This window comes from Podarcis raffonei, chromosome 3 (genome assembly GCF_027172205.1).
Source record: "Podarcis raffonei isolate rPodRaf1 chromosome 3, rPodRaf1.pri, whole genome shotgun sequence".
NCBI classification, from domain to species: Eukaryota; Metazoa; Chordata; class Lepidosauria; order Squamata; family Lacertidae; genus Podarcis; species Podarcis raffonei.
The window spans coordinates 43,710,350-43,782,438 of record NC_070604.1 but is presented as its reverse complement, the minus strand read 5'-3'; the positions used below and the strand labels follow the sequence as shown (position 1 = coordinate 43,782,438).

The following is a 72,089-nucleotide window of genomic DNA, read 5'->3' as shown; positions in this document are numbered from 1 at the left end:
GACTTCCCATCAGCATCTGATCAGTGTGAGAATAGGATGGGTCTTTGGTCTGATCCAGCAGGGGAAAGGTCTCAGCACTGTGGCAGAGCACCATTTTTGCATGGAGGAAGACTCTCAGTTCCAATCTCTGGCATCTGCAGATAAGAAAGGGAATGTTCCTTGACTGAAATCCTAGAAAGCTGCTGGTCATCAGTGTAGACGATACTGAGTTTGGTGGACTCAGCATAAGGGCAGCTTCCTGTGTTATTTTGTTCTACTTGACTAGGTGTTTCCTGAGAGACCCAGTAAAAACAGTGACTTGAAAAGGATTGTTTCTGTATCAAAGTAGATACTTGTCTGCTCCATAACTGCATGGATGAGATACAAAACGCCACCCTCCATGCCATTTTTTGGGAAGCCTTACATGCACACACAAGCTGAAAGCGTGCCTGTTTGTTTTCAGCCCTTTAAAGTGGGTTTCTCTAACTTTTGTATTTTTCACTTTATGCATGTTTGTGTGTAGAGATGGGCTGATCTGTTAATTTTGGTTTCTCTGTTTGTTGTATGAGTCTTTGTACAGTTTTTATTGAAATGTGTTGTTGTTTTTCTTGTTTCGTGCCGTAGGTTTTTTGTTTTGGGGTGGGGGTTTTTCCCTTCTTTGCTTTTACGTAATGCTTTTTATGTTTTAAAGCTTCCTCAGTTGCTTAGAATCTGTTTATGAAATAATAATATATATATAATGGATCATGACCTGTCCTGACCTGTAATGAAATAGGAGCTGCTCCCCACCATATTCCAGTTGTCTTGCTGCACGCATACTTTTAAATTACAGGTTGTACAAACATTTAATTTAAAAAAGAAAGGCAGGAAAATACCCAACCATTAATTCATCAGATGAGTAAGCATGAAAGAACCAGCAACAGTCAGCATCTGTGGAGGCCAAAGTCCCCAAAAGAAGACAACAAAAACTACCACAGGACATTTGTCACCAGGAAAGGGTTGCTGTAGACTCAGAAAACAGTCCTTCGTCACTGGTCAAAAGGAGCAAAAGGCAAACAGGTTCTGGTTTATATGCAGCCGTCCTTTGTTTGTTTTCATTAAACACCCTTACTGATCTTAACCATCTGTATTTGTTAAACTTGTTTCGTTCCTCCGTACTTTGGAGTACAAACAATACCATATGTGTGCTCCTTCACTGCTGGCATTTTGGCTCATCACACTGACATGTGTCTGAAAGGCTACGTTTGCAGTTGTTGTCCCAGAAGTGGATGTGATCCACTGTGAAATTTGAAATATTCAAGGTATCTCTTTATTTACTTTTTTGCATGAGAAAACATAAAAGGTGCCTAAATGGGTAATATTAATCTCTACTAAAACTTGAGTAGTGACACGCATTTAAATATCCCGCAACTGGAGATCTTCAGGAAGAATATGTATTTGTGTGGCTCACCAATGGGATAAATGGATTCTGTTTTTTGTCCATTTTAGAAATACTGTCCTTTTTAGAAATACTGTGCAGAGACAATGTGGTGAACACTGAGGAGAGAACATGTATGTGCACCGAAATATGTACATGCAAAATATGAAAAGGGACATTCAATGTTATTTTAATACTGAGTTATTGCCAGACATCAACACACGTTTTTTTCTCAGCGTAGGCTAGGTGGGAGCTCATAAGGGGTCTCTGGTCAATCAGAAACTCACAGCTAAAAACTTTATATGAAACTCACAGCCAAGAAGCTGAGATGTCCCTTGTATGGAAGAAGGGTGTGTTTGCATTAAAAATGGCTAAGGTTCTGGGGACTCAATCCATGCACAGATGCTACTGCACAAAAATGTCTTGCTTTCTCTATGCTTTTGCCAAAAGCCAAACCAAACCCATATTCAAAGACATGTGCAGAGTTCCACCTGAACGAAATTTCTCAGTAACAGAGGGACTGGCCAATACGCCCAGTGGTCCACTAAAAGTTCCTCACCGTGGAAAGGGTGAACTGACCCCAGCAGTGCCACCTACAATGATGATGTACTACTGCCATTTTCTTCTGCTGTGGTCACTGTTCTTGTGTGGCATGACCAAGGACGGCTGTATGCAATTTGGCTTCTTTGCATACAATTCAATAGGGTTGGATTGTGGCCTTAAACAGATTTTAATCTGATTTAATTGACATTCCTCCTTTCACTCAGGAAAATGTAGTTTGGGAGAGAGCTAACACTATGCCTAGTGATCCCTTTCACAGGAATACAGGAAATTGTGCCAGTTAAACTGTTTTACAGTCAAAGAATGAAAAGTATTTGAGAGTCTATTGGAATTCTAAACTCAGTATTATAATGGACAACCCTTTCCCCTTTTGTTATGTTTTCCCCCATTTTCTTTTTATTCCCCAGCTAACTTTGTAGGGCATAGTAGAATATTATACCTTTGTTAACTATTGACTGTTCAGATGTTTGTGTGCTTTATTTTTTGACTTGTACATTTAAGATTTAAAAAACTGTTTTATATTTATACTGCAAGCATGCCCTAAATGTACCAAAAGAAAAATACCTGGTTCTAAGCTAGAGTAGCAGACTAGGTCTGGGTCACTTCCTTTTAGCCTAACCTACAGGGTTGTTCTGAGGATAAATATGAGGAAGAACACGCACGCCATCTTGATTTCCTTGGCGGGGAAGGGACATATAAAAGTAATTTTAAAAAATAAAATGAATGAATGTCGCTAACCCTCACATCTGAGGGCCTTTCTTAGCAGCGCAAAGAAAACTTTGTGTAAATAAGAATCAGGCCTGTAAGTGTTTTAAAACCACATCACACGTTGGGGGCAGAAGCAGCGTTGGCTTTTCATTGTAAATTATGCCTGCTATTGTAATCTATCTATCTGGATCAAACATTCTTTGGCATTGCTTTCCAAAGATCCGGTTGCAGCGACTTTGTCGGCATTAAGTGAAATCAAACATGGCTTGTGAACAGAGGTTTAGTGATGAATAAATCATCCCAGAGAGCTGGAGAGAGAAACAAATCCTCAAACATGCCAGTGTTACGGTCCTTGCCTTTATTTCTCCTGCAGCTTTCCCCGTTAAATTTCATTTGCAGCGTTGGGGTGACATGTGTTTTGCCTTATTCAGCCATTTGGAATACAGGTGTACTGCTGTGTTTTTTGATGGAGTGTTGCTATTCTGGAGAGCTCTGTCCAAAACACAATCCCACACATGCAATCCAAACCACCAAGGATGAGTCAGACATCATGTCATTGCCACGATAATTATTGTACACGTTTTCATGCAAAGCTGCAGAGGATTTTTCATTAGTCAACAGTCTCAGCGCCAAAAGCTACACCCCTAAAGCTTCGAGGCTATGTTTTCCTTAAGCTTGAGGAATTTGCAATTTACAAAGGCATATATTGTGCAACCTATACCTCAGCCAAATCAAATAGCAAAGTGCAGAAAAACCCCTCCAAACCATTTTTTTAAAAAAAAAACCATCCTGAATTATAATGCATGTTTTTTTTAAAAAAAGTACAAAAATGTGTATGTTTTTGTATATATCTCAAGGAAATGCATTTGCTCAACAAGTTTTAGAAGCCTGATCAATTGATCATTTGTTCCAGGAGGGGAATTAGGGATTTATTCGCTGTGTTTACAATAACAATTTTTCATTTTAATTGTTTGTTTGGACTTGCTCCTAAAAATTAGGACTTGCTCCTTGTAAAAATGCAAAACAAGCACCCCTGCCCCTGTTTAAGAGGCAAAATGGATACTGAGCATAATAGTTCGAGAGAGAATTCTGGTTTTAAAAAAAAAATTTGGATAAAAAAGAGAATTGGAATGAACTCTGTGTTTAGCATATTTCCATAACATTTGCTGTGTTGTGACTGTTTTGTTTAAAAAATTTTTTTTGAAATGCCAGGGAACTAGAAAAACCATTTGGTATCATTTACAACAGACATGAAATCAGGAAAACTAGAATCCCAACAACGTACTTTCCTGGGAAATAAATGACTGTGTGCTTTCCATTATCTGGAGGGACAGAGAGTGTTGGTGAGAATCAAGCATAGGAGTGAGGCAGATCTTGGCCTACCTATCAGTCAGCTGACATTACTCAACAGTGTCACCTAAGTGGCCTACATGGTTGCAAAACATCTTCTACCAGCTTTGACTGGTTGCTCAGCTGCAACCCAAGGGATAGGGTGGCTTTGGTTGTCTATTTTCTGGTTAGACTACTGCAATGTGCTGTGCATGTGGCTACCTTTCAGGGGCGCTGACTTGCCCCCCCCCATTAAGGGGGTGCAACCATGTGATGCATCACGTGTCACGTGACAGCCGCCCAGTGTGTACTGGGAAGAGGCAGAACGCACGGAAGGGCAATCCTCGCGCTTGCTCATTGCAGCCCCTGCCTGGCTCCAAGGCTCCCGGGCTGCCACGCGGAGGTTGGGATGAGTGAAGGCGAAGATTGCCCTCACTTTTTGCAGCTCCTGCTAAGCTCCTGGGCTCCCAGGTGTAGGCTGTGGCTGCGGTGTGTGAAAGGTGCCTGGCTTCAGTGGGAGGTGGCAGCCTCCTCAATATGGGGTTGGCGCAGCCCCTTGTGCCCCATCAGGGCCGTCTTTACCCTGGGGAGCAAGGGGTGCAGGGCACCTGGGCGCTGAATTCTGGGGGGCGCCAGGCGCCTGCTGCTGAAGCCACCTAAGCATATTGGGTTGAGCTGCTATGCGGCAGCGGGTCAGCGACACCTTTGACATAACTGATCTTGCATCACCTGCCTGCTAATGCTGCTGCAGGGAGAGCTCTCTGGAAAGTATCGCTCACCAAAGCCGGGAGGAGGGGGAGTAACAGGAAAGAGGGAGAGACAGACAGAAAGAGAATGCTCCTATCTAGCGACAGGAGTGTGCACAGGCTCTGGAAGAAGAACTCGTATATGCGCACTCACAAGGGCCTTCCCAGCTCCTCTAGAAATGAGGTTGCTCCCACAATGAAAGGTTGCCTGAGATGGCTCTCCCACGCATGCGCACAATGCCCGCCAGTCTCATCTTTCAGACACCTCTCTACGACTGTAAGCGCATGCATGGAGTCTTTACACTGACTCCCAATGTGTTCTTTGTCTTCTTTAGAAAAGCTGGTTTAAAACAAAACACACACAAAAACTCCTTTTAGAGCCGCGCAGGCATAAGCGCTATTTATCAAATGATAAAAGTGGCATAAGGCATAATAAAAGTTAATTTGGGGGCTAAACTAAATTTGGGGGTGCTGGGCGGATCTTTGCACCCCGGCACCGCATATACTAAAGACGGCCCTGTGCACCATATACCAGGCATGCCTGCTACCTTTGAAGACAGTTCAGAAACTATGGCTAGTGAACACCATAGCAGCTAGACTTGGACAAGAAAGTGTTGTCCTGGCTGTCAGTTTGTTATAGAACCCGATTCAAAGTGCCATTTTTAACCTTTAAAACCTTCTATGGCTGAGGACCTGTACACTATAAGAGACTGCCTTTTGCCATATGAATCTGTCCAGACCCTAAGATCATCATCTGAGGCTCTTCTCTGTGTGCCACCTCCAAACAGTGGCGTAGCGTGGGTTGTCAGCACCCGGCAAGTAATTTGCGCCCCCTAACCCGTGGATTTGCGCCCCCTAACCCTAACCCCCAGATGTTGCGCCCGGTGCGGCCGCCCCCCCCTGCACCCTCCACGCTACGCCACTGCCTCCAAAGAAGGTCTCAAATGCGATGATGAGAGAACAAGCCTTTTCTGTAGCATCTCCCTTCTATGGTATTCTATCCCCTGGGATGCCCACCTGGTGCCAACTTTGTCAGGCAAAGATATTTTTGTTTCCCCAGGGGATTTGGGCAGAATGTTTGCATTGTGACTATGTATTTAACATGCTTATTTATTTTTAATTGTTTTGTCTACAATGACCAGCAGAAGTTTCCAGGAGTTCTCTCCCAGTTTCACACACGATTCTCTCCCAGCCCTCTCTGGAAATGCCAGGGGTTCAACCTGTGACTTTCTGCATTCAGATCAAATGTTCTGCCACTGAGCAACAACCCTATGGATATTCTGAGGTAAGAAATATCCAATATGTTCTATATAGAACAATGATATTCTTTAGTAATGAAAATTTTCTTAAACTAAAGGTTAACTCTCAAACATGAGAAGGCAATAATACTGATCCAGCATAGATTTAATCTAAAATGAATAAACTTACAGTTTGCAATCTGAGGTGATTTACACATAATCTTGATTCTTAAGTTCTGATCCCAAAACATATGCAATTGCTATGGGATTCTTTTGTTTTGAAGATTTCTTGCTGAAGCACTCTTTTGGGGGGGGGGGAGACTGATGAAGATCCCCTCCCTAGGATTCTCAGAAGAAACACCCATTCATGTACTGTTTATTATACTTTAAAAGTTTTTTAAAAAGTGAATGTGAAGAATTCTTTTTTTTTATTCAGGCTGAAGAGTGACCTCAAGATGTGGGAAAGTTGTCTATTGCTTATGTTATTTTTACACCCACTTTTGAGTGCTTTGAGGCTACATTTCCCCTGAGTTATGACAGATATTGCCACCCACCTCAGTTCTTCCTGCCTCTGCCCTAACAGAACCTCTTTGTTGTTTTATCTAATCAAATTCAGAGCTTCTACTATAGTTGGCTCTCTAGGCTGTTCAAAGTGGTTATATTTCTGATTTCCCAGGCTTCAGAAGGACTAAAAATAACCAAAGAAGAATCCGAAATGGAAGGCTGAAATCTCTGCCAGCATTTTGAAGCGACCTACTTAGAATTCAGAAACAATTGCCTACAACAGACAAGGCCCAAAGCTTAGTTTCTGTATTGACATATTGGATAAGATCATGGTAGGGAGTTGCACTGGACCATAGGAAATGATCTTGTACTGAATCAGATCATTGGCTAACAGGATACACTTCCAGCCTTACCTGGAGACAGGGAGAGGAGGGAATCAACTCACTTTGCATTTAAAGGCAAAACTAGTTAATTCACAGTTTCTGAAACAATATGAGAACCGAAACAAACTTCTCTGAATTTTGTATACAGTTCTTCAACCAGCCAATTTTTACCAAAATATATATATTAGGGAGGGATGTGCATAAAATTAATATATTAGTGAAAATAACATTTAAGAAATGCATTATATTAGGGATGATGGTTGGAAAAATATGTACTTGTCACAGCTGCATACAATTCACAAATTGCTGCAGAACTATGGAGAACTCAAGATTATAAAAATTAGAAACTGAGATCAGAAATTGACATATCTGTCTGTGCCTACTTGGAGATGTAAAAAACAAAACAAAAACCCAAGCCTTTGATGTTCTGCAGTGTGTGTGTGTGTGTGTGTGTGTGTGTGAGAGAGAGAGAGAGAGAGAGAGAGAGAGAGAGAGAGAGAGAGAATGAAGCTATACCATGCTTCTGTAGAGCAGTGCAATCAGCTGGAAACTGTCCTGAAGCAGATGGATTGGGTTTTACGGACTGGGATCTGAAGTGTTCTGCACATGCCATAGGGCTTCAGCTCCCTTTGCATTCCTTAAGTTTCACAAGGTAGGGGTGCCCCATGAGGTATGGGGCAGCTACTGTCAAAAGGAAATCTCACCAGTTACATTCTTTGGGCTTTAACATTTCAGTGGCACCCCCTTGCCTTCTGCTGTTTGTCATTGTTGTGGCGGCCCCTGCAATGCCCTCTCAGCTTGGTGCCCAGGGAAGGCGAACTGGTCATGCTCCCCTAACTCCACCTCTGATCTCACCCGTCCTATCACATGCCTATGGAAGCATTTTCCACTTGCACATGAGGGTGTCTGGATTCCAACACAAGAGACTATTGTATGATTTACTGCGCGTAGACTGAAACCCTTTTTGAAGCATATTTGGAAGCAATCATTAATAATAATAATAAATATTGTTTAGCAGCTACAACTAAGCTTTGCTCAAAAATAAATATAAACAGGTGGTCTTGCTCATAGCCTTACAATCTGAATATCAGATTGATTTATTTTTTGTCCCGTATTTTTTTTTAATGCAGTCACAGTTTTCCAGAAATCATAAATGGTCAAACCACACATCATTTGTAATTTTGGAATGATGAGCAAATGATGTTGAAATCTTTTTTCCGAACTCAAGAACCTCACTCCACTCCAGACATTTCATGGCTATTCTCTGGCTGCTTTCCTTATAGTTTCAAAACACAAGCTTGGAAATATAACCAGAAGCAGCCATTACACCAGGCAGACACTGGCCCTGATAGGACTTATTCTGGGTGAAGCAGTCTACTACTTTTATTGCTTGCTTCATATATTGAGGAGGGGAGAATCAATTCACACAAACATGTCCCGGGGAGTGCCATGAGAGCCAGTGTTATGATGTGCGAATAACATCTATTGAATTTACAGGTTATTTTTCATTTTTCTAAAAATGAACGCCTCCCAGGAAGCTAATGGTAATTCTGAGTGCTATGTGGCTTGTACGTGTGCGGTAAGCCCTTTTGTTATTTTTGGTTGCAGATGCTGTGTGTTATTTTTATTGCATAGTCATGTAAGGAAGTAGCAGCAGTGGCCACAAACAGAGAGCACAGTTTAAGGAAAATTCTCCATTCACTGCTGTTTGTTTGCTTTTCATCTCGTATGAAACTTCTAACCTTTTATTTTTTTAAAAAAAACAACACATGGCTTTGAAAATGGCCTAAGATTTATTATCATAATATCTGATTTCACATATTTTCAAGTTCAGTCCTGAAATACTATCTAATCAGATGCCTCAGGCAAGATCAGCAGCTTCCCCCAATTTCTCTTTTTTAAAGCTTCATCACCACTTGAGCATATTTCTGTTTTGGAAATAAAACATACAATGTGCGTGTTTACACACACAAGGACACACACTACATTACTGCTGCAGTGTTCTATCATAAAACATATTGTTTAACAAATTCTGAAGAAAATACCCAAGAGTGATCTCACTTTGGGGTACTTTCCCCCTTTTTTTCTTAAAAAAAAAACTTTATTATTATGATGGTCCTTTCTCATACAGAATGGTCGTTAATTGACATAAGCACATAGAAAATGCAGTAAGAATAATGAATGCAAAAAGTAGAAAAATAAAATTAGAATACAGAGGAGAGGTGGAAACCGGGAGACAACTGAGACTTCAATGCTGCATGCAATTATCACATATAAGAAGAAAAGGGTGAGTCAAATTAGTTCTCAATAAAGCCTCTCCACATATTTATCTGGTTTTTTTGCAACATTAGCTACAGATACCTGAATCTATGGCATGTATAGCAAGGTTTGGAATAATTCTTTATTGGGATGAGCAAATAGACCTCTGTTTTCTATACTTGGAAGTGCAGCCTGCTGTGAACTGAACAACAAAGCCCAAGTCTTGAATTTTCACTCCTGCTGCCTTAGGCAATTGTAGCCTTAGACTTCAAGTAACCTAGCCACAAATTTGTCAGAGGACCACCAGCCCAGTGTCTACTGAACAAAGCAGAGACAGATGGGGCCATGTTGAGCCGTGACACTGAAAATCCATTCCAAAACAACACATTGTTTTACAGTTCTGAAATGTTGCCAACTCTACTTTTTTCATGATGTTGCCAATTGTAACACACTTATTTAAGATTACTTCAGTTTTGGTAAACCACTCTAGCATCTTGGCTTCACCATAGAGTGTCTTAGATTGTAAAGCAGAGAAGAGGGAACGTATGGAGTTGTGGACTCCAACTCCCATCAGCTCCGGTCAGTGCAGCCATTGATTAGGGAGGATGGGAGATGGAGTTCAATAATATCTGGAGGGCCACAGGTTCCCCACTTGTTGTAAAGTGTGTGCAGCTGTACACAAGAGGCCTGGGCTGTGATCCTGAACACTACTGGCAAACAAGTCCTATTGAACATAAGAGGACTTACTTCCCTGTATGAGTACATAGGGTAGTGTGGTTTCTGGCTATCCCCACTTGCTGCTTGAGGAAAACATCTCTGTATCTTCCTCTGACTTTTACTTTCTTTCCATTAACAGTTTGCCTCCAGTTTCAGAGTGTGATTGCTAGAAAGCAAATCTATCTTCATGCAGAGCAGTGTAGAGGTGAGTGAACATGCAAACAGGGGGCAGCATCATGATGACAGGCCCGCCTCTAATCTACACACATTCAGTTTGTTATCTATTGATGTACACACAACCTCTCTCATGGACTTCAACACTGAAATGCTGTACACATACACCATCTCACACTGAAATGCTCCACACAGAAACTTTCCATGCACACACCTCACACTGAAGACCCCCCCGTATCTTCCCCCCACCCCCGTATCTTCCCCCCACTGAACACCCCACACCCTGCCCCACATGGAAATCTACTGAAAAGTGTGGGTGCATGAATAGCAAGTTATAAGCAAGCAGTTTGAGAGTTGCACAACATGCATGTTGATTACAAGACAGATTTGTTATGCCATTGTCCTTAGTTTCCCAGCTTTGTGAAGATTGAGCCAACACTAGATAGCATTAACTCTGTACTCTGATGTTAAACTGGAAGGTCTTTTTAATCATAAGATTTTATCATAAGATTTACACCAAAGCCTATGCACACTTCCTTAAAAGGAAGCCCCACTTAGTTCAAAGGAAAATTGCTCCCAAATTTAATCCTGGATCTGGCATTTCAGAAACAGGCTGCCACCATATTGTCTGTTACAATCACCACAACTATTTTTATTTAGCCTTCCATTACTTCCTTTGCAGCGGTGTGATTTTCACTAAACCCCCTCTGGAAGCCTGAGGGGGATGCATTCCTGGTATGTGTCGTGGTGGGAGCCTTTCGCCCTCCAGATGTTGCTGAGCTGCATCTCCCAACATCCTTGGCCACTGGCTATGTTTGCTAGGCACGATCATCTTCAATGCTAAACGCTTCTATGATAGCAAAAGCAAAAACAGAATTCTCAAGAAAATGTGACACAAGGAGAGTCAATGATGCCTGCAGAATGCTTTTACGGTGCTGATGTTATCGAGACGGCCAGTAGCAAGCTGTCTTAAGAAGCTGAAAGCGAACCAAACTCTCAAAGTTTCCTTTTGTTCACCTACGTCCATCTCCAGCCGCCGCCCCACACCCAGTTCTCCCCGTGCATTTTTCTCCTTCCCTCCGTTAGGCGGCTCCTGGCTTCCCTAAGCGCTGCATTGGCGATGCTTCCATTCAGCCCCCAGCCCCCGTCCCTCCGAAGCGCTGTGTTCTTGCTCGATTTAAGACACAGGGCCGGTTCCTGGCTTCAGGCGACGACTTCCTTTTCCCCTCTCCCCAGAGCAGAAGAGCTACCCATAGAAATCAATGCAGAAATTCCGATTTGTTACCATGATGGCTGCGTCTGAGCACCAGCGCGCCCTGCCTCGAGCAGAAGGCGGCAGCAGAAATCAAGCCTTACTACATGGGTGTGCAAAACGGTATTTATTTATTTAGGTTTTAAACATTTAAAATGCAGCGCTTTGCTCTGCCCTCCTTTATCCTCTCCAGCAAGTGGGATCACGCGCTGAGATAAAACGGGTTCGGAGTTGTTGTTTTTAATTCGCGCGCGGGCTGCGAGAGGCGAGGAACCGTTTGTACCACGTGACGGCGAGAGGCCGGTCTCTTTCCCTTCCCCCCCTTGTAGATTTCCCTCCCCAATCGGCGCTGCCTCACGTGATCATCACGTAGCCCGTAGCCCTACGGTGGCCCGGCGAGTTCCGCTCGTTTCCTAGGAAACGGCGGCTGACGCCTGGCGCGGATGGGGCCGAGTCGCTCCGCGGACCCTCGTCGTCCCATGAAGAGTTCCGCCTCGGCAGGTGAAGTCCCGCGAGGGGATATAGAAGCGAGCCGTCGCCTTCTCGGGGTGGTGGGGGGGTGAGAAAGAAACGGGCCACCTATGACGAGGCCTCTCAGCCCTGCCGGAGCGGGGGGGGGGGCTGGTCCCTGGGAACTTGAAGAGGGAATAAGCAGGTGCAAAAAGGCTAGAGCTGTCAACAGGTGTGGCAGATGCGAGGAGCCTTTGTCTCCCTGTGAATCAGGTGTAAAGCCCCCCCTCCCCCCGCCGCATTTCCTACTTCTAAGCGCCCTCCCTCGCTTGCCAGCGTTGGAAACAGAATGCTGGGCACTTAAAATTGCCCTCTTCCTCATCAAGCAACGCAAATCCATATGGCTCATACCTGAAGCTGCTCATATCCACCTGTATCTATATGCAAGTCTGCATATACAGACTTGGGCCACGCAGTTGAAACTGATCTCTCTGATTTTCAGTACGGCTAATTACGTTTAGTAGGACAGGTGGGCTCAGGCTGGCAGCTCAGGAAATCCATAAGGTGGCAGTCCTATGCATGCTTTCCTGGGAGTAGGCACCATTGCACTCAAAGGGCTGAGTTAAAACAGGTATAAGATTATAATGTAAGCTTTCCTTAGACACTTTGTTAAATTTCTTTGATGATAAATGCAGATAAATTGAGGCACTACAGATGAAGGAATAGGATTTTTAGTTTTTACAAAAGGCCGAAATATTTTCTTTCTTTCTTCTTTCTGTACTTAGTTGTAAAGCAATACAATATTATTTCTTGTGCCTTTTTTATTTAAAAAAAGCAGATTAGATTATGTGTCATGAGAGGTGGCATTTGTAATCTTCTTACCGTGTTTTCTGAGACTTTTTCCATGTGCTTACATAACAATACCTTATTTAATTGAATTCTCTGCAGTCATCCCTGATGTTTTATATTGTAGTGCCATGTAGGTTTCAGAAGAACAACGAGCAAGATGTGGAAAATATGCTTTGTGATAAACTTCCCAAATTGGGATTTGTTTTTGATATTTTGTGTCGGCACTTGACACATCTAGAGAGCTTTAAAATGTCCTATTAGAGACCAATCAAGACACTTCTCATTTACTTTTTATATATATAGTATATATTCCTGGATCATGAATTACTTGAAGAAGGTTTAAAGGCCTGTTGTTCACCCATATTGACTCAGGAAGGGATTTTCTTTGAGAGGTGAGTTTGCTTGTATTCATAGTGACAATTGCTTTATTTACATTTTGGGAAGTGTTTCTATTATTTAGTTATCTGAACAAAAATATTTGAGATCTTTGACTAGAACATAGCTAAGGAGATATCCAAGTTGCACAACATAGCAAAACATGGTACATCTAACTATTTCAATCTCAGGATCATTTCTCTTGTGTTAGTTGAATGGAGTGGGTGGCTTATAGGAAATAATTGTTTTGTTTGCTTGTTGTTTATTTATATGGAGCCATCAGCATTCAATGTGTTTTATAGAGTAATGTAACAAAAGACGGGTTTTGACTTTCAAGATAAGAATTCATTTTAATAGAATTACATACCCTCCAACATTTCTCCTATGAAAATAGGGACGTCCCATTCCATAATGATAATTTTACTAGATAGATTATTTATTACGGTTGGAGACCAGCTTATAAAACACACTTGGGGGTACAATCGCAGAAGGAAAACAAACATTTAAAACAATGTACAACAATAAATTTAAAATTTATAAATGCAATAAGTGTATAGTATAGACACTTAAAAATTTAAGATAAGCTACCGCAGAGAGATAACAATAATTTTACTATTCATACCACACACATCTTACTGGGTTGCCCCAGCCACTCTGGGCAGCTTCCAACATATATAAAAACGTAATAAAACATTAAGCATTTTTTAAAAAAACTTCCCTATACAGGATTACCTTCTGATGGCTCAGGGAGGGGGGGGTGTCAGATAATTCCATACCCTCCACCATTTCTCCAGTGAAAATAGAGACATCCTAAGAAAAAGCGGGACATTCCAGGATCAAATCAAAAACTGGGACGGCTTCTCTAAGTCAGGGATGTCCCTGGAAAATAGGGACACTTGGAGGATCTGGAATTAACTCATGGAAGACATGGCTTTCAGTCTCTCTTGTGAGAAATGACAAAATTCCAGCAAGCTTACTATCTTCCACGGATAGAACCTTATGTAAGAAGAGCTTTCATTTTAAGACTCTGGTATTTACATAAGAGTGCAGAAGTATGTGACTTTCGGAGCATGACTTTAAAGAGCATTAGAGTTCTGTTGGGTCAGACCAAGGGCCTGTCTACTCCAGCATGAATGGTTTGTTAAAGGTTGTCAAACAAGTATGCTAAGAGCAGATTGGAAGGTTGTACATTAAAAATTCAAATACTTGGCGGCAATAATTTAATTTGTGCTTTATTCTGTTTTTGTTGTTCATGCCGTTTCTTTTATTATCTACTTGGTAATTTCAGGGATTTGCGAGTTTAAACGCAGTTGCTGATTATGGCTCACCGGTTTTCAAAAGAAGACCTGGATGAACAGTTTGAACAGTTTTTGAAAGAGGTATTGTTATACTTTTTTTTCTTTACTGTATTCTTTCAGAGACATACCTGCAGTTTGGCTAAACTTACTAACATCTATGATTGGCTTACAAGAGATGAATTCCGATTTATGGAATTAACTTTTGGAAGACAGAGCTTTCATTTTCTTTTGTGAGAAATGGCAAAATATACATCTCTCTTTAGCTTGTTCCTAATTTTTACAGAGCTTGGTGTAAACAAACAGATCATGTTCTTTATTAGTGCGTTTGACTGTTAAGTATTTCCTGTAAATGAAAGGTTCTGTAGCTAGTCACTGTTAGATCTGTGACAGTGGGTGATCCATCAGTGAGACTCTTGGTTATCATTCTTTATTGGATACCATAGCAGGGATCCTGTTGCTTCCTTTCTAATGAGAGGAGAAGCAACTACAGTGTGCACATCATAACCATTGCCATATATATGTTAGGGTGATGTAAGTTCAGCAGTTAATGCACATAGCAGCCAGCCATTCTGCACATTCACCAGGCCTCATTGAGAATGTGCACATAATCTGTCCAGTGTTTTGCACTCTGGATTCAACAATGGAATTGATTCAACTAACTGGTCCTGCTAGTGAAAGCCTTATAAAGGACTTCCACTAGTGTAATGGAACTTCCCCCCACCCTTCCCTGCCCAGCACCCAGATCAGCTCTACAGAGAACTCCAGAACAGTGCACAGCAGGAGGAGAGGAGAGTTTGTTTCATCAGACAAGCAGAAATGCTTCCACAGTTGGAATGTTTGTAACAGCATGATGTTGAACTCCTCCTCCTATACGTAGGGCAGTAGTCAATGCTAGTCCTACTCAGAGTAGACCTATTGAAGTTAATGGACACGACTGACTTAAGTTCATTAATTTTTAGTGGGTCTGCTCTAAGTAGGACTTGGTTGACTACAACAGGCCTTGGACACTGTGCATATCTCAGCTGCATTTTGTGCATTCTCTGGAATCTTGAGGAATGTGTTTATCTGTATTTTAGTACTGCCCCCCATGCTGCTATTAAGCATAGTCCTATATAGCATGTCTACAAGCACATTGTGTGTGTGTGTAAATGTAACTACACACTTGTAACCCACACATTGTGTGGACACTCAGAGTTGTATCCAACTCACGATAGACCCACTGAAATAAACAAAATTAAGTTAGTCATGTCCATTAATTTCAGTGTGTCTACCCTATTACTTAGTTGGATGCAACTCTCATCTTTTGTAAAATGCTTCATGGTGCGTGCCATTAATGAGGCAACCTGATTTAATTACACTGTATGCTACTTTTTCAATGCTACTATCATGCTACATTTGGCTTTCCAATAAGAACCATTGTTATTTAGATCCAAATCTCACCGCTAACTCTATCTAACTGCTTTGTATAGTCCATGATTTTGCACGGACATACAGAGGTGTGTTTTTGTTTTGTTTTTTGTCTGTCAAACCGGGGCTTGGACGGTGCAGCTAAAAAGGCCTGGATAATTCCTTTCTTTTTTCAGTCTTTCTCATTATGGTCATGTTCATGCAATTTAAATATCAGGGACCTGTAATGCCATTTTTTTCTGTAAGTGTTTTCTTTCCCAGCTGTTACTCTACTGTTTTTGAAGTTGACAAGATGGCTAGACATAGAAGGTTTCCAGATCTCTGTTGAAACATCTGGGGACATTTCAGTTTCTTCAGTTACAATGCTCTGAGGAGTGTCGGCATCATCCTAGTTCCACTTGCTGAGCAGAGGATGCAGTTAGTCACAAAAGAAATAGCAAGTGATAACAGAACTTGCATCAAGCACCTGTCAGTAGCTCCCAGTGCAGTTGTTTTGTGGCTTCAGTGTTGCATTTGAACTTGTGCTCTGTCTTAAAAACAGAACTTAACTTTGACTTTGTTATTTATATGCTATGCATTAAAATTATATTAAAAACATAAATCTGTTTTCTCTGGATAGTTCAATAGCTTGGAAAAGTAGAAATAAATGCTGTTATTTTGTCTTTACCACTTACTTAAGGGATGCTTCGTATGCTATATTTCAATACTTGAAATGTCTAGAAAAAGTCTATACTATGTACATTACTGTGGGTTGATTCAGATGTAAGACCAAACAATGGCTTATATTTAGACTTTTTTAAAAAAAACCTTTAAAATCTATTTAATTAAAATCATTTCTAAACTTCTTGATACTTAAAAAATATTCTAAGCATCTCACAAGCAGTACAGATCAACATAAAAGCAGTGAAATAATCTCATAATAAATAAAAGATAAAACGGAAGTCCTGTAGTTCAGTGTTCAATCTTATGGATCAGGAAAAGCCTGCACAAACAGATACATCTTTACAAGACTTCTGAAGCAAATAATTAATGTTGTGTCATATACAGCAGAAGAAAAGACATTCCAAAGTGTAGGGAAAACCTTGGAAAATGACGATTTTTTGGTCACAACCCTATGATATTCTGTAGTGTGCAGTGCTAAGTGATCTTAGAAGTCTGCAAGCAATCCTTTGGGTAATTGTTGTGTTCTGCACATGGTTGTACAGAAAGTCCTTGGCATATGTCTGCAGGTTCTGCTACAAGTACATAAGCGTCTTTCTTTCCCTTCCCAGAATGACAGTGATGAGAAATACCGTACAAATATCACACTATAATAATAATAATAATAATAATAATAATAATAATAATAATAATTAATAATTAATATCTTTATTGTCATAGAATATCAGTACTCTGGTCCTCCGGTAAATTACCATGGAATTGATCATCAATATTAGTTAAGACCCATTGAATTGCTGCCATATGCTCAACTCTCTTTGAGATCAGTGGGTCTTAAAAAAGCTTAACTTTGAACCGGTCTCATGTCCTATTTTATGGAGACCCAAGAAAATAAACCGTAACAGCACAAGTAATTCTTGCTTCTGATTCAGTCCCTTTCAGATGATTCACTTGGAAATGAGCCAAAGAAAAAACCCAGCATCCATGACTCTGTTGGGCAGGCCACAAATAAAGAACCGAAGAAGAATCCTGTGCCGTGGTGGATATCCGAGGATGATTCCGATAATGGTAGTGAATTCTATTTGGATTCTGTGTAATGTTTTTACTACTTGTGACCACAAGATGGCAATCAAGGCCTTTTGTGTTCATAGTTTTTATGATTTTTTTTTACAAATAGAATTATTGAGGTTCCTGTGTTAGATAAAGTAATTTTCAGTTTTAAAGATGCTGTTCTTAAAATACAGACTACTCAAGCAAGCCATTGTGGAACCTGTGTGTCAAAGTAGGTGAGCGATGCAGCCTCTGCAGGCAAAAACATTTTCTCCGAATACTGTTTGATTTTACTTATGCAAAGTTCTTGTACAAACATCTTGTTTTAAGAAAATGACTGTTCTGCATATTGAGCGCTTCTTTCCAGGTCACATACTGGTTCCGGAAGCACAAATTAGGTAGGCTCTTATTTAGTTGTGAATGAGTTTCTCTCTTATCCCTAGTCAAGTGCAGTAGTGCCTAAGGAGTGAATTCACATTCTTTTGGGCCTCATATTTGGTGAAGGATTTGCAAGGTTACCTGAGGACAAAAGTGTTGCATGGAGAGTGCAGTCAGGAATGTATGGCAGCTGATTGAGATAGTGTACTTTGATTCCTTTGGTCTTCAGCCAAGGTTGCATTGGCCAGCGGTCGCTGTTTCCAGTCATGGACTTCTATACTTGGCATGCTAAGACACTGATACTGTCTCAAAGGTGCTTGCCCCTGCCATTTATTAAATCCTTTTTTGGACTTAACTTGCTTGTTTGCTTTTTGGTAACCTCCCCCCTCAAAAAAAAAGAAAATTGACATGATGTCTTCCTTGGCTTTCTACATATGTTGTTTTTCTCTCATTTCCCAAGTTGCTAAGACAAACAGATTTATCAAACAAGAAAATGAGAAGAAACTCATTGGGGCAAAAGATGAAATGATTGAAGATAGTGAAAACAAATCACCACTTTCAAATAACCAGTCTGGTACTAGATTTATTTACCCCTTTTTAGAGATCAGCTTTGCAATAGTTGTGCTATATTGCAAGTCAAAATCAATTATTTCTGAGAAATAATGGTTTTCCTTTGTTTGATACCAGTTCTGATCAAACAAATATTGGCTTTAATTATGTGTGCTGTCGCCAACAGTATTTGGTGAACGCAACTTTGACTTGGGTAAAAAACCTCGTGCTTATTTAGGCAACATACAAAAGTATGTAAATATGGTATGAATTAATTGTGTAATCGTGAGCTATGTGTAGAGATGGTGCATGGTGCAGTGCTCAGCCAGGAATTAGGATTGGACAAATTCAATCTGAATATTAGACCAGTTATTATAATCACACCCTTTATTCATTTTTACTGTTAAGTTTCATTGCAAACAGTGCTTGAGCAAACCAGTTTTGTTTTGTTTTTTACACTGAGCATTCTGACTCCATGAACATGTGCAATATTTCTTGTAAAGCATTAAATAAATAGTTTGGTGTATACTTCAAGGAAGTGTAATTTAGCCAAAGAACTGTGTTGTGTTGTTTTAGAGGAGTTGTCTAATCGTGGTGCACTTCTAGCTGCAGTGTGAAAATAGCTAGATATTGAGTCATTTTTTTCAGCTTGGTAACAAAATTTACCCTTCTTTTTTTTTGGTCCCTAACCAATTACCTGTACACTTGTGACTGTTTGTGTGTAGTTAAAGTAGTTGCTCCTAAACCCTTTTCAAGTGCATCCCACAGCAAGGCACTGGCTAAGTACAAAACACTGGAAAAATCCCTTAAGGCAAAGAAAAGTGTGTGTTCTAACAAAGAAGAAATCTCTGCTAACAACAACCATGACCATACTAAGGGTAACAAGCCTAAACTGGTTTTTCAGTATGATTTTTAAAATTATTATTTAAAAGAACTATTCACACATATAGCCTTTTCGTTAAAAAGTGCCACTGAATGTGGTCTGTTCTTTTTTACAGCTTTAATTTGTTGTCTGTTTTTAACTTTTTTATATGGCTTTTATTGCATGTTTTATATATTACTGATGTAAACTGCTTTGATGTTTTTCTTTTTATAGTACAGCAGAATATAAATATTTTTTATTAATCAATATACCACTGAATGGGCTTAATTAAGTAAGCAGGGCTCTGTTTCCTGGCCTATGTTTGAATCTATTCATTTTGCAATTTATGAAATATCCTAGGGTTTTTTTATAAAAAATCTTTCAATGATTTATTAATAGAACTTCCAACCTAGTTATCAGCTATAATGTAGGAGCCAGTGGTGCAGGAGTTAACGTGAGTGAATGTCTATTATTTTTAGAAATAATCTAGAAAATGAAGTTGCCAGGATATCGCGCTTTGTGAAATAGAGTTGTGAAAGCAAAGATCCATACTTGGAATCGAGAGAGCCCTGTGCACTGGCTTCCATGTGGGCCTTGGGGATGTACTGATTATCTCTTCCAGTTGCAGCCCTCAAGAAGCTTTTAGACAGTCCGTAAACTATACGGACCAATGAAGGGATTTTTGACACCTTAGTAGTGCAGTGCACTTTTATTTCTCCTCCAAAATAAAGATTGCTTTCTCCCACATGCACCTCCCCAAATCTTGAGATCCTCTTCAGAGACACTGCTTACTAGGGAGGGGACTTTTCAGTAGCTGAGCTGCAGCTATGTGACCACCTCCCTGGTGAGACTCGCCTGGCACTTGGTTTTTTATTATTTTGGTGCCTGATAACACCTTTTTGATTTTTTTTCAGGCCTGAAAAAATGTGAGATTTTTCACAATTGTAAACCATTGTTTACATGTTGTGCATTGTTTGGCCTTACAGTGAAACCGGTTTTCTCTCTATCCCTGCTGACGTGTTGTTTTTAAAGCTATGATTTGTTTTTTATGGTATCTATTTTATGTTTGCAAGGCATCCAAAGATCAGTCTTGTGGGGCAACCTATATAAATTCCAAAAATAAAACTGTGTTCCAGCATGGATTTTTATGTCAGACTTTTCTTCCCCCTCCTCCTTTTGTTTTAAGGAATACGCAGCACAAGTAGTAGTTTTCTGAAGTCGCGAAGGCTTTCTCATGCGATCATGGAAGTAGACGAAGATCATGCGGGAAGCATTCAGCTCCAGCAACCTAGTGGGGTTTCGGTTTCTTTAAGCAAAGATAGCCTGGAAACGAACGGTAAAATTGCTTCAGACCTCAAACTTCCCTCTCCCCCAGCCCTACTCAGCTTTATTTGGCAGATTAAATAACTGTTAAATTATATGTTGAATATGAACTGACCCCCTTAAAATAATATGATACTTATTTTTACACTGGCACTAAAACTTGGGAGATGCTGCAAGCAAGTGATGTTGTATAGTGCTGTTCAGGCCTTTAGTGTTCTCTGAATTGTTCTCATTACAAATTACTTCAGTCCCTCAGTCTGTTCCAGCCATAGGAGCTGCACACATGCAGCTCTCCTACTCAGAACATCTTCTCTACTGGTTTCCATGAGGCTATACACAACTATACCAGAGTTTTGTGAGCACTCAGTGCCAGTTTCATAAACACTCAATAAATGTATAATGCTCATGAAACTCTGGTATTTTTAGAATACGCTTGTTTAAGATCAAGTCATACATTTTTGGGCATTATCTCTGCATTTTCTTGATTTCTCACTTAAGGCAGTGCCTGGACACTAGACAATTTCCCCCTGCAATTACCTTCTTACGAAAATTGATATTAATTTACTGTACTTATTTATATTCTGGTGCTTTTAAATTTAGATTCTGTTGTGGCTTCAGGGCCTCATGAGATCTTTTTGGGAGCCGGATTGGATACTTTAGAAGAACAAGAGGAAAAGGAGAAGTTCTTTGCTGATCTTGAGAAAGGAGCATCATCTACGATAGACTATTCTAGATTGAATAAGGAGCTGGATTCCAATGATTCTGAAGGATTAAGAGCATTTCTACGGTAAAGTTAAAATAAAAATCAATAGTTCTAGTAATATTCAGAACTCTAAACATTCCTGTGATATTTTCAGTAATAATTTCTTAAGCAGGGCATAATAATATCCAGTTTTTCTAATGATGAAACCTCAGTTCTCTGCTTTGAACTGTGCAAATTAAATCTTCATCTTATGGCTCACTGTATTCAGGATTCTGATTGAATTTGTGGCTAACCTGTAGGCCTCCATCTGTTGCTGGACTCCAACTCCCATCTGCCCCAGTCAATGTGGCCAGTAGTTGGGGTTGATGGGAGTTGTAGTACAACAAACATCTGAAGGACCACAGGTTCCTCATCCCTGTTTTAAAAAGTGACTTAACTGTGAGTGTGCTCCTTGCCCTCTCTTATGACTTCCCCCCTGCAGATTGTGCACACAGCAGATTAGCCACAGTGTGGCTTGTCATGTCACGTGGACCCAGATAATGGGTTTTTTGTTTCAAACAAGCAGTAAGTCAATAATAAGACTAATAATTATACTATAGCATGTTTGTGCTGCACATGGAAGTAGGAGGGCTGGGAAGCACATTTGCTATTAAGCCAATGTTTAACACAGACCATGGCTTAGTGTCGAGAGTTCTGTACTACTTGCAAAGTTCTCTATTTTGCATAGTTTAGATTTTTTTTAATTTTTAGAACGATATGCTGTTAACTACCAGAACAGCAGAGCAGTCTGAACTATGAGCATGAAAACAAATTTGTTCTGTCTAATACTGCTGAGTGAGAAACGTTTTTCTAGAAGTAATACTGTCATATTTTGCAGAAATCACTCTGAAGCCAAACAGGTAGAAGAAGGCAATGAAGATGAACCAAGGAACCATGAAAAATCTGGTAACTGTACTTCTGTGTTTTATTATCATTTGCTTTAAAGACAGCATTTTATGGATAATAATTTGACTTATGAAGTGGCCTAGGGGATAAATTCCAAGGTCTAGCCAGAAGGACCTGGAAAGTCTCCCTCAGGCTTGATGTCTTCCAACCCAAGATAAAAGTTTTAGTCTGATCAAAGAAGGTTCTTCTTATGATCTAGCAGTACATGTGGGAAATATTACAGAACTGGTGGATGCTGAAGAACATTTTTCAATGCTTATTGCAGAATATCAGTTTTTTTGCAGAGAACAGTGTGCATTTTGGAAGGGACTCCATTCCAAATGAGCAAGGGTTTAATTATTGGGTTTTTTTATGCCATCTAGGTTCTTTCTGCTAGAAGGAGGGTTGAGAGATTATCCCTACCCTCAGAACATTTGTCTAATATTTGAATTTGTGCAGTTCACAGTCTGCTGAAGGAGGGGGCTGAGCTGTTTACTCATGAATAAATCTGCTAATAAAAGGGTTCCAGTCTGTTTCTTGTATCCATCTCTTCCTGGCCATTTGATCTGATCTGAGGAAGAGCTATATAGAGATGTAGGGAGATGGCTGGTCCTCTTTTCTTACAAAGAATTAACCGTATGCCTTGTGTCACACACGTTCCAGGTGATTATAGTGAAGATTTTGAAGAAGGTTCAGAATCTAATGAAGAGAATAAAGCTGAGCAGGTTCTTGTGACAGAAGCTAAAGTAAGCATTTTGGAAAAGCAGAACCATTTCATGTTTTCAACATTACTTGTAAGTCAGCCCTGTGATTTTAGTGTCGCTTATACCCAACGAAGAACTTACCAGACATCTACAGTGCAATCCTATTCAGACACACTAAAGGCCCATTAGGTTCTTTGGTAGTAGGGTAGCAGATGATGATGACGATGATGATGATGCATCCAGTCCAGACGTAATGGATGCTATTTAGTTGATAGGCTTGCTATTTAGGGTAGGGGTGGACTCTGTAATATTTAATATCTGGCCATTCAATCCCATTTGTAACTCTCAGGGTGGCTTTACAATCCAGAAATAAAACAAAGGACAATAATAAATGTGACAAAGATCAATGTAATCTGAAAACTGCAGCAGACTTGCGGGCGGGGGGGGGGTGGCTGGATCAGTAGCAGTACCGATGCAGAAAAAGATTAGGAGATAAAAGGCATGTTACCAAAAAGACATTAACAGTGCCCAGGCATCACTCTCAGTCACAAAATAGAATAGAAAAAGGTTTGTGAATTGCAGGATATGGATGTGATAGGAAGAGAGATGGAAATCCATTTGTACATATGTGCCTTATTATTTTGATAAAGGCAGGATGGATGTCCCTGCACTGTAGTTGTATAGCAGTGATATGCTCACCATCTAAAGCATTCAAGATTATCAAAATATGTATATTTCACATCATGCATATTCATATGTATTCTCTTAACTTTTTAGGAAGAAAAGACTGGCATGCTGGCTGAAGGTACAAAAATTTACAAGATGTGGAAACGTGTTAAAAATACGGCACAGGGCTTGAATGTTTGATTGGCTTTGCTGTACCCAATTTTGGGTGAAAAGAGTCAGAAATTATCCATAATTTTTAAATGGACCTCAGTGCTAGCTCCAATTGTGCTGGCGACATTTGCTTTAGAGATGCTTTGCAGATATCTGAAGAAGTAAATGGTATTCCTTTTATTCCAAATTGATGCCTACTATTGGCTTCCTTTTGGAATCAGAGGATTAGCTCTAGAACTGAATATCTCCTTCCATTTGTAAAAGGGACTGAGATCCAGTAGGAGGAGGGAGAAGTCAAATGTTCACCAGTCTCCCTCTCCCATTATTCTAGAGGCTCTTCCAAATCTCTGGAGGACCTTTTAAGGGAGTATAGGGTTCTACCACTTAGAGTTTTTATTACAGTCATTTATTGTTAGATAAAATAAACACATGGGCAAGGAGGAATAAACAAAAATCATCTCCTCCCTTAATGTAGTAACAGTGGAGTCATCAGTATTTATCGCTATTAATCCCCATTTTTATCTGGGAGGACTTGAGCAAGGTCTGGAATCAAATTATTAGTAACTGAAACCAGCACAGAGCGTTGTTCCTGAGTTTTGAGAATCATTTTGAGAAGTAGTTCAGATGTGTAAATTATGTTTATGCTGGATAATCTAAACCAGCCTTCTGCAACGTGATGCCTCCTGTACTATTTATTGGACATTAGCTCCTGTCAGCTCCAGCTAGCATGGTCAATGGTGATCCAGAATAACAGGAGGGTACCAAGTTGGCTTTAACAATAATTTTATAAGCCAAACAATCCCAGTAAAATAATTAATATGTATTGGTATTGAGTTCAATATATTTAGATTTTATTGCAGTTCATGGTCAGGTAAACTTCCATGCAGTGCTATCTTTCTGACCTGTCTTACTATGAGAAATGTGGCACCCAACTGCATACCTTTTTACACAGAAGCAATTCCCACTGAGTTCATTGTGACTTTCTTCCCAAAAAGGGTGCCTAATTGCACCTTTAGCTATGAAATTTATACCATGCTTTGGGGAAAACAAGCTAAATCTGGGCAGGGCTTGAAGCAATTGAAGAGCCATAGTTGGAGTTTGTACTTCAAAAATCCTTTATAGTGAATTGTTTACTGTAAAAAATTGTGTTATCCATTTCCCCCTTCCACCTGTTTATCATGAATGCCTTCTCCACTTTTGAAACATCTTCTGGCCTGGGGCCCTAGCCTCACTTATTAATCAAGCAAAGCGATCCAAGCCCCCTGTGCACCATGTGGGAGGGGACGGAGGTCTCCTTCCACCTAGCCTGGCTGCCAAGCCTCCACTGGCAGGGGAGCCCCACCAGCACCCCAATGCACCCACCCAAATAGCAGGTGGGCAGAAGCTACCATTGGTAGCAGCCCTCCGAAATCCACCAAAATGAGGTGTTTCAGGGATAAGGAAAGGATGGAGGAGATATGCTGGGTCTTGAGCCAGCCCTGCTGCCACCACAGGATAGCAACAGGCCTAGTCTTGGGGGTGGCACAACAAAGAGGCTCCCCCACTCATCTTTTGCCTGGGCTAGCACAAGGGACAGAGCTGTGGATGCGGCCAAGCCACTCTGGCAAGCCCTGTTGCTCCCAGCCAGAAGTTTGGGTTGCCGCCTTATATATCTTATCCATGTGCTTTTTAGAAGCTGCTAGGGACATCTGAGATTGCTGGGGTGGCTACTTTAAAAAGTTGTACTGAAATGGCAGAAGAGCAAAGGTTAGAGTCTGTAACCCTCATATTGTCTGGTATGGGAGATACAATTGTGTTGCACGTCAGTGTTCTCTAACTTATCTGTTTTCTCTTTAGTTGTCCTTCTCGATTCCCAAGACTCGACCCTGGAGATGCAAAAGACTGGTGAGCAGCAGGATGCAGCTGTGACAGAACACCCTCTACCTCAAGAAACCGCTGCCGATGAAATGAATGGAACAGGTAAACCCTCTTTATTATTGACTACTTCTTTCCACATCTGTTTGCCATGCTGAAAACAGAAGTAAGGCAAGAGCAGTCTGTCTTGGTCAGTTCTAGCTCTCTCTGCTTCACAATTACCCTTTGATCATGTAAACATTTAGAGCCTTATTCAGCCAAAGCTAAGCTCTTTGAAGTCATATTGATTTCAACAGGAAAGAATCAAGCATTTCAAATTGAAGAGACTTAGAAGTGCATAACTATAACTATGTCTTCATTGCTTAATGTTTTCTCAAGGTAAAAGATTATGTAGGCAATTCCTAAGTTTTGAAAATCTAGTTCTGAATTGAAGAAGAGAAATGCTTTGTTTTTTTCTTACTAGTTACTGAGTTTTAATGGCTAAGGATGTAATCTATATTTTTGTCACTGGTGGCAACCAATATTTAATTATTGTGAACTTCAGCCTAATACTGCAATCCTGAACTTGCTTCCTTGGAAGTCGGTCCTACTGAACTCTTGGAAGTGTGCATAAGATTGTAGCCTAATGCTGCAATCCCTTATCCATTACTAGGGAGTAAGCCTCACTGAACTCAGTAAGACATGTTTCTCAGTGGACACGATTCTACTGTTAGTATCTTAGGTAATTGTTGCTATTGCTTTATTGACATTTCAGCTCACTTCATCTTGGTTGACTTTTTCACCTGACCCTCCTCAGGTATTTCTGGTGCACAAACGAATAGTGATATTGAAGCTTTGCATCAGGCCTACTGCCATATTGAGCAGTCTTTAGGAGATTCTGATGAGCAAAGAATTCATGGTGGTAAAATAGAAGAGAACTTGGCTAAAGATGTTTCACCGAACACAGAAGGCTGTCCCAAAAATACCTCCACTACTGATTCTGGTAAATATTGAAAATTCCCAATACAACTTTATTTTGGCATATGCACATAAATGATTCCTGATTTATTATTGCTTCCAGCACAAGCTTATACCAACACTGGTGGCTTGGGGATGGAGTCCTTGAATTCTCTTGGAATCATGTTATTTTACCTCTCCTCTCAAGACACTATTTTCCCATCTCCAGCATTCAATCCTTATGTTTAGTAGGCTGCAGTTGCACTAGCACCAAACCACAGTTTAGTTAAAAGATTGGCTGCACACTTTTGCAAAGGCAAGCATAATTGTTAATGCAGTCTGTCTTCTAGTGTACACATGGCTTCAAGAGCACTTTCTGAGCCAGGCTGAGGGCAAAGTCCTTTTTTAAAAAAATCTCCCTTTTAATTCCATGATGACTCATCCTGCTGTCTGCTGCATCAGAACCTGCACTTGCCTAGATGTTTATGAGGTCTTCCTCAGCTTTGAGGATAGTGTTTTGGTTTCCACGGAGATCCTTCATGGCTCATTCTTTTGTTCACAATAGCTTCTCTCCCTTTATTTATTGATAATATTTATCACCTGCCCTTCAACATAAGGTCCCAGAGCAGGTTGTCGCAAGATAATATACAGTTATAAAAACAAGTAAATCCATTACAGTCATAAAAGCACATAAAAATGTTCCAAATGGAACAAATTCAGCAAAAGAAGTGCGCAACATAAAACAATATCTTAATGGTCTCAAAGGCCAAGATAAAGAGGAGCATCTTCCACATACAGTCTTCATAAGTGACTATGAGCCCCATTGACCCTCAACAGCTTGCTGTGGAAACTGCCACCCAGTGAATTATTATTCATCTGTGTCTTTGCTACCTGCTGAGATACTAGCACAGCATGAAAGTAAATTTTGAAGCACTGACGATTTAGTTGCTCATTTTTAGAGTGGTAGGTCCTTAATCAGATACCGTTTGAGTGTGTTCATTTAGTAATGTGAAAGTTGACCCAGGAGTCACACAAACTGTTCACTCACTAAAAAAGATTGCATATACAGGAGACCTGACCAAAATGTAAGACAATTACTAAACACATACATAAAAGTGAAGATTAATTGGTTTGTAAATAGTCTGGGGAGGTTATGAATTATATCTCAAAAGGATTGCTGCCGTTACAAAAGGAATGTTATGCCATAGACAGGAGAGATCACACTACATATAACAGGAGACTACCTATAGCCAAAGACATAGTGGATGTGCACATGCATGTACATGAACACAGAATCAGTGGGTGAGTTTCATTTGAAAGTATTTCATTACTGTTTGTTGATCTAGAATGTTGTCATTTCATCCACTTAGATCTCCCCACCATAGAAGAACTGATGAAACCTATCAGAGCAGATTCAGATTTTACCAGGGACCCTGCAAGGTATTCATTCTAGAAAATACACAGTTTATGGCAATTAATGTCCTTTCTTTCTGTCTTGTTCTTTGCCCCCTCCCCCTTCTTCAACCTCTGTCCAAATGATTTGGGAGTTCGCCTTAGCTTGCAGTTTGTGCTTTGCAGTTGAGACAGATCAGTCCTTAAAACCTAATCCTGAGATTAAGTCCCCTACTGCCAGTGCTCACTTAATACAGTTATTGGCTTAACTTTGAAGCTGGCATGCTGTTGTGCACCTGAAATAGATTCTAATGGTCCAGTCCTGCAGAATGCTAAACTAAGAGAACAGGTGCTGTGACTGGGCACAGTTTCCAGCATAAGTGAACAGCTCTTCTCTTTGCGCCAGCTGTAGGAGCCAACCCTAGTCTTTTCTAACATAGAAAGCTGTTTTATGTTAAGTCAGGCCATTGGTCCATCTACCTCAGTATTGTCTACATTCATTGGCTGCGTCTGTCAAGGGTTTCAGGCAGGGACATTCCCAGCCCTACCTGCAAATGCTGTTAAAGAAAACTGGGAATATCAAGCTGTGTCTTTTCCACTCAACCTCATATAAGGTGCTGCTTTTTAGCTCCTGCAGCACCCACGGTTTCTTCCATGACTGCTTAAAGCCCATCCTGCAGGATCAGGCCATATGTCTTAATGTATCCCATTAATAGGCATGTAACAATAATGTGTAAACTAAAACCTAATGCATATAATCTTTGGATTGTGCTTTCTTCACTCTTTTTCTGTAGCCATGTGAAAGCAACACACAACAGCACTGATGAATTAATGAGCCATTTAATACTGGAAGAGCAGCAGAATGATACTGCTCAGGAAAAGCAAAACATTGGCTGTTCATTGGAGCAGCATAGTGGACAAGAGAATGTTTTTGTTCAAGCTGTCGCAAAGGAAGATAGTGAACTGATTCCTCATCAAAGGACTGGCAAGGACAAACGGATTGATAAATTTAAACATGATGTGTTGAGGCAAAATAGTCTCCCAAGTTCTTCAGTATTGCATCAAGACAAAAAGACTAACCAGGTAAACGGCATCTCAGTGTCTTAAAGGGATTTATGCAAGTATAAAGATCAGCTATGCACATATCATATCATATTTGTTTGTTTGTTTGTTTAATAAGCAGATTGTACATAATATTCACTAGTTAGGCCCTTGGGTGCTACAAGGATTAATTGATTGATTATTTCTTCCTTAATATTTTTATCTCACTTACCTTCACCAAGCACCAAAGATGGTTAACTAAATTAGCCTCCCTAGAAAGAAGTCCAAGACACTGGGCTCAGCCAATAAAGATCTCTGTTGTTGAATCCCTACTATTGTTCCCCATGGTTTTCCTCTAACCCAGGGGTAGGTAACTTAAGGCCCGTGGGCCAGATGCAGCCCAGTCACCTTCTCAATCTGGCCCGCGGACGGCCCAGGAATCAGTGTGTTTTTACATGAGTAGAAAGTGTGCTTTTATTTAAAAAGCATCTCTGGGTTATTTGTCAGGCATAGGAATTCGTTCATATTTTTTTTTCAAAATATAGTCCGGCCCACCACATGGTCTGAGGGACAGTGGACCTGCCCATGGCTGAAAAAGGTTGCTGACCCCTGCTCTAACTTTTTCGCTGTTGCAGTTTCCTCCTTGACCTCTTCCTACCTCACCTGTCTTGACACTCTTGGCTAATCTTCTCTGATTATGCAGCTTTGAAGACAGAAGGTGCCTTGTCTTCTGTGTCTGAAGCAGCTGAGGGCTAGGCAGCTGAATATCAAAGAAGTCTTAGTAGGCCTTTATAATATTATCAACAATTGTGAACAATTCCTGTTAAATCAGACTTCTTTCCATCCCACTCTTACCCATGTTTACTCGGGTAAGCGAGATTAATTTCAGTGGGACTTACTTCCAGGCAAATTGTTTTAAGAATGCAGCCTTCACCTCTCTCAGTTTGCCCATCAGTAGCGGTGAGGCAGAGCCACTCTTCTGACAGCTGTGTCGCTGCACTACCTGGATAGAGCAGGGCAATGGAAGGTCAAGGCTGCTTAGGTGCACCAGCAGTAGTGCTGGATTGGCCAACAGAGCTCTGACCCCAGCCCCATCCAGGTAAGCTGCAGTGATGGCAGTGCCAGGAAGGCTGCTTCACCCTGCCACAGAAGCTGGTACCTCTGCATGGGCACACAAATTTGTTTCCTGGTTATTCTCATTTTCCAGACTTTGGGAGCTAAGAGGAAATTTTACACATGAGCTGAATAGCACAACACATTGAAATGTAATCTGGTATATATCATTGGTGTGGAACCTCTATTCCCTTGAGTCTCATTAGACCTGCCAGCCTCAGAGGTTTGCTCACCAGGTTGTTTTGGGCACACTATGCCCTACTTTGCCTGGCCTGATGACCAGGGAAAGTTCTAACTAGCTAACAGGAAGTGTGCTCCCAATTCTTCCTTTGCATTCTGGCTTGAATTCAAGCAGATTCTTTCCTTTGAAGTTCGGTCACCTGATACCTGATGATTGACAGGTGAGCACTCTGTATAAAACTTGTTGTGTTAAGCTCATTGTAAACACTTGACTTGATTTTACATTCAAAGCCAAGCTGGTTGATTTAATAATATGTACTGTTGTCTCCAGACCCGTCTGTCCCACACTTGGACTAAAGAAGGTCTAAATTCGGTGATGAACAAACAACTAACATTCAGAAATACCAAAAATACAGCTGCTGTACATAGAAAGAAATCTCTAAGTGGACCCCATAGCTCTGTTAGGAGTTCTGGATATGGAAGATCCAGTTCTCCATTAAAGCACTTTTCCACAATTAATGAGAAGAAGACATTAAAGGAAAACGTCAAAAAGCCAGTTTTAAAAACAAAATCTCCTCCAAGACAAAAAGGTAATGGATTTTTAGTGTGTCTTTAATGCAGATGTGTTTGATTTAATGTAGGGAAAATGTCAAGTGTAGGATTCCTCAAGGTTAAATATTACTGCATACTGCTTCTTGCAAGATGATGATACTATTTAAAAACGTGGAACTTTTAGATACAGTGGTACCTCACAAGACGAATGCCTCGCAAGATGGAAAACTCGCAAGAAGAAAGAGTTTTCCATTTTTCGAGGTGCTTCGCCAGACGAATTTCCCTATGGGCTTCCTTCGCAAGACGAAAGCCCATAGGGAAATCTCCGGGGACAGCGGGGAAGCGCAGCGCATCTTCCCCACTGTCCTCGGACCTCCTCTGAAGGCTGGCGGTGGGGCGGAGAGACCTCCTCCCGCCGCCAGCCTTCGGAAGGCTGCTCCGAAGGCTGGCGGTGGGGCGGAGAGACCTCCTCCCACCGCCAGCCTTCGGAAGGCTGCTCCGAAGGCTGGCGGTGGGGCGGAGAGACCTCCTCCCGCCGCCAGCCTTCGGAAGGCTGCTCCGAAGGCTGGCGGTGGGGCGGAGAGACCTCCTCCCGCCGCCAGCCTTCGGAAGGCTGCTCCGAAGGCTGGCGGTGGGGCGGAGAGACCTCCTCCCCCGCCAGGCTTTGGAAGGCTCCTCCGAAGGCTGGCGGTGTGGCGGAGAGCCCTTCTCCCCGCGCCAGCCTTCGGACGGCTGTTCTGAAGGCTGGCGGTGGACCGCCAGCCTTCAGAACAGGTCCGGGGACAGAGGAGAAGCGCAACGCGCCTTCCCCTCTGTTCCCGGACCTGTCCTGAAGACTTGCGGTGGGAGGAGGGTTTTCCTTCCCACCGCCAACATTCAGAATGCTGTTCTTAATGTTGGCGGTGGGGAGGAAAAACCCTCCTCCCACCGCAAGCCCCAGGAACAGAGGAGAAGCGCTGCACGCCTTCCCCTCTGTTCCCTGACCTGTCCTGAAGACTTGCGGTGGGGGGAGGGTTTTCCTTCCCACCGCCAACATTCAGAATGCTGTTCTGAATGTTGGCGGTGGGGAGGAAAGCCCTTCTCTCACCGCAAGCTCCGGGAACGGAGGAGAAGCGCAGCGCGCCTTCCCCTCTGTTCCCGGACCTGTCCTGAAGGCTTGCAGTGGGGAGAAAAGCCCTTCTCCGCACCGCCAGCCCGGCAAGCGGTTTCCATAGGAACGCATTAATTGATTTTCAATGCATTCCTATGGGAAACCGTGCTTCGCAAGACAAAAAACTCGCAAGAAGAAAAAACTCGCGGAACGAATTAATTTCGTCTTGCGAGGTACCACTGTACATTCAAACATACGTTTTAACCTAAAAAAAATTCTTGGTAGATTTACCAGTGCTCAACCAAGCAACGTGATTGCACAAGGCATTTCAACTTCTTTAAAGCAAGGTGTAGTTAGTTAACTGCACTTCCAGTTTGTCAACTATATTCAGCAAACTGTTTGAGACTGCAGAGTATCTTTGACCTCGAGTTCCCGAGGCAAAGCCACTGTGGCCTGAGACTATTTGTAAGGCAGCAGATAAAGAGTTGGCCATGAAGGAGTCCCAAAGGGAAAAGATCACCCTGTGCATGCTCTTTTCCCTCAGCTTCTCATTACAAAGAGCTCCTGTGCATCTTCTCTAAACTGCTTTTTGAAGATGGGATAAATTATCAAGTTTGATGATTCAGGGAAGCAAGTCAGAATTCAAAACAAAAAATTGAGGACCTATTTGTTAGTGTCCTTCAGTTTGGTAAACACGGTGCTCTGTTTAGGATACTCTGAAAAATATAGAACTTTCTCCTAATTTGTTTACAATCCAAATCTAGATGAGGAGGAGGAGGAGTTGACAAAGTGAAGGGAGGCTGAGGCTGGGATAACAAGTTGTAAATGCATTCCTGTGCATACTTACCATGTGGTCAATCTGTATAGGATTTGGCTGCACAACATTAAGTGAAAGAATTTGTGCAAAGGATGTGTTTTAGAGAAGGATTTGATGTCAGAATTCTAGATACAATAAGTAGCAGTGGGATTTGTTTAGAGACCTTTGAGTGCCTTGTTTTAACATGCATGTTCCCTACAGGATTGATCCTTGTTTAAAGTGGATCCCCCCCCCGAGAATTGTAAAGAGAAGATTATATGTCATTTTAAATACTTAGGGGGTAATGGGATATATAAAGAAGAATAGTGAACTGTGGAAAGTGGTTTGGAAGTATGGCAGCAGTATTTGGTTTTGTAATTTTAAAGCAGGAAGACAACAGCAGTGGGCAACATTTAATGTCACATGAGTGACCTCCACCTCCTCTAGAAGTTCCCTCAACACAGCAAAGAGGAGGAAAGGAAGGGGAAGTTATTTTATGGAAGCAGAAGTCTATTCTACTAGTGAACAGGCATCATGGATTTTCGCCCAGTAGTAGTATTCGCTTTTCCACTTGTACATTGCATGATCTGTTCAAAGAAATGTTATGTCTCCATATAAATAGCTAGGGTTTTAAGATTACAGCGCCCACTATATTTTTTTTCTCATCAAAGAAACATTTTCTGGAACTATGACAATACAGACAGCAAACAATCCAGTTTCTACAAAGAGAAATTACTGTACTACACCTGGACAATCATCTGCAAGCAGTCTTCAACAGCCAGCTAAAGAAAGTGACTCTTGCTTACAGACACACAATGTAAGTCATTGCTCCTAAATTGAAATTTTTTAAGGGGACTTGCAAGGGAATAACAGTACTGCAGCAGATATAAACTTTTTGTAGAGTCGTAGGAATCCCTGCTGTCCTGGAGTGTCTCAGTATCACCCAGGTTGTCTACCCTCACAAATGTGAGAAGAGAATACATATGTAATTTGATGCACTCTATCTGTTCTGATCTGTGGCCTGATTTACACTGCAGTTATAATGTAACTCCAAATCATTGCACAAAAAGTGTGTGCAGCATTAGAGATCCCGTTCAGGTTACAAAAGTGTGTTCCCTTCTCTTTGAATTTAATAGAGTAAGTGTCCACTGGAGGCAGGACAGCTGTCATTAAAAACTGCATAAGGTTGGATGCAGAGGTCCATAAATGAGAGTGTAGGAAGAGGCAACTTCTATCCCTGCTCATTCATGTAAGCCTTCATTGAATCATAGCCTCTGGCTGGTGGAGCCAGTGTGGTGTAGTGGTTAAGAGCGGTAGACTTGTAATCTGGTGAACCGGGTTCGCGTCTCCGCTCCTCCACATGCAGCTGCTGGGTGACCTTGGGCCAGTCACACTTCTCTGAAGTCTCTCAGCCCCACTCACCTCACAGAGTGTTTGTTGTGGGGGAGGAAGGGAAAGGAGAACGTTAGCCGCTTTGAGACTCCTTTGGGTAGTGATAAAGCGGGATATCAAATCCAAACTCTTCTTCTTCTTCTGCATAAGGCAGACATAGGCAAACTCGGCCCTCCAGATGTTTTGGGACTACAACTCCCATCATCCCTAGCTAACAGGACCAGGGGTCAGGGATGATGGGGTTTGTAGTCCCAAAAACATCTGGAGGACCGAGTTTGCCTATGCCTGGCATAAGAAGACCTTTTGATTTTCCATTTGTGGAAATACTAAATTAGACCCAACCCATAGTAAATGAAATTGATTTCACTTCATCTCCAATGGTTCTCCATCTATTAATTTGATAACATCCATATCTATGCTACAGCACAGGGTGCTCCCAAACAACTGACTACATTTTTAATGCATGAAGTTTTTTCTGCAGTGCCAAAGCTACCTCACACTTGAAACGAGTTGACCTTGAAGCTGACATCTTGTTTCATGGAAAACTCACTTGCATTGTTGTTGTTTTCCTCTCTCAATTTAAAATGCTAAATGGTTCTCATAAAATTCAGTCTTCGAAAATTTTGAAACTTGCAATTTGTACTACAGAAGTGAAAGAAAATGATCCATAAATCTTGGTTGTGTGGTGAGCTGTCAAAATAGTATACTTTTTCCCCACAGCAGGTTGCCTCATATTCTCCATCCCAAAATAGTGGGAGGGAGCTTTATTTACTGCAAAGAGTTCAGGAAGCAGAGGAAAAATTGGCCGAAGCCCATGATTTGATTCAGAATCTAAAAGCCGCATCTTTGCAAAAGGAGAAGGAAATGGAGACTAAGATCCTAGAAATGAAAATGCAACAAGATAAAGACCTTTTTCAGCTAAACCAAGAAAATTACATTCTTCAAACACAGGTACTATACCTAGTTATATCCTTTCCCTGTTCAATTTAAAAAAAAAAACACTTTTAATACAGTTCACTAAAAACAGCATTTACTATATATTTCATTTTAGTTCTGATAAAATCAAATTGGGAATCATGGCAAGCCATGGATAAAATGTTGTCTCTCATAGCTAGCTAAAACACCTTGCAGGAAGTGACCTTTTGCATTTAGAAGGCTATTTCAGCTGGTAGCCAAGCAAGCTGCTCCCCACCCCCTTAATATGTTTTGCTGTATTGCAAGGAGACAGGCACAAGATACAAATAAGAGAACAGTCTGTTAAATGTACAGGAATCTGTTAATAAGGGCTTTTTCTTCCTAGTGATTTTATGAAGTATATGTTATTCATAGTTCATGTTTTCGCAGCTAAATAACAGAGAAGACCCGAACAAAGGAACAAAGTTGTCAAATGCTTTGGAAAGAATTCCTGATGATGGAGAAATGCTGAAAGAAATCCAAAAAGAAGTCCAAAATCAGGAGACTCTCCTTCAAGGGTATCAACAGGTAGATATACTTAATACTGTGGCTTCACTAAGTAAAACTTACAAAGTATTTACACAGTCAGTTTTTAAAGCTGTATCCAGGTTGAGAACTATGGTGCATTGTATTAAAATAAAAGGAGAGGTGGGGAGCTTGATAGTGAATTGACCAGATTGTTGAAGGTCAAAGGCAATGGCCTTCACACCACTTATTATTGAGGGGAAGTGCGTGGAACAGGTCTCGGTGTTTCGATTTCTGGGAATGGAGTTGAGAGATGACCTAACCTGGGGAGAAAACAGCAAAGACCTGATGAAGAGAGCACAGCAGAGGTTATATTTTCTGAGAATCCTTCAGAAAAACAATCTCTCAAAGGACCTGTTGATGGCATTTTACCATTGTACTGTGGAGAGTGTATTAACTTATGATCTGTGTATGTGGTTTGGGAGCTGCACGGCCAGGGGAAAAACAATGCTGTCCAGGGTTGTAAAGACTGCAGAGAGAATAATTGGGTGCACTCTTCCCACCTTAGATCAAATCTATGCTGTCAGGTGCCATAAGAAATCTGCAGAGATAGCACAGGATAGTACACACCCTGGAAATTATCTCTTTCAGCTTCTGCCTTCTGGAAGAAGTTATAGGGTTATAAAGACCAGGACTAGCCTCCTGAGAAACAGTTTCTATGAAATTCAATTCTGGTTCTAAATGTAGCATAAGGAGTCTCTTTAGTATATTGTATTTTAAAATGGGGTTTCAGAGTTTTTAGGGGGTTTTGAATATTTTATGTAGATTTCCAATTTCATTGTTCTGTATGGGACAATGACAATAAAGATATCGTATATGAAAAGACATTGGTATCTGAAATTGGTAGATAAAAGACTGATAATGAAGGTACAGCAGCTGGACAATTGCTGGGACATGCATGAAAATGTTAGTCCATTCATAAGCAAGGGACAACGTGCATTGATTAGTTCAATGAGGTACTTATTTATATGGAGACGGAAGAAAAGGCTACCCTTCTGGAATTTGTAAAGAGTAATTTCTAAGAAGTGTCTTTCACATGAATACATAACAACTAAGTGAATTAATCCTTGATATTTCAATGAAGGAAAATGAAAGATTATATAAGCAAGTGAAAGAGCTGCAGCTAAATAACAAGAAAAATGAAGAAAACATGTTTAAAGAGAACCAGCGTTTGATGGCTGAGTTGGTGTCTTTACGGTGAGTTTATTTGAGGATCTAATGAAAAATGTAGATGACTTTAAGCAGGTCTTAATGTGAATGTAAAGAGGAAGTTGCCCACATACTTGCGATTAAGCCCCAATGAACACTATAGGTCTCTTTTCCAAGTAAACGTACATAGGATTGAAATGCATGTCCAATTTTTTGTGTGGAAGGGAGTTAAACTTAATTCTTCCATTGAAGTCAGCTTAATCAAGCTTAGGATCACAGATATCATTTATTTATTTTAGAAAATTATATACCATTTGACTGTAGCAGCAGTCATGTATCAAAGCTGGCAAAGAGTTTGGGTGTCTTCTTTTCAGTGTCCCTTCCATTTCTTTAACTTTTCAAGAAGTAGTATAACAATGATTGTTTGTTTTATTAAATTTAGTCGCTTGTCATCTAAAGAGTCTTCAAGGAACTTACAGTGAAAAATATATATACATGAATACATTATACCAAAGAAAAGGGGTATCATACAACACATTAACATTCCATTCGACAAAAGGGGGAGAGGACCCTCACTAACACTTATAGAAAAAGTAGTTACTGTGTGTTAAATAGGTTGAAGAAAATCATATGAATTGCACTTTTTCAGTGACAGAATACACCTACCAGTAAATAAGACCTAGGGTATAATCCTCTACCCCCATCTTTCTCACCCATGTTTCAGTAATGCATGCCATTGGGCACTCCCATCCATGAATGAGCACTGTCTTATTCTGTACAGACCTGGCATTTAGCAATAGCACCAACAAGCTGTTGGGCACAGTGGAAGAGCATCCAACAGTATTCTGGAGCTGTGGGGAGGCAGATATAGGCATCAGATGGGAGCATCTTTTGTTCCATTGCCACCACTAAGCTGTGCCTATTTTTTCCTCCTGTCACCAAGTTGCATGGTCCCCTGTGCCCTGGCTCTGTGCAACTCCCTGCAAATACATGCTGCATGCAGATTACCTTTTCACATCAACCCCTAATGCATCATAGCAGTCAACAATACAGTGCCCATCCAACCAATTCACCATCACATAAAGAGAGAATACCCATGCAGCAGGGAAGGAAGGGGGAAGGGGAGGCGGAAGACACAAATCACAAGAGAGAGGGGGAGAGAAAGTCTCAGGTGGCCTATCCCAAAGCTCACTTGGGGTACTTTAACATTCACCCACCCCTACTTCTTACCTATGGGTCTTGACTCCCACTAGATTCACAGCCTCTCACTCTGAAAATAAACATTCACCAATATTTCTCACCAGAGAGAATAAAACAGTCTTCCAACAATCAGCACCAAACTATACCTTGACGTGACATGTGAATCAGGCCAGCATGAGTTAACAAGGACTGGATATTTTAAAAATTACTCTGATTTAATTGCAGGAATAGTGTTTAGATAGAACTACTTCAACAAACCATGAGCTGTATAAAATTAATAATCCTCTCTTTTTTTCAAAATTAAACTAGAGAGCAACAGGATAAAAATAACCTTTTATCATGTGGCGTGCAGAATGCTGAATCAGCTGGGAATCAGAGTTTCACTGACCTGATTTTAGAACTTCGGGCTGCCAAGGCAAGTACTTATGCTTTTTCTTTAGACTAGTTTGCTGAAATAGTCACCACTTAAAACATTATACATTTTGCCAACAAGTTGCTATTACTCTTATTTATTTTTATTTCAAATAATGAAACAAATGGGCCATTTACGATAAATTGCTGTGGCCAAGCTGCATGGAGACCTCTAAACAAGACACTATAATTTGCATTATATTGACTCTGCTGGCACAAGGGGAAATAACAAATCTGCTCCCCTCTGCTGTGCAGGTCAGGCTCTTTTTTCCCATGCTGTGGCCCCAGTACAGCAGATCCATGCCTGGAAATCTCTCACTTTATCCAGGCATCAGTTCAGTTCACTTCAATGGTGAGAAGAGGTGTTATCCTCATGGCTGAATTGATTTTCGAATGCTGTGCTACTTTTATTGTTGTTAGCCGCTCTGAGCCTGGCTTCGGCTGGGGAGGGTGGGATATAAATAATAAAAAATTATTATTATTATTATTATTATTATTATTATTATTATTATGGCATGTTTTCTGTATCTCTCTTTTGTTTTCCTGGGGTGTGGGGGATGAAGACTATAGAAAGCAATTTGCTCGAAGAGAGAAAGCGTCTAAAGCAAGACAAGCAAGCCCTTGAAGTAGATTTGGTGCAAGTGAAGAAGGAACGAGATTTAGCAAGAGCCCAAATCACTTCCACTTCAGGTAAAGTACTGCTTTTGAACAGGTTAATCCTCCGTTTAATAATAAGATATTTTACTTCACTGAATATAAAATCTGTGTTTCCATTAATACTGTATTAAGCTTGTGTGATACTGTGTCTTGCATTAACACACCAGGGAAGAGTGGGGTAATCAAGAGAGATGGCGGGGGCAGTAGCTGAATTATATGTACACTGGCAGCTACCCCTCCAGAAACACGTGAGCAGGGTACTGCACAACACTTGCTTCTGTGAGTTGTCTACCAGGAGGTGGGCCTGTGTGATGGAAATCTCACAAATGAAACAATTTACAAGCATAGGAAGCTGCCTAATGCAAGGTCCTCCTCAAAGTGTCAGGTCTTCTCCATCACCTGATCTTGCTCCTTTCTGGAGATGCTAGAGATTGTACCTAGGGCCCTTTGCATGCAAAGGAAACTGCTCACATATGAGTTGGGGACAGGCAACAAGAGCAGTTCCGAGAGAGAAAGTATGCATCAAAGACTGGGGGCAGTGGGAGAAATTTCCCTAAATTCCTTTTGATGGCAACGTGGGATGGAATTATTGGAGGGGGGGTGTTGGTTCCAGGCCACTGGTTCTTTGCATATCAGTAGTAGTCTGGTCTTCCTATGTGTATTATTAGAATGGAAAGGAAGGAATAGCAGCTCTCGAAAAAGCTCTCTGCCACCACAACAAATCGTCAGACTTTAAAACTATGATTTATAGCTTTTCTTTACAAGCATCATTTTCACCACAAAGAGGAAATCTAAATATCTTACAGCTTTTGTAGAAAGCTTTAAGATATTTAAAATTAATTTGCCTCTATTTTTTTCCCAATGCCCAAAATAAGCTTAGTCTTGAGTCGGATATGCTTTGTCACACTTTTTTAATTGGAACATTTTCTTCCTAGCTGAAAAATCATATGAGATGAAGATTGTAGAAGAATCATACAAAGACGAAATTGGTCGCTTGCAGAAAAGGCTCCAGTGGTATGCAGAAAATCAGGAACTCTTAGACAGAGATGCAGCTCGCCTTCGAGGAGCTAAAGAAGAAATTGATAAACTGCAGCATGAGGTGATTGCATTGTCACACTTCCCTCCAGTGCCGTTCAAGGCAGTAGCAAGGCAAAGGCCGTCTGAGACCAGCCAGCAAAATCTTACTTTTTCACATAGAGATAAAAGGCTAGGGCACCATGCAGTCTGAACTTCAGGAATTTTACTTTGGGAATGGTTGCTGCAATTCCCTTTTGGCCAGAGCTGATTAGTGACACTTGGGCTGAATCCCATCTAACGTCCTTCAGGTTTCTAGCTGTCAGGGGCTCAAGCAGTTCTGCTTGCACATTTATGATTATAGATTTATCTGTCATAAAGTTCCCAAAGGCATGACTTTCAGTCACAGGCTGCCAAGCAAGCTTCCCCGTCTCAGCCTATGGTCTCCCTTTCTTTGGTTTCACGGTAGGTCAGGGTTTGTCTGAATCTAGGCTGTAATTCAGTTTCCACTCCAGAATATGTAGTTAGAACATTCTGCGCATGAGGTTTGGCACTAACTAAACTGGGATAAAACGACCCATTCATTTACCATGCTGGTACTGATTTTCCCCTGCTGCTTAAATTACAAGTTTTGTAAATAAGATTGAGGGGATCATTTCCTATGCACCGTGGTTACCAATTTCTGTGTTTATCATTCTTGTTTGTACACATGCAAGTCTTTAACGGTTTTAAAGAAGAGGTCGTGCTAATGATAAAATGAATGGATTGTTTACTCTTCTGTGTGCCTTTCTGTGTACTGTGTAGGTGGATCAGCTTAGAAGTGAAGCTGGGAATCAGTCTGCACAACAAAAGAAACGGTTGAAGGACAGAGCGGCAGATGCCAAACGAATACAAGACCTTGAGCGGCAGGCATGTAATACAATTCCCCTTAACAGTCAAGGGAGCAAGGGAGGAAGGATAGTCTCTGCTGGTAATTTAGTGTGGTGAGCCATACTCTGGCCTCTATTCTTACGAATCCAGTTTCGAGATGTATGGTAGCATCGGAGACGTGTTTAGGCACTTGTAGGGCTGATCTTAATTTGTTTAGATTGTACCAGTTCTAATGGTGCACAACTAGCAAAGAGTGATCTCGGTGTGACATCTGTCAACCCACTGTTTGCCAGAGTTGATTCAGTTGCTAAAATTAGCTAAATGGGAGTGCTATAGGACAGAGATGGGGACACTGTGGCCTTTCAAATGTTTGTGGACTCCGGCTGCCTTTGCTTGGCCTTGGCCAGCATGACTAGTGGTCAAGAATGGAGTTGTTGTCCCAGCCACATCTGGAAGGCTACCGCTTTCCTCATTTATGCTTTAGGAGCGAAGAATAATGGCAAATCATCGGCACAACGAAACTGCTTCCCATATATCTTAACTATATATTGCAATGTTTCAAATAGCATTATATCCAAAGGTAGGGCACCAAATTCCAGGTAGGTGAGGAGCATCGAGTGTCAGAGAAGAAACTGCAATCCAGACTTCAGATATGGGATAAGTAATAGGTAATGAAGTTTTTACTACATGTGTTTATGAAAAGAAATAAAGATTTTTATTAATTATGTGGTCTATAGATATTGATGTCAGAGATAATTTTGTGGTTTTAATAGTTGATTCATGTAATTTGGTGATGCCTTTTAAAGCTATTACTTCCTTATACTCTCATTTCCTGTATGTATATGTTTATGGCATATGGGAAAGAATCATACAACTAGTTTCAGATCCTCAAGGGAACTTTGGGTGTCATCATCCTAGGATCATATACAGTAACAGGCAGTGATTCTCCAGGGTCTCTGCCTAGGGTCTTTTTCCTCACCTGCTCCCTAATTTATTTTAAGTGGTAGTGCCCAGGATTGATGCTGTTATCATCTGCATGCAAGTCTCTATGAGTGAGCTATGGTCCCTTTTCTGTTCTCAGTCGACACCAGTGTTCATCTTCCTAGCATCTAGCAAACCATTTTTGCAAGAGAGGAGTATTATGATAAGGCACTGGGTCTGCTGTTCGGTTTTTTAAAAGAAGAAAAAGTTGTAAAAGCCTCTCTGTGTGCCCAAACTCTTAGGCACAACTTGCTGTGTGACTTTTTTTTGATCCCAGCCATGTCTCATTAATGATAGAATTTTAAATTTGGAAGCACTATTTCTAAACATTTGCAGTGCAAAGTGCGTAGACAGGATTACATCCGTGATCTTAATTACTGGCAGTATATTCTCTGTCATTGGGAAAATGCAGCTCATGTGATTCTTTTCAGCCTCGTTAAAACACAGTAACTAATAGTTGTTGTGCTAATTTTTGCAAGGTTAAAGAAATGGAAGGGATACTGAAACGAAGGCACCCAAATTCTTTGCCAGCTTTGATATATGCCGCTGCCACGGCCACTGCTTCTGAAGGGGAAGGCAATCCATCAGCAAAAACGAATACAGTGGATTTTCTTGAGAGAAGAGTTAAGAAGCTGGAAGCTGAACTTGAGGGTAAAGATGATGAAGCGAAGAAAAGTCTCCGTGCCATGGAGCAGCAGTTTCAAAAGATAAAGGTGATTGAGACTCCACTGTCCTTTTAAACAGCAGTATTGTTTTGGTGTGGTTGCGTAGTTTTTGTCTCTCCTGACGAGTAGCTTGAGCTGCTCCTAGGTGCTCCCAAGTATTGACTGAATCCTACAGTAATGAGCCAAGGAGTGGGAATTAGATCATAGTTTTTATTCTTTAAAAACTCTTCGTATTCTAGCACCAGAAATGTCAACACCTTTAATATTATAGACATGCTCCAATGCAGGCATATTCATGGACAATAAGTATGCTCGTTCCTGTGCAGATTCAGTTGCCTACAGCAAGTTCACTTAGGCTCAGAGGAGCATCCCAGTGGGGATGTGGGTCTAGGTGCCTATCTGCTTCCTTATTAGCAATGTGTGTGGAAGGCTGCTTACATATGCAGAACTTGCTGAATTAGGGTGCTCCTTTATCTGAGCCCTTTTATCCTCTCCTTAAGATGCATGGGGTTTAAGGGTGAGGGAGTCACAAAACCTGCCTCTTCCCTTTGCACCCATGGAAGCATTCCATGAGCAGAGCTGCATTCACAGTTAGTCTCAATACATCCCATTGCGAAAGGACCCTGCAGATTATCTGGTCCAAACCCCTGCAATGCAGGAATATACAGCTGTTCCATATGGGGATCGAACCTGCAACCTTGGCATCATCAACACTGTGCTCTAACCAACTGGGCTATCCCGGCTGTGTATATGATGCAAATCTAATTTACCTAGAAAGCTTCACTTCATGGAGTCTTGTCTTTGCAGATTCAGTACGAGAAGAGGATTGGGGAGCTTGAGCAGCTGCTGGAATATAAGCTGCTGAACGAGCCGCAGAAGCTTCCGGACAAGGCCGCCACCCTTGCAGCTCATGAAAGAGAACTTTGTAGTGTAAATGAAGCCCACCAGATCACAGTGCAAAACCTTCAGACTGAAATAAACTCTCTCAGAAACCAGTTAGCTCAGCTAGAGCTGCAGAAGAAAGCAAAAGATGATGCGGACCTCCAGTCGCTAGAATACCAGGTGGAGCAGGCTCACTCTAAAGCGAAGCTGGTAAGACTAAATCAGGAAATGATTGCCAAAAACAGAGAGATACAGGACCTCACAAAAACTGTAGAAAGGCTTCAGAAAGAGAGGAGGATTATGCTCTCAGCTGGCAAAGCAGATGCTAAAGAGAAGCCTTCAGGAATCCTGAAAAAGGATATTGTCAAACCTAGTCAGCTGAACCCCAGAAATGAAGAGTTCTTCCCCGGCACTCTCAATGAGAAAATATATCAGCCCCACGCTTTTGCCGATTGTCACATTTCAGAAGTCCTGCAAGAAAACAGCCGTCTGAAAGATGATGTAGAAAAGTTGACTCTAGAACTAAGCCAGGAAAGGATAAAAGCTCAAGCAGCCATGGCAAATTCTGAAAGTCTTGTAAGAAGGTAATTCACTTAACACTGAGCAGTTTTTAAAATGTGATGTTCACATTGGGCTTGGGGCAGGAGTGGGGAACCTGGCAGCATCCAGATGTTTTTGACTACAACTCATGTCTTCTATAGCCATTAATGGGGCTGATGGAGTTGGAATCCACCAGCATCTGTATGGCTACAGGTTTCCTACTCCTGCTTGTAGGTACACTGTTCTAATAACCCCTCCACCAACTCTGGGCACAGAAAAACCATACCCTGCCATTTCTATAAATGGTGTAAATTAAGCAAACATAGAGATTTTTTTGTAGTGTATTGTGCTTCCAACATGGGAAGAGTCAATGAGTTATGCATAGCTTTGTTCACTGAACAATGGAAACCTTATCATGCTGGAAAACAGTGACTTCCTCTCCCCGCCATCCCTATTTTAATTATAATGCAGCTGCAAAAGGCTGCCATTCCACTTGGGGCAGTGGTGGCTTGAAGCAGCAGGAGGAGAAAGAATGTGTTTTAACACCTTTGTGACATGTACATTTTTATTTATGTATTCCGTCTTCATGGGAGCTCAGCCTAGCTGTAAATCTGGACGTGTAATGTCACCCCAAATAATTTCACTGATCCTCCAGTATACAAGAGGAGCTTTAAAAATCAAGCCCCCACATAGCTATTTTCTAGGGGAATAAACCACACACACAAGCACACACCCTACATTTAATGTGATATGTGTTGAATATAATGTGCGGTTTGGTTCTAAGGCAGCTGTCCCCATCAGTGACTAAGGGCCAAGCTAGGCATGACCTTCTTCACATCTTTAACCTTGTGCTTGTATTTTCAAAATGTAGTAGGCGCAGGAGGATATGCGCTGTATTGGGGCCATGACAAGAGGAGCTTTAAACTCCTTTCTCCAACTGCATACCTGATTCTCTTTCCCCTGACGCCTGCTATTTGCAATTGGATAAAATCTTCAGTTGGCACCATTTTCTCCCATGGTTAGCACTGGGTGGTGGGGATGGCATTTCCAGTTGGGACCATGGTTGGTGGACAAAGGCTTCAAGCCCCTTTCCCATGTCACAGTACCTATCCAGCTGGGAAGACCACATGCCAAATATTTGTGTTTTTAAAGGGCATGCAGACCAAGGTTAATGCCAGGTTCATTTGGGGGCAAACCCAACATTTCTTTAGCATTCTTATCCCTTGCCCTCCTTTTGTACATGAGCCAACATATATTGTACACAAAGGATTCTAGGCAGAAAAGGATACTGCTACAGGAACATCACAGGCATAAATGCACATACAAATCTAAAATGTGTTGTTTTTCATGAAAATGCTGTGTTATTTTCTGATGTTTTCAACAAACTTCTACATACTGTTTTATTTTATTTTGCAACATTTACAGGGCAAAGGAAGATTGGGAAGAATACATTACAGCGCTTAAAGCATCACATCAAAAGGAGCTGGAGAAGATTCTTTGTCAGTATGCTATGGAGCATTCAACTTCCAAGGCAGCTGAGTTAAATAGCAAAATTTCAGCACAGGAGGTGAGGAAGACCAGTCGTCTGTCTCACTGCTTCAAAAAACTGCCAGCGTTTCTGGTTCTGGAGAGCCAGTGTGGTGTAGTGGTTAAGAGCGGTAGTCTCGTAATCTGGGGAACTGGGTTCACGTCTCGGCTCCTCCACATGCAGCTGCTGGGTGACCTTCTCTGAGGTCTCTCAGCCCCACTCACCTCACAGAGTGTTTGTTGTGGGGGAGGAAGGGAAAGGAGAATGTTAGCCGCTTTGAGACTCCTTAAGGGGAATGAAAGGCGGGATATCAAATCCAAACTCTTCTTCTTCTCCTCAATGTTTTGTACTGTAATCTTGCCTCTGAAATATACTATAGTAATAGTTTTGTATTCATTTAAGGTGAAGTTCACAATTCTCCTCCATTCCAGTGTCTTTTTGTGTTCCTAGTCATAGCTTATCTTACATGCTTAGAGTTAAATTCAAGTGATCTTAATACAGCTTTACTCAACAAAAGTTCAAGTTGTTAAACCAAAGCTCCACTTACCTACTTGTAATAGGATTCAAGAGATTCTTTGTTGAAAATTTCTAATAATTGAGAATCTTTCCATAGGTCTTTATTAAACATCTTCAGCAACAAGTGCGTGAGTTGCAAAGAGATCAAGAAGCGCTTGCGGTTTCACAAAAGCGAGAGGAAATTCTTCAAAAAGAGGTAATTCAGAGTATTAGAAATTTGATTCTTTAAAACCACAGTATGTGCAGGAACCACAGTGTGGTGCCCAGACTCTGTCCTGTTCCCCCTTTCTGCAATTTATGTACAGTGGTACCTCGGGTTACATACGCTTCAGGTTACAGACTCCGCTAACCCAGAAATATTACCTCGGGTTAAGAACTTTGCTTCAGGATGAGAACAGAAATCGTGCTCTGGTGGCGCGGCAGCAGCGGGAGGCCCCATTAGCTAAAGTGGCGCTTCAGGTTAAGAACAGTTTCAGGTTAAGAACGGACCTCCGGAACGAATTAAGTACGTAACCAGAGGTACCACTGTATTGGCTTTGGTGCTTCGTTCATTGAGACTTTAAGCCAGAGTTTTCCATTGCATTTTAAATGGAAAACTGGGGTGCAGTATTGTACTGCAGACTGAGATATAAAACCAAAACTTAAAGCCATTTTGTACATGTGACTGAATGTGCACAAACACACACACACAAAATACATATATACCTTGGTTTTCAAACAGCCTAGTTCTCGAATGTTTTGGCTCCCAAACGATTGAAACCCAGAAGTGGCTGATCTGGTTTTTGAATGTTCTTTTGGAAGCCGAACATCCAACAGGGCTTCTGCAGCTTCCGATTGGCTGCAGCTGTAGGAGCTCTCTCTAGCAAGTGTACTTGGGATTCTAGCCTTGCTGCTAAGCTAGTGCAATCCATATGACTTCTATCCTCTTTATATAATAAATATTAGGGATATTTTAATAAACAAGTGCACTTATTAGATTCCAGTGTGGTGCATCCCATACTGAATCAATGGGGATGGTGTGCTTACTGAATTCCTTTTCGGGAAACTCCTATCCCCCGAAATGTTTTGAGTGGGTGTAGGAGCATCTGTTGCTAATGTGGTTGAGCATACACAGAAAAACAAAACAGGTAATTTCATGTTCTCAAATTTTAGATGGCAAAACTGTTAGAAGAACTTGGAGAGGCTAGAGAGAGCCAAACCCCAGAGATGAAACGATTTGTGTGTCTAGAAAGGAAGATCAAACACTTGGAGGCCAGATATGAACAAAGAGAACAAGAACTTCAGCAGGTAAATAAAACAGGGAATTCTTCTCTTTCAAAAGTCAATGTTTCAAATGTTTGAGTGCAAATGCCCTTCAAAATGCTTAATGTAACAAGTACTTAAATTATGGAGTCTCAAGCCACATCTAAAAAGTCTGATAGACCTGCAAACTGATTTAGTCAGTATTTAGATGTGTTGATTTGTAGAGCCCCTTCCAAAGAATTTTTAAAACAAGTATAAACGAAAGGTTTTCTAAATGCTCTGATAATGAAACAGTCAGGTTTAGAAATTATGCTGCCATCTCTCATCAGTGAACTTGCTTACTACCCAGGTAATACAGCAAACACAGCATATTGCAGAAGTTGAACAAATCCAGGAAACTGAGAAATGGCGGAAGCTGGCACTGTTGAAGAACCAAGAGCTTGAGAAATTTCGCATTGAACTGGATTCGATTTTGGACGTTCTACGGCAGCTGCAGAAACAGGGTGTTATCATTCCACCAGGTGGCCCAAGCATGCCAGAAAATGACTGGAAGACTAGAAAGCTCCTCATTTAATCAGTAAAACAGCTTCAATAGAGAGAGAAGATGAAGCCTTGCCACAAAAGGTGATTAGTTTTTAACTTCATGGTTGTGCCCAGGTTTCTCCTGTATACATTTATCCCCGATCCTTGCTGACTTGTTTTTATTCTGTATATTAAATACTACTACTTGCAAATTTGAAGTGCTGAACTTTTTTTCCCCTTCACAAAAAAGAATCTCCGCACTTTATTGGACGCGTTAGAAGATTTGTCTACCAAAGTAAACTATGCTCCTGTTCCTGCTGCTTGGATTATAAAAAGCAATTGGTGACCAAGCAGGAATATCCATAAGCAGCGTATGATGTCAACTTTCACCAGGTCTTTCTCCTTTGGGATGCAGGGGTGTCAGCAAACTTCCATTTTCATTCCTGTTCCTAAACCTGTATAAAGAAAGGAGCTTCTTTCCACTCTGGAAGCAACTACTTCAGCAAAGCTTTAAAGTATGGATTTCTATCTCTTGAAAAAGTATGAATAAAGGCTCTTTAAAGGTAAGGTGTATATATATCTCTACTAAAACAAACAGGTAACACAATTTTCCAGGTGCTTTTCTAAAAATCAAATTAGGAAAATGCACATCATTTCAAATGATATTTTATGTTTTATTGCTGCACCTGCCCTCCTAGTGCACTCTATATATAAAAGTATTTTTAAAATGAATGCTCTAATACAACATAAATTGTGACTGTAGCATTGACAAGGTGACATAGGTGCATCAATAAAATGGCATCAGATTTCAGTCTCCTACAGCTGTTGCAACATGACAAAATAAAGGCATACAGGTGGTTTTTAGGCATTAGAGGCAACTGTTAAACCGTTATCAGGTTAACAGCTTTTTAATTCCTTGGAAGGGACAGAATGAACATTTGCAAATGGCATCCATTCTCATCCTTTTCCGTGTCAGTTAATGATGGAAAAGTGCTAGTTTAGATATCCTAGGATGGAAAGATTTCATTGGCAAGGCCGCCAATCATAATTGGCGATCTTGAGCAAAAACAGGACCATTGGCCATTAAGGCCACTTTCAGACATCAAAGCCAGCTAAAAATTAGTCAGCTACATGAAAAGCACTGGGCCTCAAGTCAGTGTGAAAGTCGCACCATCTGCCCTAGAGTCTGTTTCCTCTGAAACAAAGGGGCTGATTTGTTTCTACTCTGCTTTGAGATTCCCCAAAGTGAGAACACTAATGGTATCCTTTCCCATAAATGATGTGCCACTCTATTTGGCCATGGAAATACTATCCACTCTAGTATTGATACAGTGACACCAAAATGCTACAATATTTAGTCATATAAATTACTAATTTACATGCACCAGCACCAGGCCATTTAATGACACTCCTGATGCCTGATCCATCACAATTAGCGATGCCTAAGCTTTTTGCTATCCATAGACTGGTGGAGCCCTAACTTTGCAAGGGATCAAATAGTATGCATTGTTTAAAAAGGCCTTTGTGGTATCAACATGGTGCCACATTACTTCACATGATCTCCACCTTCCCTAGAGATTAAATGAAGTCATAGAAAGTGAGGGAAGGGGGCAGAGCAGGCAACTACTTTAACCTCCAGATGAGGTCCATCTTTTAAAAAAACCAGTGTGTCCCTACACAGTCTAGATACCTGTTCTCCCACCTTCTATTTTTTAAAAAAGAAATAACACCTAGCAAAGTAATATACAAAACCATCATTTCTGGCTATAAACCTGCCATTACAGACATGGTGTTGCGTTCCAGCTTCTTGTTCTTTTAATACAAAGGTTAAAAGGTAAAGGACCCCTGAACGGTTAAGTCCAGTCAAAGGCGACTATGGGGTTGTGGCACTCATCTTGCTTTCAGGCCGAGGAAGCCGGCATTTGTCCACAGACAGCTTTCCGGGTCATGTGGCCAGCCTGACTAAACCACTTCTGGCACAATGGAACACTGTGATGGAAACCAGACCACACGGAAACGCCGTTTACCTTCCCGCCACAGCGGTACCTATTTATCTACTTGCACTGGCATGCTTTCGAACTGCTAGATTGGCAGGAGCTGGGACAGGACAACGGGAGCTCACCCCATTGTGGGGATTTGAACCACTGACCTTCTGAGTGGCAAGCCCAAGAGGCTCAGTGGTTTAGACCACAGCGCCACCCGCTCCCTTATGCAACTACTACTCCCTAATGCAACTCCTTTAGTAGCAGATATATATGTATCCTCCTTGGACTCATTCAGACTTAACACTAGAAGCAAGCTTTTGAGATGTAGAAAGCTGCTCATTGAGTGAAGGATGTTCAATACAAAAATGGGCAAATTTGAATTTCAAATTATTTAAACAAACCAATAGGAGCATTTAAGGAGGTACTATGTTAATTTGCTTTGCTGGAACAGTTATGTTATATAAATCCTCAGAAAAGGCAGTAACAAACAAACAAAAAACCACAGGAATGGTCAACAAGATTCCATCAGAGAACTCTTGTAAAATAAAGAAAATATAAAGCAAAAAGGGACTTACATTTCCACAGCTGGAAACATTTCCCAGGCACGCTGTATGCCGATGTGATGGTATTTGCAAAGTGGTCAGGGCATTTGGTGTCAACAGTAAGGACTCGTAATGGTTAGAGTCCTTATGATGCTGTCAGCTAGATGTCGCCATCTTCCTTCTGATGGAGGCACATTCCTTTTTCATAACGTCTAGGTGTGGTATCTTCTTTAATAGATCAGAGTCTTCATGAGCAAGCCAAAGTCCCCTCCCCCACATCCCAGAGAGGTGGGGCTACTGCCACATCTGCAGCCCTGCAGTGGCAGAAGGTGGGGCAGGCACATCAATTTGGTCCAATGACAGCAATGGGGCCATTTGGAGGCTTTCTGCTGGTTGACGTCAACAAGGATCCCATCATTGGCCCATCCAGCTGCCTACAGGCAAAAGGGGAAACACTGCTGCAGCAGAAAACTGACACTGGCTTCAATCCATGGCTCTGTCTGTAAGTTTGTTTCCATAGTGCTATGTGCAATGCAATTCAGAAGCTCACTTAAGACTAGATATTGCATGGCACAATAAAGGTATGGCAGTTCACAGAAGGTGGCAGGCTTTATTTTTTAATATAAAAGTCAACAACCCAGTCTATTTCCAACAATAGTACTGGAGAAATAATGTATATCAAGAAGTTACACTCCTGGATCAAGCATAAAGAAAAGCAAAACAAAACATGCTATTCACACTGAAACCAATTAAGAGCATCTCCGTTTACTTTTTCTATAGGAAAAACACAACTGTGGGAACATAAGGAAATAGAAGGTAATTGTCTGAGCATGATGTATACCTACAGGGCTTTTTGTACACATGCAAGAAGCATGCTAAACAATTGGTCCCAGTAAGTATATATGGTATACATATGATTGAACACACAAGAATAGTTCTTGCACATTACGAAGATTATAAAGCATACATACACTCATTCCTGCAACACAGGATATGGCTTTCGCCACAGAATGTCCAACTACTTCTAAATGATGTAGAACTATGTTTCACTGTAAAGCCATTGACCTCAGTGCATAATTCACTACTAGTGCTTAAGTCCTTTGATCTCAACAGGACTTAGATAAATTTTGGCAATCCCATTTATTTCAACACTTAGGTACAATTGACTTCCTCTGAACTGAGTTTTTGGAGGGTTGTGTTCTTAGCTTGCTTAAATGCAAGGCTTAAGAGTTTTGTGACTTTCAAACACACTCAGGGGCTTTACACGTACACAATCCAACAACTCTCACATCCCATCATATTCCAGCACAGATAACTTCCTTATTAAACAGCTGTGCTGTACTTCTAGAAATAAAATGGGGGGGAAACGATAAGCAGTGTAAAAAGCTCTGGCTTCATCAAACACTTAAAAAGACCACATAGAACTATCCCGTGCTGGTTACCAGAGCGTATTCAACAGTAGTCCTATACTCACCAATGAAAGATAGGATAGAAAGTAAAGGAAAAATGTGTTCTGTTTTAATGTAAGAAATACCTTGCTCAATATTCTTCAGTCAATAATCTGGTGGGAGGCTGGACTCAGTGTTTGCTCTCTAAAATGATAGGTGGCTCTGAAATCAGCAGGTCATCTTCACCCAGGGAAGAATTCTGGTCAGTGTTCACAAAGTTGGGGATGTTGAATTTTGCATGGCTGTTCAGCTCCTCCTCCAGTCCCTCGCTGCTTTGAATTACTTCCTGAAAATGGATGTTACTGTCCATAACTGGCACTCTCTGGCATTGCTTTGCCCTGTCCATGTTCTCATACTCATTGATGTAGCAGTGAAAAAGCAGCCTGGATTCCTCAGCAGCCTGCTGAGAAATCATCCTATCAGAATCGAGAGGCCTTCCAAAGTCTGCCACAAAGTTGTTCATGCAGAGCCTTTTCTCAGAAGAGTCCGCAGTGCTAGGAAGCAAGGAGAAAGGAGCGGTGGGTGAAAAATTGGGCACAATTTCGTTTAGGAACACAGTATAAAAGATCAGGTGCCAAAAAACTCTGGAAACAGACTGGGCTGAGACAGGATGGCAAAAAATATGTCCTCCCCATTCCAGAATCCCTTGAGTCAATGGCTTGCCCTTATCCTACGATAATCAGCTGATTACATGCCTATCTGAACCAACCCTAAGTGCTGCAAATTTTGTAGAGTTCATTGGAAGGACTGTCCTCCCTGCCCCACAACAAACCATACATTTCTTATTAACAATAAAGCCAAACGCCTGTGAAAACACAAACTTAACATAGCAACTGAATGGAAATACTTGTCCTCTCCAGATACTCTTCTTAAAAGGAAAAGCTTGACATGCAGTTCTAATTTTGTGTTAAAAAAAATAATCCCCGGGAATTTTGAATGTTTTCCACATAATTATAATTTTCATTTAAAAAACCCAGTTATAAACAAAACCTAAGCCATACAGATTTAAATAAAATCACTAAACTTCTTTTCAGGGGAGCACCCTTACACTCAGAGAATGGATAAAATTGTGTTGGAATCCATCGGCCAGAAAAGGTTTGCGATAGATGGGCTCTGCTTCCTGCAAGCCAGCTAAACCCTACAGTTGGACATTCTGTATTCCCAACAATTATGAACTGGGATGGGGAACCTGTGGCTCACCAGATGTCGATGGTTTAGACTTCCCATTACTCCCAACCATTGGCAATGCCAGCTGAGGCTGATGGGAATTGGAGTCCAGCTCCATCCAGAGGGCCAGTTCTCTATCCCTCATCTCGAATATTAATTAGGCTATCTGATTTATTTCCAGACATCCTGGTTTGGGGGTGTGGGAGAAAGAAGGCTGATGGGGACTCTGCCCTTTCCATCTTTCCCCTAGCTTCCAAGCCTGGGCTGATTACCTGCTGTAAACCAGCATCTTGTGTCCTTTTCTTCATTGAAGAAACTGGCATTCTTTCATTGACCAGATCAAGGGGACATCGTCTTTTCAGAACGGACAAGTTACATAGAATTGTACAGTGCCTAAAACATAAGCTGTGTTGGGTCTACTCTATTTATGAGTGAATTCCAAAGAGCTATGGCAACAGAGGTGCTGCTGCCACCTGGGTCCTGGGCCTTAGATGTCTGTTTGGTGGTACTTACTCTTGGTGTGGTGCTCCCGCCTTGGTCAACAAGGTCAGTACAAAGAACATAAAAATGACGAAGACAACAAGGCCAACCCAAAACCCAATCACAATCGAATCTGTAAGAGAAGCAGAGGAGGGGGGAGATTAATCGGCTGGCGTGGGTGCAACAGATTTCCATTAATACAAAAATGAAAAATGAACCAGTCCTTGCCCACTCCTTGGCTGATTATGCTTCGTGTACATTTTGTCAAGCCCTGATTTGGTGAGGTTCATCTCTGCACAGAAATGTATTTGTGTGTGCTACTACCCCCAGCTATATGTACAATCCACATATATCACTGTCTGTGTCAACTGTACACAGTGTGGGTCACTTGTGAGCAGGCTGGGGTGCCGAAATGCCCCTCCCTCCCTTTCTCTCTAACTAACTTCTGGCAGGTGATCAGTGATGTTAGAACTTGGACTGCCAGTCATGTAATGAACTCTGGATTGAAGCCAGAGTCTTGTATTGTTAATATACACTGTCAGTGAAATCAGGCAAAGAAAAACTTTGTGCTGCTTTGTAAGAGCAGAGGAAAGGGGGTGCGGTGGGGGTGGGCCGCCCCGGGTGTCACAACTGAGAGAGGTGACAAAATGCCAGGCAGCACTCACCGTGAGGCCTGCAGCGCGCCCAAGCCACACGTCTCTCCTGGGAGTGATGCGGTGGCTTGAGTGCCCACAGGCTCTGCGCTGAGTAGGGCAGCTGAGTGGGAGGATACAGGCAGACTCCTCGGAGGCCCCGTGGAGCGTCCTGCCCCGGATGGCCCCGCCCCGCAGGTGGCTGGCCCCATCCATGGATGCAGGGCCCGCCCCTGGGCATAGGGCACACGTGCTGCCCCAAGCGCCTGAATGGCTTTCTCCACTGCTGCTGCTTTGCAAAGATTCCTCTAGCACATGTATAGCATGGGAAACAACCAGCTAGGTCTGTGCGCATACACACAAACACACACATTGTGGCATTTCCTTCCCAATAGTCCAGGGGGTTGAATTTAAAACCAGCAAAGAAGGCGAACTCAAATGACAGCAAGAACACAAAAGTAAGATACTAAAAGCTATTTTTTTCTTAGCTATATAATTTTCAAACAATAAAAGGAACGATTACCGCGTGGCAGAGTAAAGCAGCTTATAATTAAGGCTGATTGCAGCTTCTTTATGCTCTGCTCACATTTGACGTTCTGCATACAACTCTGGCAAATTCCATTTGGAAAGATAAACCTCCTTTCATAAAGGACTATGTAGTGCTCATCACAACAGTCTTGGCAAAGAACAGCTCAGATCACAGGAACAAATTGAGGCTATGTGATTGTTACCAAGGCCATGAAACATAGGATGAGCAGAGACAATCTAAAAAGAAGCTCGCCATCTACCCCTGATGCATGGAGTGATCCTGAAATGACTGGTGCTCATAAAAGAAAAGAAATTCCTGGCTCAGAAGTCAGGGTTGCCCCCTTCCCTATCTGTAAAGCCCATGTTCTCAAACTACGGGCACAAATATTTAAGAAAATTACAAGGGGTAAGTCAACGGTGCTATCAAATTGACTAAGAGAGTGTGTGTGTGTGTGTGTGTGTGTGTGTGTGTGTGCGTGTGTGTGCGCGCGCGCGCGCAATTTCAAAAATGCATTTTCTTGACATTCAAGTTGAGAATGAAGAGTTTTAGTAATTGAAACAACCAAAACATAGAGTTTCCATATTAAGACTTACACTTATGAGCCTTGAGGCCTTCAAAGGAAACTGGCCCATATTCATAATATTCATATTCCCAAGTATAATCAGAATTCGATAGCAAAGAGTGGTGGGATGTTCTGTTGGAAATAAATCTGGGTCCAGCCATCTCCAACCTGCATCAATACAGAAATGGAAAGACAACAAGCTTTAGCAGAAAAAACACATCTGAACCAAGCTCTCACCCCAAACCTCTCAGCTTTCTACCCATGACTCCTCATTCCAATCAGCAGCAGTTCTCTTCTCTTACAAATGCCAGCCTTCACCTCCACCTTTTGCAGTCCGTTGATGGATGGCTAAAATCAGCATTGAAGCGGCTGAACACAAGGTGATTCCAGGACTGATGTTAGGCTATATATAGTCTTTCCTCCATGGAGCTCAAGCTGGCATACAAGGGTTCTCTCCCTGACAACATTCCTGTGATGTAGGGGACACTGAGAGACAGACACAAGGTCACCCAGTGAGCTTCATGGCTAAGTGGGAATTAGAACTCTGCCTTCCCAGGCCCTAGTCCAAAACTCTAACCTTTACGCCACCTGGACTCTCTGGGGCTCATAGATTTTATGCTAAAAGTGAGGTGCTGTGGACCAGCTGTAGACACATAAAAGGAACATAATGCTGTGTTATCATCCATTAAGAGACAGCTTGCAATTATTACAAGCCCTCATTTTACATTTGCATAGTTTACAAATGTATGCTTATATGTGTAGCACAATGCCACAATCAGGCGCCTTCAGTGTAGTTTAAAGGACATTAATAAGTTGAAGCCTCACAACCGTTTCCACTTTAGAGGAAAGAGAACTCTGAAAAATGTGTGCACATATATTAAGACTGTTCGGTGCAGTACAGGCTATTTGGTATTCTCTCGCTATCCAAGCGTACCTGTCACAGAGGGATTTTTGAAAACCCTCTGCAGGCTTAGTGTTTTAAAAATAGCTGGGCTCTTAATTTTGATAGGCAGTTCGTAATAAATTCTGCACAGTTTTGAAAAAAGTGTACACTCTAGTCAGCCTCAGGAGGTAATCTGTTAATTCTAAAACTAACTACTAGCATTGAAAAAAAGAAAATGTGATAGCCATTCATTTCTTTCCGTACTCCAGACAAAAGCGTGTGCTTCACATTCAGTTTCTTGCCTATACTTTCATTTTTAAGTATAGCCACTGTCCAACTGACTCTCAGCATCTAATCATCACCTCATGTCTCATAACAAACAACTCTGAGGCATGATGTCGTTTTCCAGTTGTCTGCTCAGTGGGTGGATACAAACATTTATTCACTGCACTGAAAGCATTAGTCAACATACACCCATTTTTAGCATTTACCACATTTATCATGCCAACTTCACAAAGCAGACAAAACATAGGATGGCTAGCATACCCAATCAATGCACTTCATGGGATCAAACCCAACATTCTGTCCTGTACACCTGAGTGACGCAGGGAAACTGGGGCAAGGGGGAGGGAGATAATTTTTTTTAATCATTCACATTTGAACATTTGTCTCCTCCTCCCTGCCCCACCACTTTCCTCTCGTGCTCCCTGCTCTTATTTAAGCTTGTCAGCTTTCAGAAACCAACTGAAGTGCTAACATAGTATTCTTTAATAAGAGATGAACGACTAGCTAACAGGTGCTCCAACTCCGGAAAGATATTGTGGGGGCTTACGTCGTGCACACCAGCATGACATTGCAATGTCGTGACATTGGGCACAGGGCCTGGCGAGATGGCGTCACATGCAACGTCCAGGCATCGTGTGGCAGCTCAGCTTCCATAGCTTCCTTTGCCTCCTCCTGCTGTTGCCATGGGATGGAGGCTGCTTCCCCTCCACAACAGCAGGAGGAAGAGCCAAGTTCCTGGCTCACACAACCACTTCAAATGCCCCCCTCATAACAAGTGTCTGAATTTGACACCCCTTTGAGCTTGAGGTCAAATGTTGCTCCAGTCCCTCCACGCCACCCCTGATACATCAGCCCTGATACTTTGCAGTCACAGCGGTGAAGTGTACAGTGGTACCTCAGGTTAAGTACTTAATTCACTCCGGAGGTCCGTGCTTAACCTGAAACTGTTCTTAACCTGAAGCCCCACTTTAGCTAATGGGGCCACCTGCTGCCGCTGCGCCGCCAGGGCACAATTTCTGTTCTCATCCTGAAGCAAAGTTCTTAACCCAAGGTACTATTTCTGGGTTAGCGGAGTCTGTAACCTGAAGCGTATGAAACCCGAGGTACCACTGAACATCCTTATGAAGCTTTTAACATCCTTAAGAAACTTTTAACAAAGAAACAGATCCATGATCTGGCAATGGCATCGATACAGTCATTTGATCCCCTAAGGGCTAGATCAGCACTTTATTTCTTTCTTAAATTTGTATACCACGCTATACCCGCAAGTCTCAGGGCGGTTCACAAAATAAAATCACGATATCAAAACACATAATACATAATCATGATATGACCTGACCAGGAAAAGGGAGTGAATCCCTCACCTTTTCTGGCTCCTTAACAACGATCTGATATTCAGAAATCAGCAGCTGATGCTTTTATTAGCACGAACATAAACATAAGAAATGGGTACACCAGCCAGAGAGACTTTAAATGCCTGGATCCCTTTGCAACAAGTGTGGGAGGACTGCCCAATCTTTGGATGATTTTTTTTTAAAAAAAAAAGATGGGCCACCAATGATGGCTATTCTGTGCTTAGAGATGGGAAGGCCGGGGGGGGGGGGGACCCAGGAAAAATTTTCCAGTTTTTTCCCCAGGTCTTCCCATCTCTATCTGTGCTTATGAGATATTTATCATTTAACAAGAAAAAGCAAAAGATCCACTTGAAGAGACTTTTATGGAAATTGTACTTACAATCCTAAGGAAAAATTTCCCTAAAGTGTTCTATATTGCAGGCAGGGGAAAGAGGCGTCATTGTACAGTGGTACCTCGAGTTAAGAACTTAATTCGTTCTGGAGGTCCGTTCTTAACCTGAAACTGTTCTTAAGCTGAGGTACTACTTTAGCTAATGGGGCCTCCCGCCGCGCGATTTCTGTTCTCATCCTGAAGCAAAGTTCTTAACCCAAGGTACTATTTCTGGGTTAGCGGACACTGTTTTCTCCCTTCAGTTACTCAGTGTAGAGGTACATAATTTTGTCTTTTGCCAGGGGGATTTTGGAAGGCAATAGACAGAGCATCAAACTGTATCTTTAAAAAAAATAATAATCAAAAGGCAGAATCCACATTCTCTACCTGCCTCAAGCAAAAGGTATCATTAAACCACCACCAGCATCTTCAATTCTCACCATAGTGAGTCTCTGCATGACATCAATTTAAATTTGAGAGCTCCAGGCAAATGTTTAGTCAGAGAACTGACAGGCCAGGAAAGCTGTTGGAAAATTGCATTTGCAAATAATGGTGGTGGGTGAAGTGATCATAACAACAGGTTTCTAGTAGAAATTGATGATTCAGCAAATTGTTTTACGTGTTCCCTTACTCCTTATACCTCAAATAAATCTGCAACAAAGTGCACCTCATAGGTCATCCAAGGAGTCCTCTGATGGCTTCTACAAATTAGAAGACAAATTTCTCTCTTTTAAAAATAATAATAATACTGTACTAAATCTATAACATGAAAGCCCCGAATGACAAACCTGCCACATTGTGGCAAAATCCTTTGCAGATTTACAGCAAAATCTTATATACATCAGCAACCATTTATAAACAACAACAGGCTGTCAGATGGCACAGCTCATACCTGTGGAAGCACACGTTCAGCACTGGCTCCTGAACTTCAGAGTATATTCCAAGATGCTTTTCTACCACCACCACCACCAGCCCACACAGGATGGGCCAGAGACATAATGGCGCTTGAGGTGGCACATCTAAAATGGCAGTCTCCTCACCAAGCAGTGTGGCAGTGGAACGTTCCAGTGGAAAGTGCCCCTGCTCAAGCCAGATTGAAATAAACAGGACTGCTTAATGAGTTTATGGCCTTAGCTCAGTGTAAACTGAGCTCTTCTGCTGCTCCTGCCCATTACAAGGAGCACTGCACAGAGAACTTCCTGGTGGGTTGTGCTCAATGGATCATGTCTCTCCCCATTCTATTCTGCTACATTTAATGGCACCCACAAAGTGCCTTGCTCCTGCATGCACACACTTGTGGGTGTATACACACACCCTGAAACCATCAAGATGATGCCTCCTGTCATGGCAATGAGAGAGGGGGTGGAATATACACACATACACATACAAATGCACCATGTGCATACAGAGTTCCAGGACTTAAAAGCTTAGCGCAACACTCCACAAGGAAACAAGTCAATCTGAGAGATTTTATGCCCGTGAAGCCATCTTCCATGGGTTCCTGCAGCTGATAAAATGAGGCATCACCAAAAAGCAAAGTAAGGAAATTTAGGAAGAACCATGGAGATTACTCATCTACATTAATGAGCTCCAAGACAGCTAATGCAGCAACCCAGAAAGCAAAGTAGCTTTGATAAATGCTCATTAACAACGGTTGCGGCTGTAAAGCAGAAAATAAAGCTTAGATAGCGTTTAAGGATCTTAGCACAGAACTAAAATTAGTTACAGAAGAGATGGCCCCCTATTGATTCCCTCCTCCTCCCTCTCCCCTCTTTCCATTCTCATTCTCACTGCTTCCCATAGAGCAAGGAGGTGCTGGTCCAAGGTTCATACTGCCTCCCCTGTTGGTATGCATCTGAGTACCAGTTGCAGGTTATCACAAGTTTCAAGAGTGGTGTTGTGCTCAGGTCCTGGCTTGCAGGCTTCCTGTGGGCATCTGATCAGCCACACAGGACTCGATGGGACTTTGGCCTCATCCTGCAGGGTCCTTCTTGTGTTCTCCTGGGAACAGTGGTGGTCCTCAGTCCCTGTGCCCTACTTTCTTTTGTTGCATGGGGGAAACAGTGTACAAGGACCAGTCAAACAGATTCCCTTTGGCCCAGGAGCCAAGCATCAGTGAGGATTCCCAGAGCCTTCCCAATCGGTTAGCCCGTTGAGCCACGTCAGGGCCCTGGTGGTGGTCAGCTTAGTGAGTCGCAGACCCGCCAGATTAATTACTGGATCTCTGCCTCCTTTCTTTTATCAAATGTTTTGTGCCACTGGGGAAGTGGTTATTTTGTATTGATTTGTTTTGGATGTTTGTATGTGATGCCAATAAAAGGTTTGATGATGAGTAAGGATTGACATGACTCTGTCAAGGCTATGTGAAGCATTCTATCTTATTATAAATGGCCAATAACACCTAAGGCAGAAGAAGAGGAGCCTGGCATGAAAGCAGAAATATGCCAGAGGAGAAGAAGAAAATGATAGTGGCAGAAAGAGAAATGGAAGAGGGAATGTATTATGGAAGGAGAATAAAGGAAAAGGAGTGTCTCTGTAGACCCATCTATCCATTGCAAGGCAACACTTGTCTTTTAAAAGCAAGCTCACATAGAAATATTTAAGTATAGTGTGTATACTTTATTATTAGAGTCTTGACACTTTAGAAACATGGAACAATACAATGGTAAAAAAACAACCGAAAGAGTCAATGTCTAATATTAGCACAACTAAGAAAGGAATGCAGTATAAGATGAAGTAGTCCTTTCTACCTTCAGTGACCAGTGTGAAGGGCTTTACCAGGCAAAGGGCCTTCTCAGTGGTGGTGCCCACCCTGTGGAACACCCTATCAGATGTCAAGGAAATAAATAACTATCTGACTTTTAGAAGACATCTAAAGGCAGCCCTGTTTAGGGGAGTTTTTAATGTTTGATGTTTTATCGTGTTTTTAATATTCTGTTGGGAGCTGCCCAGAGTGGCTGGGGAAACCTAGTCAGCTGGGCGGGGTATAAATAATATATTTATTATTTTTATTATTATCATCATCATCATGATGCACAGAGATATAATTTACTATTTATCCAATAGAGGAAAACAGAATGCTGGACTAGATAGGCCTTTTGTCTGATTCAGTAGGGCTCTTCTTGTCTATCAAGGGCAGGAATTGCTTCATTAGAAATACACTGCCATCATCTCCCTGGCCCCACCTGAATGAACCACATGAGTGATAACAGCTCCCTCCTATTGTGAAACGAAAATCTTCGCTTCTTAAGAAATTTCAAAACAAACAGAGGTTTACAATAACCAAAAGGCACCTGTTTCAGGATTAAAAAGTACACCTAAATACATTGTTTCCGGTTTCTCCTATTTAGACTAAACCAAGGTTTTCTGATGCTTTCACAATTCAACACAAATGCTCTGTTCACTTCTATCTGTCTTGTTCTCCTAAATAGTGTGACATGTCAGGGATGTGCCACATGCAGGCATTTTGGTGTTGCCCATGACTTCTTCCCACAGAAATACAAGGCTGAATTCAAAGTTGCACAAGTGAATGACCACTCACACCATGGAACTTCACATTCTACTCTTCTCCCTGCAACTTTTTGCACCCCCAGCCCCATAAATATCTGCTCCAGAACCAGAAGGTCCCCCCCCCTCCAGATTTTGAGAACACACAGAGGACTGCAGAGGGAGGAGAGGGAGGTGAGTCCTATTGTCCATGCAGAACTCCACTGCATTCACGCAGACAGCACTGGAAGCAACACACAATCAAGTTGCCTTTAACAAACAGTGCCTTGTTCAAGAAATTCCCACCTCAAAACTGTGAACATTGGAAGTTACTACCCCACTTCTCCAGAACAGCAGTGCAAGGTCTTACACAGGTGGCCTGCTTAAATTTATCATTTAAAATTTATGTGGCTTATTAAGTTCAAATAAGATATTCAAATACACACACTCCCCCGACGGATGAACAAATTATCCACTTCTCTGTACATTATAACAACTCTCTGTCTGCAACTGCATTAAAATTCACACAGTTTATTAAACCCTGGTGTTTTCCAAAGGTAACACAGATATGTAGAGCAGGGGTCAGCAAACTTTTACAGCAGGGGGTGGGTCCAGTCCACTGTCCCTCAGACCTTGTGGGGGGCTGGACTATATTTTGGAAAGAAGAAAAAAAACGAATTCCTATGCCCCACAAATAACCCAGAGATGCATTTGAAATAAAAGGACACATTCTACTCATGTAAAAACACACTGATTCCTGGACCGTCCACGGGCCATATCTGGCCCTACCCATGATACAGAGAGTGCCTGGCATTCGCTTCTCCTCCGAAGAATACAGTACAGTATGGCTAGGAAAATACAAAGGGAAATAATTGGGTTGCTTGACTGTAGCAATTACTGTAACAACACAAAAGAGGGTTAGAAGGAGAAAGAAAATAAAAATGACCTTCCAAAAGAGCTACGTCAAATTACAACCAAGGCTCCAGCTGTACAGCTTACATATCTTTTTTATCTTACAAAAAGATTTTATACAAAGATTCGTGATCCTCTTGGTACCCAGTCACAAAGGGCTGGAGAAGCTTTGCTACTCCAGTGTTGATTTTTAGCACAAACAGCTATGCAAACCTGTTACGGGGGTAGAGCTCAAGGTTTAAGCGTGATTGTGCAAAACAGGTGGATAATTTCTTGCTAGAAAGACAGGAAGTGGCTCTCAGCACTGGGTGGCAACACTAGGCTAGATTTCCAGTAGGTGGGTTGTAGATGTGTGGGGAGTATTGTATTTTCCTGTTACTATTATTGCATTATTCTGTTTTGTGTAAACCACCCTGTGGCCTCTTGATGAAAGGCACTATATAAATTTAACAAATCATCATCCTAATCATTTTGGACACTTTATATTCTTATTAAAAGTCTAGCTGAAGGGGGGGAGGGAGGAGGAAGCTATGTTTCTCTTGGATCTACTTCCCAAAATCTTACCCACCCTCTCATCTCTTGAGATATCCAGTTTCACAAACTGGAAAGCCATTTTGCCATGCTCTAAGTTGAAGGACAAGAGAGAGCAAGTGTTGAAGTAACCCCTGCTGTCTGAGGCCGTAACAGAGAAGCAACTGAAGGTGTACTTTATCCCAGAAACAAAAACAACCACGTTTATTTCCTCCATAAACAGTACTGCGCAGTTACTAAATGGCTGCTCCACTATTAGCCTTGGCCAATGCCATGTGGAAGAAAATGACTTCTGTTAAAGAGAAAGAAATGCTGTTTTTGTTTTGTTTAACACTGGAGGAGAAGCATTTTAGCAATGTCCCAATCATATTTTCCACATCATTAGCGGGTGCGGAAACTAAATTGTAACTAAGTCGGCCCCTTCCTCAATGTTAGAGAAACTCAAAGCAATTTAATAAATCCAGCTTGCTTTTAAGCTTCAGCCTAGACCCGCAGCTATTTTTTCTTTCAGTTTCTTTTTTTTTAAATTTGCTTTTTATTTGTTTTCTTGCTTGATGAATAAACACAGACAAAAAAATAATCAAAATAGTACAATGACAACAAACAAAAAGGGAAAGGGGGGGGAAAGGAAAAAACTTACAAAAAGCATACATACAACCATAAATCCATAAGTTCTTCCAGACGGACTTATGTCCCAATTCCTTTTCTTTTCTAATAGGCTTCTGTCCTCCTCAACGCGGGTCTATTTTGCCTATTTTTTAAACAGTTCCTTTTATCCTTTCTTCATTTCTACTGTTTTCCACATACTAGACTTGTAATCAATGTTGTGTTTTGCGAAAATTAATCAAAGCAAATCCAGGTTTTGACTTGGGGGCACTGTTGTTGTTTTTTAAATAATCTCTGTAAATTTCCCATTCCTTCTGGAATTTTTGGTTAGACTTCATTTCAGTTTCCCAGATGGTAGACAGTTTAATTCCATCCATTCAAGTTACGGTGGAACAAGTTTGTATTGGATGAAATATTACATTAGCCCAATTACTGCAGCTCTTACAAGTCCACCTTTTCACTGACCCTTTCACTGACCCCTGCCCACAACACCACCTTCCCCAGCAAACTTCATTATAGAAGCGTAAGATTGAGATCTGACATAAAGATGACTGCTCATCTTCTTTGAGGCTTCGGCACACGTTTTGCTTTGCTATCGCCATCTTTGTTTCTCCCACTGAGCAGCACAAAAATTCAGGCAAATGTCTCCCTCTGTCCAACCTATTTGGCAAATACAGGTGGGATAATAGGGTTTCTAAGCGCGTTCCAAAGCTATGTATGGCAGAGATAAATTAACAACAGATCTTGCAGGTAAGCCTTCAAATCTACTTGTCTTTACTAAAAATCTCACTGGAGATGACTCAGTCAAGTTATTCATGCTTGGGGACATAATATGATCTGAAAGCTAGGAACTATCAATAAATCATCTTTGCCTATGGCTGTCAGCAGTACCATATATTTGGAAAGAGGCACGTGCATGGCACTGTGGTCTAAACCACTGAGCTTCTTGGACTTGCTGATCGGAAGGTCGACGGTTTGAATCCCCGCGACAGGGTGAGCTCCTGTTGCTCTGTCCCAGCTCCTGCCAACCTAGCAGTTCAAAAGCACGCCAGTGCAAGTAGATAAATAGGTACCACTGTGGCAGGAAGGTAAGTGGGATCATCTTTAAGGATGGTCCTGGTTGCGGGCAAGCCCCCAGGCCGGTTCCTCCTCCCCTAGCGTGGGCGGAGTAATGCCGTCATGCCAGGGTGGCACCACGATCACCCCGGCCTCTTGGCCAATCACTTTTGTGTGGAGTGATCGTGGGGGGATAATAAAAGTGGCAGCGTGATGTGTGGCAGGCACCTGCTTTGCAGTGCAAAACACCCGCACACCCACCCTTTATTTTACATGTCCTCTGGCCTTGCTTTGGACTTCGGTTGGTCACCTGTCTTGGGACGGGGGCCAGGTAGGAATTTTTCCATTTGGCAGATTGGCACTGGCCACTTGGTTTTCGCCCTCCTCTTAGCAATCGTCACAACTTTGTAAGGTTTGGCAGTTAGGCATTGGCTCACTGATTTGTGGGGGGGGGGAAGGTCAGCCATCGCCGGCCCCTCCATTGACCAAGGGTATTCCGTTAAAGGAATCCAGGGCCTGATCCTGTCCGAAGTCCGCTTGAGGGGCTAGGGCCAGGCCAGGCCTCTGAGGACACCGATGAGAGCTACAGGTGGGTCCGCCAATGTGGCTTCCTCTCTGGGTGGTTCACCCTTACTGACTTCCTGCAAAGGGGGCAGGAGTCCGATATAGTCCTTTGCCAATGCCTAAGCCAATACCGCTCACATTTCTGTAACCAATAAAGTTTTGGCCTGAAAGTGAGATGAGCGCCGCAACCCCAGAGTCACCTTTGACGGGACTTAACCATCCAGGGGTTCTTTACCATTTACCTTATATTTGGAAAGTGTTGCAGGAATGAGTGATACCAAAGGTTGTAGTTTGAACAGATCAGGGGTGGCCAACTCCCAAAAGACTGCATTCTTTTAAAACTGGCGTTAGGGGGGTTCAGGTCAAAGTTTTTTAGGAAGTAGGACGTCCAGTGATCTACCAATAGAATAGATGGTAAGTCTGCAATATGTAGTCTTCTAGTCTTTTTGCTTCTGTCCTCGTATTCCAACAGACTCTTGAGAAACCCTAAAGCTTCAACCCCCTTTTTCCTCCTCACTCTCTTAATTTCCTTTGTCTAGTACTTATTTAGCCCTTGCCCCCCCCCCCATACTGAAAGTCTCAAGAAAATAAACTGAGTGCTGAATTGAGACTAGGAAGACCTGGGTTCAAACAACTACAAAGATGACAGTGTGAGTCTCGACAGCCTACCTCTCAGAGCTGTAGGGAGAATGCATTAATATAAACCTTTGACTGCCAACCCTGAACGCATGGGTTGAAGAAAGGGATAGGAACACGGTCAACTCTAGTAAATGTTCAGTGAAATTATCACAGAAAGTTGCAGGAACCAGCGGTAACTGTCTGCCATTCATCACTAGTGCAACCATATTTGATCCTGCTATCACCTATGTCTATTCCTCTGGCTGACAGGATCAGAAGTCTGGAGAGAGGCTTTCTTTTAAATAGTAAAGTGTCAGAATTTGACCAGGGGAGACTGGAAGCATCAATCAGCCTGGTATGGTGTTCTCTTCTGCAATACAGAATTGCTTTAATCCCAACAGCCAGAAAAACAGGGAACTGCAACAAATACTTCTCTTGCAAGCTTTCCCAAAAGCTTTCCATCTCCTGCAGCACTGACTCAGTTCAGCCAAATTCGCGTCTATCAAGGAACATACTGTTCTCACAGACTTGATCTGTCTTTTTTCTCTGCAAACCAATTTTAAATTCAGACAACAATTATCACCCTCACAATGAATCCTGCCATAACAACTTGCTCTAGGCATATTCTCCCTCCCTCCCTTCCCTCTCTGTGAGTGTTTCATTCTGGGATCTGGATTAACTTCAGAATAAATTCCGCCAATTCACTTCTACTCACCACCATCAATGACATATCAGAGTAACCCTACTGTGATCCCAGCCACATTCTCAAGACCATTTGCTGTCCAGTACTTATTGATTCATATTTTAGCCACGATTTCCCCACAAAACTGGTTGAAAAACAAACAGCAAAGAAGACGGGCATATTTAGCTTTTGGAAGTGTGCTCGTGGAAGCGTCTTCACAATCAGCTATTTTTGTTCCACAGTACAGTTCAGTTAATTTACAGCAGGCATCCCCAACCTTCAGCCCTCCAGATGTTGTTGACTACAATTCCCATAATCCCTGACCACTGGTCCTATTAGCTAGGGATCATAGGAATTGTAGGCCAAAACTTCTGGAGGGCCGAAGGTTGGGGATGCCTGATCTACAGTATTCTCATAATGTCCAGATATTCTTTAGGAGATGGAAGTGGAAGTGGAGATGGAAATTAAGGAGGAAAAAACAACCCCAAATATAACATTTTATTTTCTAGTTGCCTCCAATCACATCATTTTTGGATGGTTACCCAAAGAGGCCCTAAACCGCACAGCATGAGACTGTCTTTAAAAAGAAGACCACAGAGTTTGCTTACATTACCAAATATCATTTGATAACAACTCCTGAACAAAGTTCTACCCAAGTTATTCATAGAAGTATGGAGTTGGAAGGGACCCAGTTATTTGTCTCCCATTTTTCAGACTAGAATGCCCCACACTAAAATGCCTTTACAATTTAACAAAGCCTGGAACTATATAGTCTAAATAGGAATGCAGGGATCTGTATGGAAGAGTCTTGTCGTCTCTGCCACCTAATGATGGGGAGAGCAATCCTCTGTAGGATGGGGGAGTAGGAATGATGGGCAGATCATCTGTCACTTCCAAACCCTTGCCAGCTCACGCTGGCCAGGATGGGAGTAGGGCACTGCTTTCCATTCTTCTCACCTAGCAGATCTTTGCCTTTTAATTTCCTTCCCCCACAACTGAAACCGACAGGGAAAATAATTAACTGTGACAGCTCCAGGCTGGTAAAGGTAGCAGGCCCAACTTTGGGGGCTGTTACAGATGGACGGCCACCTGCCATGTATGATTGAGATTCCTGCATTGCAGGGGTAGGTCTAGATTATGGGTAGGCAAACTAAGGCCCGGGGGCCAGATCCAGCCCAATCGCCTTCTAAATCCGGCTGTGGACGGTCCGGGAATCAGCGTGTTTTTACGTGAGTAGAATGTATCCTTTTATTTAAAGTGCATCTCTGGGTTATTTGTGGGGCATAGGAATTTGTTCATTTTTTCCCCCAAAATATAGTCCGCCCCCCACAAGGTCTGAGGGATAGTGGACCAACCCCCTGCTGAAAAAGTTTGCAGACCCCTGGACTAGATGGTCCTTGTGGTCCCTTACAACTCCACAATTCTGCGGTTCTATTGTTCAGCTGCCAAGGTCCACAGTTGTACCGCAACCACAGATATTTAGGTGGAACTGCACATCATACATTGTTTCTGTCCTTCCCAATCCAGCTTCAGCATGTTTTCAGAACCATTTCAATTATGTTTCCATTCTAATGTCTGTTGAAGCAGTTCAACAATGGGGGTGGGGGAATAAATCTCACTGTGGTTCTACCAGAGTAGACAACTCAAAGCTATTATTCACTCACTGATGAAAAATTGTTTAAGTTCTTCATGAAAGCATGACAGTAATTGATCATTTGTCCTCGCCCACATTCGTAATGCATTGTACTGTTCCTCACTGTAACACAGTTTCTACATATGATTGGCAGAGCCTCCAACAAGCTTCACTTTTTTTCTAACAGGTTCACACAAAATAGTTCACATATAACTCTTAATTCTGAAATGTGGTCATGGGGATGGGCTACAAGAAGAGAAGGAGATGAAACATCTGGGTTGGTGTGAAGAGTACTGCCCATACCCCACATCCCCAGAGAGAATATAATGGACAGATAGAACAGATAGAGAAGAGCAAATACAAGATGATTTCCATCTCTCTATCTCCCTTTGGAACACAATTGCTAGCCATCAGCTTAACAGAACATTTGTAGCTTCTCACAGATACAGGGCAGGTCCATATCGTACATTTAAAGCAGTGTTAGATAGCCAGGCAACAAATGGCACCTTAAACCTGGGTTACGGTCGCCACAACAGAATGTCTATTCACCAGGGGATTGGACTGGATGACCCTGGGGTTCCCGTCCAACACTACGATTCTACAATCTCAACTACATTGCTTGACCATAGCTTGCTCTAACATCAATTCACATGTCCCAGTATGGAAGAAGGAGAAACACACACAGTGGAAATGGTATTAACTATGGACTAACTGTGGTTGCCAACCTGGTGCCCAGAAATCTTTACTGAGTCATGATAGGCATGTTTTGCTCTTTGCACAGGTCCTAACATCCGGGGCATTTTGAACACTGATTTAAAGCACTTAACTTTCCCCAAAGAATCCTGAGAGCTGTGATTTCCCCATTCTTAGAGCTATTATTTCCCAGTACCTTCAACAAACTGCAGTTTCTAAAATTCTTTGGGGAAAGTCATGGCTATAAATGTGTGTTGCTTGTGCTTTAAATATACTGTGTGAAACTTTCCATAAATCAGCAGCATCAATCCACAGGAAAAATCAAAGGAAAAAATCCAGAGCATTTTAAAAAAGAAAGAAAGAAAACAGCCCCCAACACTTTGTGCTTTCAGCTCCTTTTTAAATGCCATTTTGCTTGTACAACTTTTTCTGTCTGACAGAACATAAATGGGGGAGCAGGAGCTGCTCTCTCAAGAAAGAGCTGCAAAAGGAAAATGCCACTGAAAAAGCACTGGTGTACACATAAGGCACAATATCATATGAGGTTTGAAGCAAGATAGAAATCTCAGAAATAACTGAATCAAGCAGAACAAGACATGGATCAGGCCACTTCATAAAAATACAGCACCTCTTCTACAGAGACTCTGGTTATTTTCCAGTTGTTTCTGCTTTAACATTTCATATTCTTGACATTTGTTTCAAGGAACACCTTACCTTCAACAGTTCAATCAGCAAAGAAAATGCTAAAACCAGTCCCAGTGGTGACTTTCTGTACTACAAAAATCCCAAGAGTGAAATAACACCCACAAAGATCCAACAATATGTTTTGCAGCCAATTCTGGAATTAGCAGTAAACTGGATGAGGAACAACAAACTAAAGCAGAGTCCAGACAAGACAGAGATACTGCTAGTGGGCCAGATTGCACCCTGCCTATGTAATCTAGCTTTTATTTTGAGGGGAGCTATTTGATCCAGCCATATTGTTGGGTGCTCAAATTACACCTGGGACACAACGCATTTTCCACCAGCTATGGCTGGTCCTGGACAGAGCTAGCCAGGTGGCAGCTAGCCATGCTCTGATAACTTCCTATCTGCACTACTATAATACAAGATACATGGGGCTGCCCTTGAAACTTCAATTGGTGCAGTGTGTGTGTGTGTGTGTGTGTGTGTGTGTGTGTGTACACACTATTCCTCACTAATCTTAAAGCAACTGCATTGGCTTCCATTCTGTAACCTAAATGACTAGAAGACCCAGTTATCTGCACAAACCTGCCCATGTATTAAGATCTTCTTCCAAACTCCATGTCCAGGTTTCCCTTCCTTCCTTCACAGGTAGATGGTATCAGTGATTTTCTCCCTAAGAAAGCTCACCTTGTGCCAACTCTGATGTCTTTCTGGCGCCTGATGGAGACCTTTTTATTTGCTTGTGTTTTTAAAAAGCATTTTTTAAAAAACTCTTATCTTTTGTTCCCCTTCCCATTTTAGTAAAAAAGCTGCCGTTCTTCCAATTTGTCTTTAATTTGATCATGTTTCACTCTCTTTTTAGAGACTGAAAAGCAGTCTGCGAAAGGTTCTATAGCTAAATAAATATCCTTTCTACCAGCTGCCTCGACTAGAGAAATTGGTGATCAGCAGCCACAGCGGGTCATCAGCAAAAGTCTGTGGCTGCAAAGCAAACCCGGCGGCGATACCAGAGCGGGGAGGGAGGCAGAGAGAAAAAAGAACCCCCTCCCCTCCTCCATTTACACGTTCCCAGCTGAGTATTGATTCTCCCAGTCACAGCTGCACTCCCGCTTCCAGGCAAACCGGACTCTTTAATCTCACAATCGTGGGTTCGAGCCCCGCGTTGGCAAAAAGATTCCTGCATTGCAGGGGATGGACTAGATGACGCTTGTGGTCCCTCCTAACTCTACGACTCTAGTACGGTTCCAATTCCAGACGGCACTTCCACCCCTGCCGCGTCTTTCTACGGAGATACGGAGCCACTGGTCAATTCCACACGCTCCCTTTACAATAAGGGGACGGAGCAATTCGACGCTTGGCGGCTGAGACACGCGCGCAGCGGTGAAATCGATCCGCCAACAGGGCTTGCTTCGGAGTAAAAACGTGGTTACGGTGCGGCTAAAGAGGAAGGAGAGCAGAGGGTCCCCTCCGAATTAAATAGTCTTCTGAGCCCACCCGCAGCCATCCCATCAAAACATACACTCGCTTGAGTTTGCTAGGAGGGGAAGCCGGGGGAGAAACGCCCGTCGCTCGCCGTGTCCCGTGTCCCGCCTCCCACTTCATAAATCCCCTTACCTGTCCGGGGCTCCTTTCTCCGCTCCAGACGAGCGGGCAAACCGCTTTCATTCATAAGAAGAAGCGCGCCGCAGTGAAGCAAAGGCAGGGAAGCTCCTCCCCCTCAGCCAGCCGCGTGAATGAATGCTCTCAAGCTCCTCCCACGTCGGGGAAAAAAAGAAGGCTCTGGTCACGTGGCATCGAATTCCGAAAAGGACAGGGGCCATTGGAGGAGAAGCAGAGCGGGTGGTAGCCTATTGGATTTTACCACTGCAAATTGTGGGTGGCGATTATATTGCAAACTATTTATTTTAATCAAACCTGCCTCTAGAAAGCTAGTGTATCAGGGAGATAAGGTTGAATACCTCTTATTTGTTCTTGTTTATTTTATTCATTTGTTTATGCAGACCACTTTTGGCCTGCCCTTCACCTCCGAGGATCCAGAGTCGGTACAAACTTTAATGCATGCAACTGCATAAATAAAAATAGTATCTGCATTCTATCAGCTGCCTTGGCCTCCAGTGTATTCTCAGGCCCAATTTAAAGTGCTGGTGTTAATTTTCAAAGCCCTAATCAGGCCTGAGCTATTAGATGAGCCACGTAGCCACTTGGCACTCATACTATGATGCCCATGCACTGGGATCTCAGTCTGACAGCTTTGTTGTGTGTCCAGCTCCTAGACCTTTGAGAGACAGGACCTTTTCTGTGGTAGCTCCATGCCTTTGGGACTCCTTCCTTGTAGAGCTGCATGTGATTGCACTTCTGGGTTTTGAGGTTAAAGACATTAACCTCATGCACTGCCTGGAGGCTGAAATATCATGTGCTTCTGAAACAATTGTTTTATCGGTGCCAATGTTTATTAAAAAGCATAGCTCAACTTACAATGCATCTGATGAAGTAGATCCCAGTCCCCAGAACCTTATGCTATAATAAATGTGTTACCCTTTAAGATCCCACAAGATTCCATAGCAACCAGTTGCAAGGGGTCTGGATGTACCTGTTGTGCGCTGATTAATGTGAATGGGTGTGTCTCCATGGTTTTACCTGGAAGCAAGAATTTGAGAAAAGAAGCTGAGCCCCTTTAATGATTGTTGGTGCTCCCTGAATGCTCAATTCACATTTAGGTTGGAGTGTCCTGGGCCTGTGCTCTGCAGT

The 72,089-nt window shown here is 42.0% G+C and overlaps 2 protein-coding genes across 2 annotated transcripts; one reads left to right on the top strand and one right to left on the bottom strand.

Moving 5' to 3' along the window:
* Positions 1–14,209: 14,209 nt before the first annotated feature.
* CEP162 (centrosomal protein 162) lies at positions 14,210–47,708 on the top strand. The gene is given in 26 exon segments (XM_053384012.1): positions 14,210–14,320; positions 17,236–17,371; positions 20,329–20,478; positions 21,066–21,252; positions 22,046–22,113; positions 22,756–22,838; positions 23,574–23,601; positions 25,470–25,592; positions 26,284–26,469; positions 27,794–27,863; positions 28,610–28,898; positions 30,481–30,739; positions 33,259–33,404; positions 34,700–34,930; positions 35,324–35,461; positions 36,543–36,655; positions 38,117–38,226; positions 38,789–38,908; positions 39,811–39,974; positions 40,694–40,798; positions 42,220–42,453; positions 43,213–43,871; positions 45,253–45,394; positions 45,969–46,067; positions 47,024–47,158; positions 47,463–47,708. Coding segments are annotated over 26 exon segments (4,281 nt in total). The 5' UTR covers positions 14,210–14,260.
* Positions 47,709–51,138: 3,430 nt separating this feature from the next.
* Positions 51,139–71,081, bottom strand: MRAP2 (melanocortin 2 receptor accessory protein 2). The gene is given in 5 exon segments (XM_053381391.1): positions 51,139–51,746; positions 51,749–52,104; positions 53,291–53,390; positions 55,012–55,148; positions 70,956–71,081. Coding segments are annotated over 4 exon segments (621 nt in total). The 5' UTR covers positions 55,142–55,148; positions 70,956–71,081; the 3' UTR covers positions 51,139–51,711.
* Between the last annotated feature and the right edge of the window lie 1,008 nt (positions 71,082–72,089).